The 72,089-nt window shown below is 40.5% G+C and overlaps 1 protein-coding gene and 1 non-coding gene across 2 annotated transcripts; one reads left to right on the top strand and one right to left on the bottom strand.

Moving 5' to 3' along the window:
* Window positions 1–28,707: 28,707 nt before the first annotated feature.
* On the bottom strand, window positions 28,708–29,472 carry LOC142163873 (uncharacterized). The gene has a single exon (XM_075221023.1). The coding sequence runs from the start codon at window positions 29,470–29,472 to the stop codon at window positions 28,708–28,710; it is 765 nt and encodes a 254-aa protein (XP_075077124.1).
* A 568-nt stretch (window positions 29,473–30,040) lies between these two features.
* Window positions 30,041–30,147, top strand: LOC142164444 (small nucleolar RNA R71). Its single transcript, XR_012695215.1, has one exon. It is a non-coding gene; the product is annotated as a small nucleolar RNA R71 (small nucleolar RNA).
* Window positions 30,148–72,089: the final 41,942 nt, after the last annotated feature.

The following is a 72,089-nucleotide window of genomic DNA, read 5'->3' on the forward strand; positions in this document are numbered from 1 at the left end:
GAAGGTTATGTGGTATATTGTGATGCCTCAGGTATAGGTTTGGGGTGTGTATTGATGCAACGTGGGAAGGTGATTGCTTATGCATCAAGACAATTGAAGAAACATGAAAAGAATTACCCGACTCATGATTTGGAATTGGCTGCAGTAATATATGCTTTGAAGATATGGCGGCACTACTTATACGGCATCCATGTTGACATCTACACAGATCACAAGAGTTTACAATACATCTTCAAGTAGAAGGAGTTGAATTTGAGGCAGCATAGGTGGCTTGAATTACTGAAAGACTATGATGTCGAGATATTGTACCATCCCGGTAAAGCCAATGTTGTGGCAGACGCTCTCAGCCGTAAGTCAATGGGAAGCTTAATACATATTGAGGCAGGTACACAAGGGTTGACCAAAGAGCTTCACCAGCTGGCCAATATGAGAATCAGATTGTTGGACTCTGATGATGGAGGTGTTACTGTACAGAATATAGCAGAATCATCTTTAGTAGCCAAGGTAAAAGCACGGCAATATGAAGATCCTACCTTAGTAAGATTGAGAGAGGGAATTCAGCAGTGTAAGATTACAGCTTTCAAGATCGGAGGAGATGGGACACTGAGATACCAGGGCCGATTATGTGTGCCTAGTGTGGCAGGGTTGCGAGAGAAGATTATGATTGATATTCATCAGTCCCGATATTCTATCCATCCTGGCTCGACAAAGATGTATCATGACGTTAAGGAGCAGTATTGGTGGGATAACATGAAGAAGTCTATTGCAGAATTTGTAGCCCAGTGTCCTAATTGTCAACAAGAAAAGATCGAGCATCAGAAACCCAGTGGATTGATTCAGAATATAGAGATTCCGACCTAGAAATGGGAGGTGATTAATATGGACTTCATTATTGGATTACCTCGCTCTTATCATAAGTTTGACTCCATCTGGGTGATAGTTGATCGACTTACAAAATCTGCCCATTTTCTACTAGTTAAGACAACTTACACGACTGAAGATTATGCGAAGTTGTATATCAAGGAAATTGTTAGGCTTCATGATGTGCCGGTATCTATTATATCAGACAGAGGAGCTCAATTTACGGCTAACTTTTGGAGGTCTTTTCAGAAGGGTTTAGGCACACAAGTAAATCTCAGCACTGCATTCCATCCACAGACTGACGGACAGGCTGAACGTACCATCCAGATGCTTGAAGATATGCTACGAGCATGTGTTCTAGATTTCAAGGGGAATTGGGATAACCATCTTGCACTTATAGAATTTGCCTACAATAATAGCTACCATTCTAGTATTAAAATGGCCCCGTATGAGGCACTGTACGGGAGGAGATGTAGATCACCAGTTGGATGGTTCGAAGTCGGTGAGACAGAATTATATGGGCCAGATTTGATTCACCAAGCCATTGAGAAGGTGAAAGTGATACAAGAGCGACTGAGGACGGCACAAAGCAGGCAAAAGTCTTATTCCGATGTCCGGCGTCGTGATCTGGAATTTGAGGTTGGTGATTGAGTTTTCCTGAAGATCTCGCCGATGAAGGGTGTTATGCGTTTTGGGAAGAAGGGTAAGTTGAGTCCGCGGTATATTGGGCCGTACAAAATTCTTCGACGAATTGGACAGGTTGCTTACGAGTTAGAATTGCCATCTGAATTGAAATTTGTCCACCCGGTATTCCATGTATCTATGTTGAGGAAATGTATTGGAGACCCTTCTCGGGTCGTCCCTATCAAAGATGTACAAGTTACAAAGGATCTATCATATGATGAAATGCCAGTGGCTATATTAGATCGACAAGTTCGCAAGCTGAGAACAAAGGATATAGCTTCCGTCAAAGTATTATAGAGGATCAAGAATATAGAAGAAATGACATGGGAAGTATAAGAGGAGATGAAGTCTAAATACCCTTACCTATTCCAGAGTGAAGATAATGAGGATGCCGGGGGAAAGAAGGATGCATTATAAGGTGAAACGGCTCTATGAGGTAAGCAATAGCTTGTAAATACTCTTTTATTTAATACAAAATGGTGATATGCAGATAATGTACATATCCATAATGCTTTGTATAGTCTTGTAAGGCCATAGGTTGGGTTTAACTGCTTGCAAGTTTGGCTAGTGTCCATTTTATAGGGGAAACTCAGCCGGAAATCTCCGTCGGAATCCACGATGAGTTAGACACCCCATAAACCCTTACATTCGAGGACGAATGTTCCTAAGGGGGAGAGGGTGTTACAACCCAAATTCGCATACCATAGATCACGTCGTAAGTTAGTCGACGTAAATCCAAGAAGAGATTATCTTTGAGATGATAAGAAGTAAATCCTATTGGTCTTAAACGAAACAAGGGTGTATAAGAGTGGTTAACAAGTATTTGAAGTTAAACGAATCAAGGATGTTGTAACCCGTATTTTTGGGTAACACTAGAGGTGATTAATTGTACCAAGAGGTCATGTTTTAATGTATTTGAATCATATAATATCCGTATCATAAGTCTTGAAGTCAAGCGAGTTATGAAACAAAAGTCGATAAAAGTTGTCGCAACTTACGTTTATAATTTTACTTAAACTTTAGGTCAAATGTTACTACATTTGTCTCCCAATGTACTTGGAATTATGGGGTGATATACCTATCAAATTGAAGATCTATGAGTCTAGTTTCCAACACATTAAACCGTTCATCGATACGATCTCGGAATAGAGAGATATTCACGTTTTTGCGAGAGCGCGCCAAAGAGTGCGCCAAGCTGCTCTCTATGGGGCCCACAAAGGCGGTTTAAGACATATGGACATATATAAGATACCTCAACCCCGTTTTAAGTCATTATTTTTCAGTATATTCAGACCTTATAACCCTAAAAACTGTCTCTCAAGGTTCTCTCATGATCCAAGACCCAAACAAAGGGCAAACAACACAAATCAAATGTCGGGAATCCCGTGGCGCTAGTAAGTTTCTTGTTCTTCTTGTTGTTGCTGATTTTTGTGTTGTTCCAGCTCATGTGGGAGGTTGTTTTAAGTGTTTTATGTTCTGCAAATACACCTTAAAGTTTTTAATATCAACCCTAGGTGATTTCAAGTCTTCTAAAGTAATTCTAGTGCCGAAAAACCCGAATTAATTGCTAGTTTCGCTTCCTTGTTCTTGTGGCAGAATTGGAGGGATATTTCGTGGAAATTTAAGGTAAAATTGGAGTTTTTCTTTCTGTTTGAATGTAAGAAACCTCTTACTATATATATATTTAAGATTATCCAAGTTGTGGCTAAGTCGTTGAAGCTAGAACTTGTAAAATATATATCGAAAGGCTTGGTAGTAATGTTGTTGGTTGGTGGACTATTTTGGAGGCTCAATATGATTATTAATGATGTTGTTTGGGCTGTTTGGTGATTGTATTGACTTGTGGGAAGTCATATAAATAGGGGAGGTGCTGTCCGTTTCATCGTAAAATAGGTTGCGGTCGATACATAATAGTTACGACGCTTAAACGATAATGATAGTATCATTTGTCTTATTGTAGACTAAGGAGTCATGACATTTGCATAGCTTGAGGTTGGGCAGTATATACAAGGTATGTGAGGCTATCCCCTTCATTCTTTTGCATGACTCCGATTGTACATAATTTAATGAACGAGCTCCCAAAGATACTCTACTCTTAGAAGCTAGCAGTACTTACATTGCTGCCCTTCTTATGAAACGATTGATATTGATGTTACTTCTCTTATTCTTATATTATCAATGTTGTTGGTAGTTCCTGATTCTTATAAGATTCTTGATGAAGAGTTAATCCTAATAACGTGTACGAAGGATACCGACCTTATGTCACTACGAAAGGTTCAAAATGTGATTCCAATGAGTCCAGCATGCATCATATATATGTATCTATTTTACTCTACCGAGCCGCGCTATAGTCGGCCAGGTATGGCACCTATTGTGCAACCACTAATCAGTTGGGTTTTACCGAGCTCCACATGGCCGGTTACGATTCTACCGAGCCCTATGATGGCCGGGTACGTTTTACCGAGCCTATTATGGCCGGGTATGATATGATGATGGTGATGCCCACAAAGACGTATGTTTTAAAAGTTTATGTATATATATGTATGTATCATGTATTTCATGTCAGTAGCCCTCAGAGGTACCCAGATGTCACAGATTGTATATTCTCTATCCCTGTTTACATTACTGTTCTTACTTATGCTTTCCTGCCTCACATACTCAGTACTTTATTCGTACTGACATCCTTTTTATTTGTGGACGCTGCATGTCGTGCTGCAGGTCCTGATAGATAGGTAGATGCAGCTCCCCCACCACAGTAGGCTGTCCAGTTCAGCAGTTATTGGCGAGATCCCTTCTCCGGATTTGCCGTGGTCTTGGTATGCATTTTTGTTATAGACATTATGGGTATGTCGGGGCCCTGTTCCGGCAATGTTGTAGCACTTATGTTCCTTTAGAGGCTCATAGACAGGTGTCGACTTATGTATGGTTTAGAATGCCTTGTCGGCTGATTTTTGTTGTATAGTCTTTCATGGAAGCATGGTAGCTCGTACCTTATATATAGTTTCTTGACAGTCTTGTCGTCCCATGTTATGTATGTTCATGACATTATCTTTCATTGTTAGATGTTCATGATCCATGTTTACTATTTATATTGATCTTGTCGGCCCTTAAAGATAATAAGGAAGGTTAGATAAAATGTACGTTAGTGCTCGGCAAGTATGGCCCGGGTGCTAGTCATGACAATCCAGTTGGGTCGTGACAAATATATGCCAAAAAGCAAAAGGATAGATTGAAAGTAGAATCGTGTAGCTTAAAGCTCATATCAGTTGAAATCTTGTAGTTCACGAATAATTATAAGAGTTTCTTGTACATATATTTTATTTAAAAATCTACGGATTTAATTCTTTCTATATAAGTATGTTTGCCTGAAAATCGGACAACAATTAAACTTATAAGTAGTTTTAAGGATATGCGATTTCGCTTGGCACAAACTGATAAATGTCAGAATTAATGCTAGGGATAAATTGTAAATAAAGCTAACCAATATGATGAACAACCACGGCCCTCGAGCTAGACCGCCCTCAAACCAGCTAAGTATGCTATTAAAAAGTATGGACTTTATCAACAGAGCTTGCAAGAGAAAATATGATATATTTCCTTGTTGTGCGTGAATGTATGTTGGTTACAAAATGATTAAGACCCTGTTTATATAGCAGAGAAACCTTATTTATGGTATATTTCTAATTACAGAAGTAAATCCCATGATAGGCTAAATATCCGGTCCTAACTCGATATGTGCCGAGATTCCCGCCACGATCCTCGCCCGATCACGGATATCTCGGCTTTCCGTTATTCGGCGTAGCAGGCCTCCTTCGATCTTGCTCAATCTCTTTCTCGCTTTGGTATCGAATTTACCTCATTCTTGATCGGCCAGTGATCCACGAGCTTACCAATCCATCTCCGTACCATGTTCTAATATAACTGGGGTCGGGCCTTGATCTTTCGTCCCAATTTCAGTTAGTCATATGAAGTTAGGCAAGCCCGATTCTGACTGTATATAGATAGTCCCCTTATTTTTTAGAGTGCAATGATAAGAAACGAATTGAGTCTTCGAATCTACCCTCGATTCATCATGTCGTAAGCATCGTGACGTAAGCGGCAGAGGTGACCGAAATGCCTTATCGGTTCAGTTTTCCAGGCATTTATGGCGCGTCAGTTATCGGTCGGCCACTAGCAACTTTGAACCGTCGCCGTGGAACCCATAGATAGTCCCTTTTTCCACTCCTTCAAATTTTACTTTCAATCTCTTCTGCTCTAATCTTCAAAGCTCCTTGCATTCCTCAAGTTCCTCATTTGTAAATCTTCAAGTTTTATTGCTAACCTCTTTTTAAAACACCAAATATCCTAATCCTTGTTCTTCCTTATTCATAAAAATGGCTAAGACTTATAAACTGCCCCTCATAAGGAAACTGCCTCTTCATCAAAGTCCGCCAGTGCCGCGGTCGCAGCGAAATGTCCCTTTGATGACTTTGTTCCGCCGAAGTGTGCTACTACTGCTGATTTCAAGGTGGAGAACACACCCCTGATTCCGGGTCGATGTGAGCCGATGCCGAGGTATATGTGTACGATTATGGAAGGTCTCATCGAGAAGGTGAAGGAGGAGTGTAACTGGATAAGAAAGGTGTAGTAATTTCTGCCCCCGAGGAATCCATCACAACTCACGTGGAGGGGTATCTAAGTGTCTATACTTACCCCTTCACGATAGCTCCCTTAGACCCCATAATCGTTGCCTTCTGCAAGAGGTACGATGTCACTCTAGGCCAAATCCATCCGTCATTCTAGAGGATCGTAATCCTTTTTCGATTCTTTGTAAGAAAGATCGAGGGCCATCCTTTTACCCTCGATCACCTCATGCGCCTTTACGGTCCCCGACTTTATCATGGAGGCATGATCAAGCTTTACTGCCGAGCCACCAAACCCCCATTCTCGAGCATATATGAGACCCGCGACCGAGGTTGGATGGGCAGATTTGTTTGGATAAAGACTTCAGATCTAATCCATGCCGAAGACATGCCATTCCCCAAAAAGTGGAACATGAAACGTAAGTACCTTTTTGCCTTTGAATATTCATTTCGCCATTTTTCTTCTTGCCTTTCCCTTATCTAAGTTTTTTGTGTTGTAGATATGGCCGTTGTACCAGAAGTGATCCCCGACCTGAGGCAATGGGTCGATGGGTTAGTATCATAAAAATCATACTCCGAGCGTGCCTGGATGGAGCTATCAAAGGGCCAATGGGAGGCACGTAACCATGGTAATCTTCTTTCCTTAGAAAGGTTTCTATTCGGGTTTTGTTATTGTATTTACTTATATTTGTCATTTTGCAGGTCTCAGGAAGGATGCGCCCATGAGGCCCCCCTCTACTGAAGGAGAGGCACTTCTCCCCCCATCCTCCCCGCAGCAGAACAAATAGAAGAAGAGAATATAGGTTTCGAGTTCTCCGGGCTTGAAAAAAGAAAAAGCCGGTCAAGAGGCCTCGAAAGACTAAGAGAAATGTCATCCACGTATCCCTGGAGTCCGCCGAACGAATAATGGATGGGACCGAAGACGAAGACGAAGAAGAAGAAAACTCTAAATTGATGACTCGTGTGCGAGCTTGCACTGAGCTTCAAAGAACTATTGGACAAGCGGGAGTCGAAGTAGCTTTTCCCCAATCCGATGAGCCCGAGCCAGAAAGAGTCAAAGATGCCTTACTTCAAGGTGGAGAGGCTACCGAGGAGGCGATCGAGGTCGGTGAAGAAACCAAGCTCGAGGCTTCCCGGAATGAAGATGATGCCTCTAAAGACACACTTGGGGCAATAGTGATCGAGGAATCCTACTCATTCCCTCTAGTTCCGAATTCGATGATCCGTGACGCTCGGGCTGTGGAGACTATGCACGGAGAGGAAGATTCTTTTCGTGGCTATTTTGCTGATATGGAGGATGTCACCGGTTTGGGAGATTTGGATGTACCGAGGAAAAACTCGAATGAGGCATCCTCGAGCAATATACCAACCGACGCCCCCAGCATTGACCCCGATCATAAGCGGCCTCTTATAATCTCGATCCCAGAAGATACTCAAGTTTTTTCTGCCCCCGTAGGGGTGGCAACCTATCTTTGATGCTTGGTCACTGAAAAGGACCAGGCAAAAATGGATGCAGTGGATGTTGCCTGTTTGTTCAACGAGGCCCAGCATGCTCTGAATCGGGTAAGTTTAAGGGCCGCTATCTTTTTATGACTTTGAATTGCAGATATCTATAACATTTTCTTCCTTTCTCGTAGGCTTTAGTGTTGCACCACGAGGACTTTCTACGAATCTAAGAGGAACGCAAGGCCGATGTCCAGGGCCTCACGGAGAAATGTGATACTTACAAGCTTCTTAGTGAGAAGCTTCAGGTAGACCTGGTGGAGGCTCGAGAAGAGCGTGCCGAGATGGCCGAGAAGTTATTGTGAGTTCTTCGTGACAGTGAGGCTGAGTTGGAGATAACGACTAACTATCCATTTCTGCAGGTCCGACAAAGGTTTGAACAGATCAAGGACTTCCAAATGCAAATAGATGAAGTGCAAGCCGAGGCCGAAGAGTTCAAGGGATGCATGGACATTTTGGCCGCACAGAAAGAAACCGCTCAAGTAGAGCTGGATACGGCCAAGTCACAGCTTCAATATGTAAAAGAGAATGTCTCGGTTTAGGTGAAAAAGGTCGAGGAGCTCGAGTCTAATTTAGCCAATTTGGTCAAAGAGCTCGAGATTGCCAGATCTGAAGCGGCCGTGGCAAATTCTAAGGCCCAGGCTACTTCGGCCCAATACAGAGTCGACACCGAAGCCACTCTCAAGCAGGCAAGGGTCATGGTGGATCATTCGAAGTGGCAGGCCCGAAGGGAGGCTCTTGAAGGGGTCATTAAGCAAGGTTTTGACATATCTGCCGAACTCGAGTTCACCAAGGGTGAGGAAGCAAAGGCTCGGAAGTTAGCATTTCCTGACGAGGGTTCTGAAAATACGAGTGGATCTGGTGGAGAAGACTCTGAGGGTGAAGAAACTTCCTCTAATAATGACCGTGCTGCTTAGGCCTTGTAATTTTCGTTTTTGCTTCGAGGCCGATAAAACCGTCCTGAAATTCCACATAGCATAATCAACAAGCCACCCTTATGACGCCGTGTGAGCTTCACAATGAAATATTTCCCCTTATATAGGTACACACACATAAGCCCCCATATCCCGTCGCATGCGCATGAATAAACAACACCCTTATGTCGCCATATGCACATCTCATCGCCCTTATACTTCACAATATAGCAATCACTCGAACAACACGTACAATCTTCCACAATATCACCACAACAACAATACAAAAGTCACAACAAGATATAGCCCACAGCTCGACAACATTGTGTAAAAGAATCATAACAATGACATAAGGGTGCGGGGAGTGAACCATGTTGACGATCAATTTTGACCCTCCCTTTAAAAATTAATTTATTTAGACTTAATAATTTACAATAAATGTTTTGAAAATATTTTTAATCAATAATACCTATTTTACAAAAATAATAAGTACTAATGGTGTTGAAATTATTAATTTAGTATTATAAATAAAAAATATATCATACATACTATTTCGAGATTATTAACATAACCTTTATATACATTACATAGGTTTTATAATTTATTTATTAAATTATTCCTTAATTTCTAGTTAATTAGATTACTATTTTAATAATTCAAAATTAGTGTCATAATTACGCTGACAAAGTATTTTTATAAAGAATTAATTATAATAATTAGTTGTGTATTTGATAATTATAATTTTTATTATATTTTATTGAAAATAATTAAGTTTATTTAAATTAATTTTAAAAGGGTTAAAAAGCTAAAAGGCAACCATTGCCATTTTTTAATTAAACCTAAAATGGCTATGAGTTAAATTGTTTTAGCCCAGATACCAAGCCCAATTTGGGCTTGACCCAGTCCAAACACCCCACTCCATTTCAATTTAGAAATCCATGACCTCCTCTCTGATCCAATGAAATAACGCCACGTTACCCGTCTTTAGCACACATAAAAGAAGCACAATTAATCCGAGTCGTCCACCCTTTAGATCAACGTTTCCGAATTTATCTCTATTTTTCCTTTTAATTTCAATACCCATCTAACTTAATCGTAGCCGTTGAAACCAGGAGATCCAATAGCCCTCATAGTTTCTCCTTAAAAATGTTTAAATCCTAAATTATCAGGACCGTTGATCTAAAAGATCAATGGCCCATATCCCTTTTCCTAACTTTATCCCTATAGACAGCTACCCAAATCCCGTAACCCTGAAATATTTTTGTGTTATCCCAGTCGCCCCTTTTCCCTTTTCCTCCCTATTCTCTCCAGACTTGCAACCATATCAATCCTCAAGACCTTGCACAAATCCGTGCAAGGTCAACAAATAGTCCAGGAAATCATCTCTTTTGTCCCTGCTAGCCGCGATTCTCTCTTAAATCTTTCATCTTTCGTTGTTATAATTCAAAATCCCATATAGAAACCCTAGGTCTAAAGCGATGACTTGGTATTTCATTTGCTTTAGCTCTGTGCTTTTAAATTGAAGCAGGAATAGAGATAATAGCTGGCTTCATCATTATTATTCGACGTCCAGAGGTCAAATGCAATGACCTCTGGACATTAGGGCTTCGTCCGGTAGTTTTTAACACTTCAATGGTGAATCTCTCATTTTCATACCATGTAATTTCTATGATATTTTCCCCTCTGATTTCTCCGATTTTACCTGTTTTTCTTTAATCATCCAACCGTCGTCACTTTTCACTACCTAGATTCAAATCTTTTGAACCCCTAAGGCATTGAATTCCACTATTAATAGGTCCTTCACTGCTAACACCTAACAACACCTAACAATCTAAAGAAAATCAATACACAACACAGTTGCATTTAGGGTTTTCTTGATTAAGGCTAAGTCTTACTCCATTCCCGATTTCTCTCTCTTTTCTTGTGTTGAGTTACTCACAGATTGAAGTATGAGTCTTTGGCTCCTAAACGGCTAAACAAAGCCTTTGTTTAGTTTGCTGCTCGATGAAAGGTCAGTGCATATCGACCTTTCCCCTCTTTAACTCGTTCAAGATTAAAGTCATGTTCTTCTTGTTGATTATTGTGTCTATAATGTATTAAGTTTGATCATTATGATTCGACATTATATATGTAAATTCACTGACCTCTAAAGAATCTGAAATTAATTCAATCGATCATCTTTGCAAACTTAATATATGCTCTTCTAAGTTAAGAAGTCTATGTATTGTTGGACTTTTGTAGATGACTAAGAACTTCACATATCTTCTGCACCTATCCAAACATTAGATTCCAAGATACTTTGCAAAAGCTTCCATTTCTGCTCTACTACACTTGCCTTGATACTCCTTGTTGACCTATATCATGTAGTTGAATCACTTGTTTGATAAAACATAGACTATGGTAACACTTAAGGACAATTACAAGGTTGTCATTGAGATTAGAGTGTATGAGTTGAGTTGTCTTCCTTTTTATGATCCTAAGACTTCCTGAAATACTGTTGAGAAGGTCTTCTATTGACCTCCATGGTTGTGTGATCATCTGTAAGTGTCACTATATGAAAGTACTTTTAAAAAATGACTTAACTAAGTGCAACTATCTTTCTACAATTAGTCTTGTGTGTTCTGTCAGCCTAGCTTAAGCTATGCCCTTAATTGTTCTTAAGTGCTTAGTATCTACTGATTTATGCATCATCTTTTGTTATGCCATGCTGTTGAAACTAGAGCTTCACTATGATTGGACTAATACACTTAACCTATTTAACTGGATTGGCAGTCCTGTTGTTAGAACCATGCCTTCTTAACATTGCTTTGAACATCTTCAATTAACCTGTTTAGCTGATCTTATGCTACTTGAAACTCTGTCATGTCTTATAGTCTTGCAATCTTGTAAGAACACCTCATGTAATGTGTTTGGATTCCCTTTCTTAGAAATTCTGCACTCATTCTTGCTCAAACAGACCTCCCGCTTGCTTGTTCTCACACATATGTTAGAACTGTGTCACTTCATAAAGAAGAAAGTTGCATCTTGTTATACAAAAGGAATTAACCACATAGCAATATGGATATAAATCAACTTTGATCATTAAAGAGTTTTAAGGAAAACTTCTGATGTTTATATGCCTTGTTTGAATCCTACACTATGTCTTTGTAAGTATCTTGGTTTCCAACAAGCCTAGCATAAATATTCACTATCCAGAATTAACTATGATGGCCATGTCAGTCTAGTTCCATGCTTAGTCCTGTTGTAGTGTGGTAGTATTAGTTAAAATATAGCATGAACACATGTGAATTTCACCTATTAGGAGTTCTGTACTCATTCCTGCCTTAAGGGAACTATTGTTCGGTATATCGTGTTTATGATTGTGCTTCTAGGTCATTAAAATCCACGAAATTCACTGAAGCTTATCTATAGAGTTAGAAGAAGCCCTTTAAGTGTTCAACTATCCTGTTTGAATGTGGAACCAAATGTTTAACTCTTAACTAACAAAGATAGGATGAAGATCTCTTTAGAGATCACTTGCCCATGTGTATGCCTGCTCTCTCTCAGTTTTCTTAAGAACTTTGAAATGAATTGTTAATTCTCATACTTTGTAAGAAGTGGAAAATCAATCTGTATGTAGACCTCTATTAAGCATACATGACTATGTACATGATCTTTCATAAGCATGAGCCTTCTAATTGGATCATCAAGAACAATACACCTGACATCTCTTATATCCCTTTGAACTACTTGACTCACCAATTCTGGGTACTTATATTCATGTGTTGTTGTTATCTCATTGTGTATTGGCACTTATAAGCAATCTTGTTTGATTGCTCTTAAGCTTGATAAGAGTATATGGTAGTGATACATGCCTTGTGTATAAACCATGGGATGTTTGATGTGCTATGATTGTTGATTCCTTTAGTATATATTAATGGTATTGTACTGCTTGTGGCTAGATTCGGGACGCTCGGAGGCCAGGTAAGTAGAGATTTTCTCGGATTGAGGTAAGTAACAATTGTAAATCTAGTCCTGAGGGTATGAAACCCCAGATTGTTTTGTCATGTGACTATTTGGAGGTAACGCACATGCTAGGTGACGGGCATGTGGGCGTGTGGGCGTGCACCATTGGGGATTTGTGACTTGGTCCGTCCCGTAGCAACTGTAAAGTTGAACAACCTATTGTAGCTATATGCTCTTTATGTACATTAGAAAGATTTACTGTAAATCATGCTAGATACCATGTCTAGGCCTTATGCCAGTATTGTTTGTACCCTAAGAGGTCATTTCTTGCTATCCTCTCACTGCTTTAGTTGATATCCCGTACTCAGTCATGTTCATGCATTCTTACATCATTGCTCAGTCTCTGTTATTCTATTTGTTGCATCATGTTAATGTTGTTTGGGCTGATTTCTTTAATTTCTGAGAGCCTGAGAGACTAAAGAGGTTTATGACAGTGTGAGGCCGAGGGCCTATTTGTGAGGTATTGTACCTTAGCATGTGAGTTATCCGTGCGGGTTCTGATACGATATTATAGCACGTGAGTTGTCAATGCAGTATGTGAGTTGTCCGTGCAGATTATAGCGCTTGGGCTATAGGAGCCCCTCCAGAGTCTGTACACATACCCAGTGAGCGCAGGTACCTACTGAGTGCGAGTGCCGAGTACCGAGTGCTGAGTGATTGGGAGGCATGAGCGATTGGGAGGCATGAGTGATTGTGAGGTTGGAGTTATTGGGCGGACTGAGTGATGTTTTGCCCGAGGGGCGGTATATATTTTCATCCGGTATGCTCATAGTTGTTTTGAGTCCTTGTTTGAGAACTGTTGAAATATATTTTTATTGGTTTTACCTGAACTGGATTTAAACAAGCCGATTTGACTTAAACAATGGTTTTTAAATCATGCTGTACTTTACGGAATTTTTGTGATATGAACTATACTTGCATCTAGCTCGTCACTACTTCTCAGCCTTTATTTGCTGCTGTTACTTACTGAGTTGGTGTACTCTCGTTACTCCCTGCACCTTGTGTGTAGATCCAGACATTTCTGGCCACGGTAGCAGTTGTTGATATATTCAGTAGCGGATCATCGGAGATAGCAAGGTAGCTGCCTGGCGATCGCAACCCTGTTTTTCTCCTTCCTTATCTTCCCCTTATTTGTATATTGGATTTTTCCCAGACTATGTTAGTCTTGATGTTATCAGACAGTTTGTAGTAGTTTCTCATGACTTAGTGACACCCCAATGTTGGGCTATCTTTTTCGCATTTTATTTTTATTTTGGTTTGAACTCTTTAATGAAGATTCTAGTAACGTAAATCTCTGACTTATCTTTTAAATGAAATATCGATGTGGTTTGAAAATGTGTCGGCTTGCCTAGTACCACAATAAGTTCCATCACGACGGGTTAGGTTTTGGGTCATGACAAGTACGGTCAAGACTCCATAGGAGAGAGTGCGATGACAGTATATATAAAATGGTAACAGATAGTGATGTTAGGGGACCAAAGATATCAATAGGGCAGGATTGGTATAAGATCACATATAGTAATGTAATTTACAATAAAAACCTTTATTTACATTGAACACTAAACCTAAAAAGGATTAAAAATTATCAATGGACTAGAGGCTAAGGGTAGAATTCCATTCATGCCAAGGTACTCTCTGGATCCCTGGCACTTCAAGTTTCCCAAGGGTCTCAAGGGCCCTGAGCAGTGCTTGTGTCAGGGAGAGTAGCTCAACCAAGAACTAAATTCTACTCCCAAAAACCCCTAAATAATCACGCTTACTCTTCCCTAATGGTTTAAGTGCTAATGAGGTGGTCACTGTAAACCCCACTACCACACTGGTGATTATACACAATGAGAGATCTATTTCAATTCACAAGAAAACTACTAAATTAGACTCAAAACCGACCCCCGGGCCCACGTCACAAAATTCGACAAAAGTCACTAAACACGAAAGCCAATTCACTCACGAGTCTAACCATACAAAATTCATCAAAATCTAACATTATTTGGTCCCTCAAATCCTCAAATTACACTCTCCTAAATCCCAAGCCCTAACCCCCAATTTTCACTTCAAAACCCCACTAATTAGATGAGAAATCAACGGAAAAGCATCATAGCTAGAAGTATTAGAGCTCAAGAAACTTACCTCTGTAAAAACCCATGAATCCCTTTCAAATATCATCCCAAAAGCTCCAAAGTCCAAGTTAAAAATGGTGAAAATGAGCAAAAATCACGAAATCCTCAATTTATACATTCTGCCCAGTGAAACCGCACCTGCAGCCCCTTTGTCCGCTTCTGCAATGCTGCACCTGCGTAATTTCCATCGCAGGTGCAGAACTCACTTAAGATCCCAGGTTCCGCATCTGCGGCCAAATCTCGCACCTGCGAAAGCGCACCTGCGCATCTCCCTCCGCTTCTGCAACCTCCGACGGTGCAGGAACTTCATCGCAACTGCGCCTTCTGCCTAGCTCCTCCAATCTCGTATCTGCGATCTCCCGCTCGCTTCTGTAGGCTCGCACCTGCGATGAGACATCCGCAGGTGCGATTATGACAGCTGAGTTCAACTTCAACAATTCCTCCAATTTCCAAACTTGTTCCGTTAATCACCCGAAATCACCCCTAGGCCCTCGGAACCTCAACCAAACATACCAACCTATCCCACAATATCATACGAACATAGTTGGGCCTTTGAATCACTCAAAACAACATCAAAACACCAAATTACCCTCGGATTCAAGCCTAAGAACTGCTAAACGTCCAAATTTGACAACCGATGCTGAAACTAACCAACCCACGTCCGAATGACCTCAAATTTTACACACACGTCACAAATGATACAACAAACCTACTCCAACCTCCAGAAATCCATTCCGACCCTGATATCAAATTTTTCACTGCTTTCCGAAACGGCCAAATTTCTAACTTTCACAAATTCAAGCTTATTTCTACCACGGGCCTCCAAACATCATTCTGAATGCGCTCCCAAGTCCAAAATCACCTAACGGAGCTAACGAAATCATCAAAAATCAAATCCGAGGTCGTTTACATATAAGTCAATGTCCGGTTGACTTTTCCAACTTAAGCTTCTAGTTTAGAGACTAAGTGTCTCAATTTACTCTGAAACCACTCTGGACCCAAACCAACTAACCCGTTATATCATAATATAACTGAAAAGCACAAAAGGAAGCAGAAATGGGTAAAACAAGGCTATAACTCTCGAAACGACCAGCCGGGTCGTTATATCCTCCCCCTCTAAAACAAATGTTCGTCCTCGAACGAGCCTAGAAACATACCTGAAGTCTCAAATAGGTGTGGATATATGCTCCGCATCTCCCGCTCGGTCTCCTAGGTGGCCTCCTCCACAGGCTGACCTCTCCACTACACTTTCACTGAAGCTATATCCTTTGATCTCAACTTCTGAATCTGCCGATCCAAAATGGCCACCGGCTCTGCATCATAAGTCGTATCACCCTCCAACTGAACCGTGCTGAAGTCCAAAACATGGGACGGATCGCCAACTTACTTCTGGAGCATGGAAACATGAAACACTGGATGCACACTCGACAAGATGGGTGGCAAGGCAAGTTTATAAGCCACCTCCCCTATCCTCTGAAGCACCTCAAAAGGCCCAATAAATTGGGGGCTCAACTTGCCCCTCTTACCAAACCTCATAACACCCTTCATGGGTGATACCTTCAGCAAAGCCTTCTCCCCAACCGTAAAAGACAGATCACAGACCTTCCTGTCCGCGTAGCTCTTTTGCCTAGACTGCACCGTGCGAAGACGCTCCTGAATCAATTTCACCTTATCTAATGCATCCTGGACCAAGTTTGTACCCAAGAGCCTAGCTTCATCCTGCTCAAACCATCCTACTGGAGATCTACACCTCCTCTCATATAAAGCCTCGTACGGAGCCATCTGAATGCTCGAATGATAGTTGTTGTTATATGCAAACTTCGCGAGTGGCAGAAACTGATCCAATGAACCCCCAAAGTCAATGACACAAGCGTGCAACATGTCCTCCAATATATGAATGGTGTGCTCGGACTGCCCGTCCGTCTAAGGGTGAAAAGTTGTGCTCAACTCAACCTGAGTACCCAACTCTTGCTGCACGGCCCTCTAAAACTACGATGTAAACTGAGTGCCCCTATCTGAAATGATTGAAACTAGGACACCATGCAGGCGAACAATCTCTCGGATGTAAATCTCCACCAACCGCTCTGAAGTGTAAGTAGTACCAACTAGAATGAAGTGCGCGGTCTTGGTCAGCCGATCCACAATCACCCAAATATCATAGAACTTTCTCGAAGTCCATGAGAGCCCAACTACGAAGTCCATGGTGATTCGCTCCCACTTCCACTCTGGGATCTCTAACCTCCAAAACTAGCTACCTGGTCTCTGATGTTTATACTTAACCTGCTGAATAGTTGAGACACCGAGCCAGAAACCCAACTATATCCTTCTTCATCCGCCTCCACCAATAGTGCTATCTCAAATCCTGGTACATCTTCGCGACATTCGGATGGATGGAGAACTGCAAGCTGTGGGCCTCCTCATGAATCAACTCCCGAAGTCCATCCATGTTGGGCACACATATCCGGCCCTGCAACCTCAACACGCCATCATCACCAATAGTCACATCTCCGGCATCACCTTGCTGAATCCTGTCAGGAAGAACGAGCAGGTGGTGGTCATCATATTGACGCTCCCTGACACGATCATAAAGAGAAGACCTGGAGACCACACAAGCCAATACCCGACTCGGCTCCGAAATATCCAATCTGACAAGCTGGCCCGCTAGGGCCTGAACATTCAATGCCAAGGGTCTCTCTCCTGCTGGGAGATGCGCTAAACTCCCCACTCTCCACCCGGTGGCTCAAGGCATCGGCCACCACATTGGACTTCCCCTGATGGTACAAAATAGTTATATCATAGCGCTTTAGAAGCTCTAACCATATCTGCTGACGCCAATTAAGATCCTTCTGCTTAAACAGATGCTGCAAACTCCGGTGATCAGTATAGATCTCACAATGAACCCCATACAAATAATGACGCTAAATCTTCAAGGCGTGAATTATAACTGCTAACTCAAGATCGTGGACAAGATAGTTCTTCTCATGGGTCTTCAACTGGCGCGAGGCATAGGCAATCACCCTACCCTCCTGTATTAGAACACATCCAATACCTACCCTCGAGGCATCATAATACACAGTGTAAGAACCTAAAGCTGGTGGCAGAACTAACAGTGGAGCTGTGATCAAAGCAGTCTTGAGCTTCTGAAAGCTCTCCTCACACTCATCCGACCACCTGAATGGAGCACCCTTTTGGGTCAATTTGGTCAAGGGCGATGCAATAGATGAAAATCCCTCCACAAAGCGATGGTAGTAACCCGCCAAACCAAGAAAGCTCCTAATCTCCGCGGCTAAGGACGGTCTAGGCCAACTCTGCACCGCCTCTATCTTCTTTGGATCCACCTGAATACCCTCACTGGACACCACATGCCCCAAGAATGCTACTGAACCGAGCCAAAACTGACACTTGGAGAACTTTGCATAAAGCTTCTCTTCCCTCAATCTCTGTAATACAATCCTCAGATGCTAAGCATGCTCCTCCTAGCTACGAGAGTACACCAGGATGTCATCAATGAATACAATAATGAATGAGTCCAAATAGGGTTGGAATACACTCTTCATCAAATGCATGAACGTTGTTGGGGCATTGGTTAGCCGAAAAGCATCACTAAGAACTCATAATGGCCATATCGGGTCCTGAAAGCTGTCTTAAGAATATCTAAATCCCGAATCTTCAGCTGGTGGTACCCGAACCTCAAATCAATCTTGGAGAACACCCTCGCTCCCTGAAGCTGGTCAAACAAATCATCAATACCAGGCAAAGGATACTTGTTCTTGACTGTGACCTTGTTCAACTACCTATAATCAATGCACATCCTCATGGAACCATCCTTCTTCATTAAGAATAGAACTGGTGCACCCCAAGGTGACACACTAGGCCGAATAAACCCCTTATCAAGGAGTTCCTGAAGTTGTTCCTTCAACTCCTATAACTCCGCCGGTGCCATACGATACGGTGGAATAGAAATGGGCTAAGTGTCCGACAACAAATCAATACCGAAGTCAATATCCCTGTCATGCGGCATGCCCGGCAGGTCTGCAGGAAACACATCCGAAAAATCACGTACCACTAGAAAAGAATCAATGGCAGGAGTCTGTGCACTAACATCCCTCACAAATGCCAAATAAGATAGGCAACCCTTCTCAACCATACGCTGAGCCTTCAAATATAAATTTACCCTACTAGCTACATAATCTATAGAACCGCTGCACTCAACCCTCGAAAATCCCAGCATCGCCAATGCAACGATCTTAGCGTGACAATATAGAACAACATGATATGGAGATAACCAATATATACCCAATATCACATCAAAGTCAACCATACTGAGTAGCAAAATCCAGACCCCAAATAGACACCACACATGACCGATACACGTGGTCCACAATAATAGTATCGCCTACCATAGTAGATACATGAACAGATGAGACTAGAGACTTATGGGGCATATCTAGAAAATGAGTGAAATACGAGAAAACATATGAATATGTGGAACCAGGGTCAAATAATACAAAGGCATCTCTGTGACAAACTGAGACAATACCTGTAATCACGGCATCTGAAGCGATAACATCTGGTCTGGCAGGGAGGGCATAGAAACGGGCATGGCCACCCCCTGATCTGCCTCCCCCTCTAGGACGACCCCTAACTAACTGACCTCCACCCCGAGCTGACTGGGCGGGTGGTGAAGTAACTGGTACTGAAGTCGAAGGCTGACTCCTCTGCTGAGATAGACCTCCATGATGACGAGGACACTACCTCCACATATGCCCAAACTCCCCATACTCAAAACAACTCCCTAGTGCTGGTGGCGGGGACTGAAGGGAGCCCCGAGCACAGACCTAACTGGTAGAAGAACCTGGCATAGAGGAGCCCTGAACTGATGGAGCACGGGATGAACTCTTGGCTGGAAGGGCACTGAGTGATGAGTGGCCCTGATATAAACTATGAGAACCATGGCCAGATGATGAACCATGGTGAACTGGGCGGGCTGGCTGAGCATACCTGAATGGACGGCCTCTGCCGTGCTGTAAATGACCCCCATAAGGAGCACCACTAAATCCTCCCTGTCCTCGAGGCCTCTTGGCCTCCCTCTCAATCCTCTCCTGACCGTGAACCATCTTAATCTGCCGAGCAACATCGACAACCTCATCAAAAGTAGCACCAGACACTCTCTCTCTGGTCATAAGAAATCACAACTGATAAGTGAGGCCATCTATAAACCTCCTGATCCTATCCCTGTTTGTGGGAACCAACCAGATAGCATGATGGGCCAACTCTGAGAATCGCATCTCATACTGCGTCACAGACATATCACCCTGGTGAAGTTGCTCAAACTATCTGCGCAGCTCCTCTCTGCAGGACTGAGGCACGAACTTCTCCAAAAATACCACGGAGAACTGCTGCCAAGTAAGGGGAGCTACGCCAACAGGCCTACGCCTCTCGTAAGTCTCCTACCATCTGAGTGCAGCCGCAGAAAACTAAAAAGTAGTGAATGAGACCCCACAAGTCTCCAGAATACCAGGTGTACGGAGTATCCTCTAACACCTGTCTAAGAAGTCATGAGCATCCTCTCTCTATGTGCCACTGAAAGGTAGAGGCAGGGTCTCCCAAACCTCTCCCACCTACGCTGATCATCCACAGGAATAGCAAGAATCTCATAGTCCTAAGCAGCTGCAACCGACTGGGCTGGTGGTACCCCCTGTGTCTGGAATCCCTGTACCACCTGCTCTAGTGTACGAGTAGTGGGAGTATGAGCACCTCCCCCGTCCTGAGAAGTGGCTGCTGCGGCCGGAACAGAGACCGCCTGAGCAAGGCTGGTGCATATTATCAGAATCTGAGCTATGGCCTTATGAAGGCCTGGAATCATGATAGACACAGGTGGTTCCTGAGCTGGTGCATCAACAAAGGGAATTTGGTCCTGATCTGGGGCAACTGGTGGGTCTGCAGGTACTACCCCAGCTATTGTACAGGCTGCACCTCTGCCCCCACCGCGACCTCGGCCTGTCACGACCCTGGCTGGTGGTACTGGTGGTTGTCCATCCTGTCCGGTAGTACGAGTCCTCACCATGTGTGAGAGAATGCAACAACATATGTTTAGTTACCAGAATCAACAGATTTGTACGACAAAAATTCAAGAATGTGGAATTTTACCTAAAGGTTCTACAGCCTCTCGAAAATAAGTATAGATGACTCCGTACCGATCCGCAAGACTCTACTAAACCCGCTCATGACTCGTGAGACCTATGTAACCTAGGCTCTGATACCAACTTGTCACGACCCAAAACCTAACCTGTCGCGATGGCGCCTATCGTGGTACTAAGCAAGCCGACACATTTCTAAAACACATCGATATTTTATTTAAAATATAATTGAGAGCTTTACTTTACTAGAATCTTCATTAAAGAGTTCAAACCAAAATAAAAATAAAATGCTGAAAATATAGCCCTACATCGGGGTGTCACTAAGTCATGAGCAACTACTACAAACTGTCTGATAACATCAAGACTAACATAGTCTAGGAAAAATCTAATATACAACTAAGGGGAAGATAAGGGAAGAGAAAAACATGGCTGCGATCACCAGGCAGCTACCTTTCTATCTCCGATGATCCGCTACTGAATATATCAACAAACACTAGGTGGCCAAAAATGCCTGGATCTGCACACAAGGTGCAGGGAGTAACGTGAGTACACCAAATTAGAAAGTAAAAACATTAAATAAAGGCTGAGAAGTAGGGACGAGCTAGATGCAAGTATAGTTCATATCACAAAAATCCCGTAAAGCACAACATGCTTTAAAAACCAGTGTTCAAGTCAAATCGGCTTGTTTAAATCCAGTTCACATAAAACCAATAAAAATATCTTTCAACAGTTCTCAAACAAGGACTCAAAGCAGCTATGAGCACACCGGAGGAAAACATATACCGACCCTTGGGCAAAACATCACTCAGTCCTCCCAATCACTCCAACCTCACAATCACTCATGCCTCCCAATCACTCAGCACTCGGCACTCGCACTCAGTAGGTACCAGCGCTCACTGGGGGTATGTATAGACTCTGGAGGGACTCTTACAGCCCAAGCGCTATAATCTGCACGGACAACTCACATGCTGCACGGACAACTCATGTGCTATAATATTATATCATAATCCGCACGGACAACTCACGCACTAAGGTACAATACCTCACAAACAAGCCCTCAGCCTCACTCAGTCATAAACCTCTCCAGTCTCTCGGGCTCTCAAAAATCAATGAATTCGGCCCAAACAACATTAACATGATGCAACAAATAAAATAACATAGACTGTGCAATGATGTAGGAATGCCTGGACATGACTGAGTACGGGATATCAAATAAAGCAGTGAGAGGACAGCAAGAAATGACCTCTAAGGGTCCAAACAATACTGGCATAAGGCCTAGACATGGTATCTAGCATGATTCACAATAAATCTTTCTAAAGCACATAAAGAGCATATAGCTACAACAGGTTGTTAAACTTTACAATTTCTACGGGACGGACCAAGTCTCAAATCCTCAATGGTGCACGCCCATACGACCGTCATCTATCATGTGCGTCACCTCCAAATAGTCACATGACACAAAAATCTGGGATTTCATAACCTCATGACTAGATTTACAATCGTTACTTACCTCAATCCGAGCAAATCTATACTCTGCAATGCCCTTGCCTCTCGAATTTGCCTTCGAGCATCCCGAATCTAGCCACAAGCAGCACAATACCATTAATATATGCTAAAGGAATCAATTTCACAAAAATACTACTAAATTACATTCAAAGCCCAAAATCGACTCCAATCCGATCCACGTGCCCACGTATCAAAATCCGACAAAAGTCCCAAAAACCCGAAAGCCCATTCACTCATGATGTAGGAATGCCTGGACATGACTGCGAAAGCGCACCTGCGCATCTCCCTCCGCTTCTGCGACCATCGAAGGTGCAAGAACTTCATCGCAACAACGCCTTCTGGCTAGCTCCTCCAATCTCGTATCTGCGATCTCCCGCTCGCTTTTGCAGGCTCGCACCTGTGATGAGACATCCGCAGGTGCGATTATGATAGCTGAGTTAAACTTCAACAATTCCTCCAATTTCCAAACTTGTTCCGTTAATCACTTGAAATTACCCTGAGGCCCTCGGAAACTCAACCAAACATACCAACATATCCCACTATATCATACGAACTTAGTTGAGCCTTTGAATCACTCAAAACAACATCATAACTCCAAATTACCCTCGGATTCAAGCCTAAGAACTTCTAAACTTTCAAATTTGACAACCGATGCCGAAACCAACCAAACCATGTCTGAATGACCTCGAGTTTTACACACACATCACAAATGACACCACGAACCCATTCTAACTTTCGGAAATACATTCCGATCCTGATATCAAATTTTCCACTGTCGACCGAAATTGCATAATTTTTAACTTTCGCCAATGCAAGCCTAATTCTACCACATGCCTCTAAATCTCATTCCGAATGCACTCCCAAGTCCAAAATCACCTAACAGAGCTAACAAAATCATCAAAATTCATATCCGAGGTCGTTTACATATAAGTCAACATCCGATTGACTTTTCTAACTTAAGTTTCTACTTTAGAGACTGAGTGTCTCAATTTACTCCGAAACAACTCCAGACTCGAACCAACTAACCCGATATATCATAATATAGCTAAAAAGCACAAAAAGAAGCAGAAATGGGGAAAATAAGGCTATAACTCTCGAAATGACCGGCCAGGTCGTTACAGTACCCTATCAAACACAATAACACGCGAGGGTTGTCTTTTACACCCCTTCGAACCTTCTTTAAAAATTACTTATCTTAAGAGAATGGCTTTGTCAGGTCAACTAAACATAGGTCATATTGCATAAACCTTAGGTAGGTCAGTCCTTGGCATCGACACACAATTAGGAAAGTCACCCTAATGCCAACGGGCATGCACCCAACGACATGACTTTGTGAAAAGACAAACTAATCATGATGAGACACTTAAGACCCAAAGCAAACATTTATCAAACCTATTTTCTCTACCCTCTTGAGAAATGGAAATCAACCAAAACATCCCCAAGACCAATATGGTGATGGGAGCACCGCATAAGCTAAAGTAGTGGTGGAAAAACATCCGTTGAGAGTATGGAGACCAAATCAGGGCACACCTAGGAGCATTGACTGCCTTGCTAAACATTAGGGATGACAAGGTGCTTACTTGCTTACTGATAGAGTTTTGGGACCCGGCCAAAGTGTTTTACATGTTTGCTGATTATGAGTTGGTGCCAACGTTGGAAGAAGTTACCGGTTTCACTGAACTGTCATTTACTGGGAGGAAGCTGATACTACCGGTCACCATGCCCGGCTGCAGGTTTCTCGATGCTTTGGATTTGGCAAATAGTCAAGGTTTAACAAATATTGAAGATGGATGGGTAATCGTGGACCAATTGCTCGGTAGGTTCGAATAGCGTGAAAGCTATGAATGGTATTTGGGAGAATTTCAGTGTGATCAGGCAACTTGGGAATGTCTCCGACCCATAGCCTTCTCTTTGGCATTACTGGGATTGCTGGTTTTCCCGCAAAGAAGAGGACAGATCAATATCAACTTGCTGCTTGTGGTTTTGGCAACATATTGGGGCAACCTCCAAGCCACTTTGGTACCTATGGTGTTAGCAGAAATTCTCAGAGCATTGTCTGCATGTTCCCAGGGGTACGATTGCTTCAAGGGTTGCAATCTATTGCTTCAAATCTGGGCCACTGAGCACTTATTTCAAAGAGAGCCCACGGTTGACTACTTTGTGGGCTCTAGTAACATGATTCAAAGTCACAGTGATAGAATGAGACATTGGGCCTCCCCGCACGGACAGGAAGAGGAGAGAGTTGCTGACCAACTTAAGCGGAGAGTGGATCAACTAGAAGCTATCGTGACCAAGAGGCAGGGCAATCCTAAGGACTCCCCAGAAGTATTTTATCGAGCTGATAGGACTCGAGGGCATTGGGCCATACTCACCCCTACGAGTTCTTAGAGAGTTCGGGTTGATTCAGGATGTACCTCTCTGGACGAGGACGACATTTTATGAAGATGAGTACAGTGGGAAAATCTTGATACCAAGGATAAGGAGGCTTCAGGAGGAGTGGAACGATCTAGTCACAATGTCAATGGGTCAGAATTCGTGGTGCATTCCAGAATAGTATGTCTGGATCAATTAAGAAGATGAGCTAGCCCGACCAAGCCGGAAAGGAATAGCATGGCTGGATGATGCAGTGATGGCTTTGCAAATCTATCATGAGATTTTACCACACTACCTCGTGACTACCCCCATGTATCGCCAAGTGGTCTCGGGGTCAATTGATCACATTCTGCTACCTCTCGATGATGATGACTGAGTTGTTTAATCTATACATATTGAGTTTGAGACAGAACCAGAGGAAGACCCAGAAGAAGTGCCTGAGTTCAATGATGATGAATACGAATTTGAAGAAGACCCGGAGGAAGAACCGAAGGAAGAAGAAGAGATGGGGAATGATTCCGGAGATGGTTATTAGAAGTCGGTTAATTTCACCCCTTTTCCCACTTTGTATCTTTTATCATGAACCTTCCCTTTACCTAAGGGCAAGTTTATTTGAGCCCATATAATCCTATGAATGTTGAAAACAATGATGTAACCTTTGCTCCCGCCTATTACAATCCAATTATTATATATGAAAAGCAAAAATTTGCTTCGGATCTAAATATGTCAAATATAATTATTTGTGAAATATTCGCGATTTAGACCTACCTATGGCAAAGAGAGGTCCCACGAATTTTAGGAAACGCATTTTCCTGAATACGTGAACTAACTACTCTGTGTTCCCATACTTGTGCAAACACTAAAACTGACTTCTGTTCTTTTTTCTTTTCTTTTCTTGTATTACTTTGTTATTATTCCGCAAAAGAAAGTTGGTTTGTGTTGACCCAAAACTGGCGGAGCCACCATACAACTTGAGATCGAAAGGGAAGATGACTGTGACAAATAACTCATCCGAACACGCCTTGGTGATATCTGGTAGCTCGAGGCGACAGGGAGAGAAGGATGACACAAAGAATGACGAAAATAGGGCTAGGATGGCCCAAGAGATGGAATCATTGAGGGAGGAAGTACAACAAATTCGGGAATTGGCACATCTGGCCATGACGATGATCCCACAACCACCCCATTTTCCTTCCTTAGATTCAATTCTCGATAACTTTCCTTCCACTACTCATCAAGCTAACAATACCCTCACTTCAGTCTCTACTACCCAGATCATTCCCACAGTAACCCCTGCACACCCACCAAACCCTTCCATACACACCCCTTACGTACCAAATTACGTTCAAACACCTCAAAACATACTAGTTGCTACCAACAAAGTTCGCACCCCTCCTCGTGATGGCGTCACTTTCACCACTAACCAAAACCAGCACATACCCATGGCACATACCGCTGTACATGAGTGATATGTTCCTCCCGTATATGTCATTTTAGAACCCACCTTCACAGTGCCCGTCACAATCAGGTTGCCTTATGAAGTTGATCAATAGGCCGAGATAGAAAGGGAAGCTAAATATAAGGAGGAAGAATCAGTGTTTGAACAATTGCAAGCACTGGGAAAACAAATGAAGAACCTTCAGGTCGCTCGAGGGAGTGATACTCTAGATTATGAGGATCTTTGTATCCACCCTGATGTGGACATACCAATAGAAACCCAATAGCAACACCTTGGCTACCATTTTATCACCTGCATGATGACCACCGTAAGGCGATACATGACAGTCATGTAAGATAGCATTTATTTCAGATTCAGGCACACATCTTCTCATTAACTGATCGGTACAAGATTTGAACATAAACGGCTCATCCCACACATATGATCTCACATCTCGCAAGAACTTCTTTTTAGCATGAGGTTCAGGTCAGGCATCATTTCTCCACTTGCCAGATAGATTACAAAATATGCATACCATGGCACCTCCCCTGTAGGAACGACCAACAATTGCTCATCCGGGAAGGTTTCCCTCAGCTACATGATTCCGAGTTTCTAACCTGGACAAGTGATCAGCCAGTTGATTCTCTATTCCTTTACGGTGATCTCCAAGTCAAATTCCTGCAAGAGTAAAACCCAATGGATTAGCCTTGGTTTAGCATCTTTCTTTTTCGAACAAATACCTGATGGTTGCATGGTTTATGTAGACGATGACTTTGGTGCCAACCAAATAGGACCGAAATTTATCGAACGCCCACACTACAACAAGCAACTCCTTTTCAGTCATAGTATAATTTATTTGAGCAGGAGTGAGAGTCTTGCTTGCGTAGTATCACACATCAGCTCGAATGGCTCGTTCCAGTCATGAGCCACTATGATTGGTACACTCACTAACTTCTTTTCAGCTTCTCAGATTCTTTCGGACAAGCATCGTCAAACATGAATGGCACATCCTTCTCTAACAACCTGCACAAATGAGAGTAGATTTTTTAGAAATCCTTTATAAATCGGAGACAAAAGCCTGCATGTCCCAGTAAACTCCGAACTCATTTCGCTGAAACTAGCGGCGGAAACTTTTCAATTGCTTCCACCTTAGCCTTGTCAACTTCCATTCCATCTTTGGACACCTTGTGCCCCAGCACTATACCTTCACGCACCATAAAATGGTACTTTTCCCAATTCAGTACCAGATTAGTCTCCTCGCACCTAGCAAGCACTTTAGCAAGATTGGTCAAGCATTCATCAAAAGAGGGACCAAACACATAAAAATAATCCATAAAGACCTCAACACATTGTTCCACCATATCGGTGAAAATAGCCATCGTACACCATTGAAAAGTCGCATGTGCATTATATAATCCGAATGCCATTCTCTTAAATGCATATGTGCCATAAGGGCATGTAAAAGTTGTCTTTTCTTGATCTTCGGGGGCAACAGCAATCTGATTATACCCTGAATAGCCGTCAAGGAAACAATAACATTCCTGTCCGGCTAACCTGTTAAGCATTTGATCAATGAAGGGGAGAGGGAAGTGATCTTTTCGTGGAGCATTATTCAACTTCCTATAATCTATGCATATTCGCCCACCAGTCACATTCCTAGTTGAGATTAATTCATTTTGTTCATTCACTACAATAGTCATACCCCCTTTTTAGGTACAAATTGTACAAGGCTTACCCACCTACTATCGGAGAAAGGAAATACTATACCTGCGTCGAGCCATTTAATCACTTCTTTTCTTACCACCTCTTTCATGATTGAATTTAGGCGGCATTGATGTTCCACGCTAGGCTTGTGTCCCTCCTCCATTAGTATTTTGTGCATGCAAAATGCAGGGCTAATACCCTTTATGTCAAACATAGTCCAACCAATGGCATGCTTGTGCTCCCTCAATACCCTTAATAGCTTTTCTTCCTGCAAGTTAGACAAATGAGAAGAAAAATCATAAGCAAAGTGTTAGAACTTCCCAGATATGCATAATGAAGATGAGATGGTAAGGGTTTAAATTCCAGTTTCGAGGCCTCCTCAACTGAGGGTTTAGGGGCGGGCCGATTGGCCTATCAAGAGGCTCAAATTGAGATCTTTCTCTTATGTATTCATAAGATGCATCCAGAATTTGCAACATCTCCTCAACCTCTTCTTCAAGTTCCAAGTGATTGAATAACATCAATGCCTTTTCTAGTGCATCTTCTTTAAACGCACTTGGCTCCACAACTGGTTCATTTATCTCCAACACAGAAATCTTGGCAAGGTCATCGTAATGACGAGGCAACTAAATGGCTCGATATATATTTAATACTTCTACTTCATTATACACCCTCATGATCATCTTACCTTCTCAGACTTTGATAATTGCATTTCCAGTGGCCAAGAGAGGCCGTCCCAAGATGATTGGAACTAACTCATCAGCCTCGTAGTCCAGGATGATAAAATCTGCAGGGAAAATAAACTTTCCAATCTGTAGAAAGACGTCTTCAATCACCCCCTCAAAGATAAACATAAGATCTATCAGCTAACTGTAGAATCATCGTGGTGGGTCTCAGAGCTCCTAAGCCCAATTGTTTGAACACTGACAATGTCATCAGATTGATACTTGCACCTAAATCACACAAGGCTCTACCCACGTCGATCACACCAATCCTCACGGGGATGGTAAAACTACCCGGATCCTTAAGCTTTTGTGAAAGCTTGTAATGATTCCTGGAAGTGCACTCCTCAGTAAGTGCGATGGTTTCAAACTCAGTTAACCTCCTTTTATTTGCCACTATATCCTTAATATATTTTGCATATTTTGGGACATCACAGAGCATGTCCATCAAAGGGATGTTCAAGTGTATCTGCTTTAGCATATCTAGAAATTTGTGAAACATGTGGTCATCATTCTTCTTTCTCAATATTTGAGGAAAAGGGGTAGGCACCCGCTCTGATATATGCTCAGACTCTATTTTGTTTTTCTCATCTACCTCTACAGGTTTTGGCACTCTTTCTTTTTCGAGCCCAGACGGCTCCATTTTCTTCTTAGGCACTTCTACCAACTCTCTCCCATTTCTCAACGTCACTGCATTGACTTGAGAATTTTTCTCTGTCTCACTTGGGAGAGCTCCAGCAGGTCTAGTGTTCTGATTGTTATCCATTTTCCCAAGTTGTCTCTGTAGATTTCTGAACTCTGTGCATAATTGTTCATTCTCAACCCTAACTTGTTGGTTCTCTGACATAACTTTCTGATTGTCTATCAAGTGCTTTTTCATCATGTCATTCAAACTCTCCTCTGCTTGCTATGAAGGTTGAGGTGGATGATTGTAATTCGCTTGAGGTCTGATATTCTGATTTCCACCCCAAGAGAAATTAGGATGATTCCTCCAGTTCGGGTTGTATGTGTTACCATATTGAGCATGTTGATTCATCAGCCCTCTAGCTTGTTTCCCCATATAGTAGATGGATTTAGGATTCCCGAGGCATATATCACTTGTGTGACCTTTACCACATAACTCGCAGCAAGTAGACATCTATTGCACATGCTGCATCTGTTATGCTTGGTGCATTGTCATTTTATTCATCTGATTTTCTTATCTCGCTATATCTGCCCTCATAGCTAAGAAATCATCAAGCTCAATTACACCTACTGCCTTCTGTTTACGTCCTCTTTGTGGTTTCCCATCTCTTTGCCAATTATTATCATTAGCAGTGAAATTGTTTAGCATAATCTGGATTTCACTATACGGGCTTGCCATGCATCTACCCCCACATGCTGAGTCAAGATTCTTCTTTGATGTCTCGTCCAACCCATTAATGAAAGTGTGACCCAACACCTAATCAGTCTGACAATGATGTGGGCAGTTTCTGAGTAGCTTCTTGTATCTTTCCCAAGCTTGACGAGTAGTCTCGCCATCTCGTTGTAGAAACCCAAGAATCTGGCTCCTCAGCGACTTTGTCTTCTTAGTGAGAAAAAACTTGATTAAGAATTTTCATGCTAGATCATCCCAATTGTGGATCGAGTTTGTGAGCTCCTTCTGCAACCATTCTTTGGCTTCCCCCAGAAGTGAAAAGGGAAATAGCGTCAGTCTGACGTATTCTTTGGAAACATCCGGATAATTATAAGTATCCATCATTTCCAAAAAATTCTTAATGTGTCATTGCGGATATGCATGAAATAGACCCACATACTGCCCTGTGGACTGAATCAGTTGTACCATGTACTGTTTGAACTCAAAGTGGACCGTTATATTAGGCTTCACTATAGCCTGAGTCATATTATCAAGATTAGGCCTTGCAGCCTCTATCACTAGTCGCTCTTCATTACCTACCATCTCTAGTGGATGAGGTTGAACTATGATGTCCAACTCTCCTTCTATTCTAGTTCTAGATTCGACTTCCCTCCCTACCCTGCGAAGAGTTCGTTCTATTTCAGGATCAAGAGGAAGGAGGTTGTTCGAGCTTCTACTCCTCCGCATCCAAGAGAAGAGCCTGCGTTAACACAAATAAAGCAAACTGAAAATTAAAACATGAACAAATAACGAATAAAATCTTAACTTAAATAAACAATCAATAACTAATTCCCCCACAAAGGTGCCAAAAAATTATTGGTTCCCCAAGTACACGCAAGAATACGTGGCCGTTATGTAATAAAGTGACTCGAACGTCGGATGTCGAACCCATAGAGACTTAGATTAATTGTTACTTAAGCAAAATAAAATCAATTAACTGTCTAAGATAATCAAAAATATTCTTTTACTACTAACCTACTTTTGTAGAAGTTGAACAAGTAATTCGCTAATTTATCAAGGATGCAAACATGTGTTTTTGGATTTTACTCAGATGAGATGAAGATTATAGGGTTGTGGTCGATTTATCAATCTTATTAAGTTCAATGACCACACTTGTTAATCCAGATTATCAATGGTTGCTAATTGACCGGATCGTTTATATGAATAGCATGTTCCCACAATACTACTCGTCTATCCATAATATATCAATCCTATATTCCTATGGTATTAAGTCTATCATGAGCGAATATAATAAGGTATTCAACTAAGAAAGACTATTAGGTATATTCCTATCCTAACCACGAAATTCTTACCCGAGCCACGAGTTCAGAAACAAGCTCTCTTTCATTATACTCTAATCTAAACACGGCTTTCGCAAGCATATCATAGATAGGAGGGTGAATTGGTAGCTATAACAATTCACAAGTTAAAACTAGAATTAAAGAAACAACCACAAGATGATAATCTGAATTAAGGAATATGTAATTAATAAACATTAATAATCATGTCAACCACAACCCTAGAAACTAGAGTGCTTAGCCACTCATGTTCGTAGTAACAATTTTTCAAGTATTTTGCATAAACAAATTACAAAGAAAAGTTGAAGAAATGAAGAACTCGTCGATTTTCTCCACCAAAAGTTGTTCCACGTGATGTTCTTGCCTCCAAAATAATGTCCCTAAAATCTTCTCCCTTCCAAAGTAGTGTATCCCCCTTAGGGTTTGTTAGGCGAATTGGGCTTCTCCAAATTCGGATGAGAGAAGCTGATATTTTCTGCTCCGATCCCGGTCTAGCGAAGTGAACCTCGCTTCGCTGTTCGGTACTTTTCTGGTTTCTTCTGCTCCGGTCCCGGTCTCACGAGGTGAACCTCTCTTCGCTGTCCGGGACTTGGGAACCAAAGTTATACTTCCTCCAAATTCTTTCGTTTTTACTTCACTTTGCATGAAAACTTTCCAAATCACTTCCAATTGACTCATACACATATTAATAACATTATTAAGCTCGAGTCACAAATATTCACACAAAATTACCAAGATCGAGATATAATGAAAGGAAAATTACCTGCAAAAATATGGATTTTTTGCCAAACATCAATTATCGAGACCTTAACAAGGACATCCCAAAGGAAAATTTTCCTTTACCAAATATTCATATCCTTATCGACAACTACGCGAACATGAGCTGTAATCATTCGTGGATTGTTTTGCTGGGTACCATCAAATCCTGATGCATGAAGAAAACGCACATAAAACACCGTTCACTACGCCTTAGGGAGGTTACTGCTATAGAGTCATGTCATTCGGCCTCAAGAATACAATCTACTTACATTTGGGCCATGATAACCCTCTTTCACGACATGATTCAAAAAGAAATTGAGGTATATGTGGACGATGTCATCATCAAGTCTCGAAAGAATTCGGAACATTTGGATGACCTGAAGAAGCTTTTCGAACGCTTGCGGAGGTATAGTTTGAAGTTGAACCCTGTGATATGCGCATTTGGAGTCCCTTCTGGAACATTGCTAGGTTTCATCGTAAGCAGGAAATGGAAATAACTACATCCTTCAGAGATTAAAGCCATTCAAGAGTTGCCACCGCCCAAGAGCATGAAGGATGTGATGAGTTTCCTTGGCAGACTATACTACATCAGCATATTCATATCCCATTCCACGGCGTGTGAACCTATTTTCAAGCTGCTGAAGAAGGATCCTGCTACAAAATGGGCAGAAGAATGTCAGAAAGCCTTCAATAAGATTAAGGAGTACTTGTCAAATCTACCTGTATTGGTTCCTCCAGAGCCCATGAAGCCACTATTATTATACCTGTCAGTTTTAGATAATGCATTTGGATGCGTGTTAGGACAACACGATGAGACTGCCAGGAAGGAGCAGTGCTATCTATTACTTAAACAAGAAGTTCACACCATGTGAGGCCAAATACACTTTGATAGAGCGCAGTTGATGTGCCTTGACTTGGATCTCCCAGCAATTGAGGCATTACATGTCAGCATACACCACACATCTAATAACTCGGCTTGACCCGTTCAAGTATATCATTCAGAAGCAGATGCCTTTAAGAAAACTGGCCAAATAGCATATTCTCCTAAGCAAATTCGACATTGTGTACATAACACAGAAGGCCATCAAAGGACAGGCCTTAGCTGATCACCTTGCAGAGAATCCAGTGGATAAGGACTATGAACCACTCACTACATACTTCCCAGACGAAGAAGTGTTTTTCGCCAAAGAAGATATTGCAGAATCATACCCAGGGTGGAGAATGTTCTTCGATGGAGCATCGAATTTCAATGGAGTAGGAATTGGGGTAGTCTTAATTTCAAAATCAGTACAACACTACCCGACATCAACAAAGATAAGGTTCCCTTGCACCAATAATATGACCGAGTACGAAGCATGCATCCTCATAATTAGGATGGCAGTTGACAGGAACAACAAGGCGTTTTTGGTCATAGGAGATTATGATTTGTTGATACATCAAGTTCAAGGATATTGGACTACCAAGAATGTCAAGATACTTCCATACATGCATTGTGTAAAAGAGCTATGCAAGAAGTTCACAAAGATCAAGTTCAAGCACATTCCCAGGATTTAGGGATTAACATGCATAATATTTTCATATAGACAAAGAGCCAGACGGCAAGCCATGGTACTACGACATTAAAAGATTCCTTGAAACAAGAATGTATCCAAATAATACTAGTAATAGTCAGAAGCGAGCGATCAGGAGGCTGGCAAATCACTTTTTCCTCAACGAGGAAGTCCTATTTAGGAGGACCCAGACTTGGGTCTGTTAAGATGTGTAGATGCCGCTGAAGCAACAAGACTACTAGAAGAAATACATGCACGAATGTGTGGACCCCACGTGAATGGCTTCACCTTAAGTAAGAAGGTTTTAAGAGCTGGATAATTTTGGATGACCATGGAAATAGATAGTATCCGCTATGAGTAGAAGTGTCACCAGTGCCAGATCCACGGGGATTTCATCTGGGTTCCGCCTAATGAGCTAAACGTAATGGGTTTGCCCTAGCCTTTTGTCGCTTGGGGCATGGACGTAATCGGACCTATATAGCCCACTGCATAAAATGGGCACTGTTTTATCTTGGTAGCAATTTATTACTTCACCAGATGGGTCGAAGCTTCTACATACAAGGCCGTCACAAAGAAAGTAGTGGCATATTTCGTCCGTAACAACATAGTCTGTCGGTTTGGGATACCTGAGTCGATCATCACTGACAACACAGCCAATCTCAACATTGATCTCATGAGGGAAATTTGTGAGAAGTTCATAATTGTCCACCGTAACTCTACAGCCTACAGACCACAAACGAATGGAGCAGTTGAAACAGCCAACAAAAATATCAAAAGGATTATGCGAAAAAGAGTTGACAATTATAAGCAATGGCACGAGAAATTATCCTTCTCCTTACTGGGTTATTGGACCACCATGAGGACATCCACTGGGGCAATGCCATACATTTTAGTATATGGCACTGAAGCTGCGATACCCACAGAGGTCGAGATACCATCTTTAAGGGTCATTCAAGAAGCCAAATTAGACGACACATAATGGATACGGGTCAGGGAGGAGCAACTTATGTTCATTGACGAAAACAGAATGAACGCAATATGCCATGGTCAACTGTATCAAAATAGGATGGCCAATGCATTAAACAAAAGGGTAAAACCTCGCCAATTTATATAGGGGCAGTTGGTTTTAAAGAAAATATTCCCTCATCAAGAAGAAGCAAAAGGAAAGATTGCACAAAATTGGTAGGATCCTTACGTGGTCCATCGATTGTTGTTGGGAGGAGCTCTGATCTTTACAAAGATGGATGGAAGAGTCAGCACAAAGCCTATCAACTCAGATGCAATTAAGAGATACTACATTTGAAGATAATAAAGTTTGGTTTTGGTTATAACAGAACTACGCTCGACCTGACATCCCACAGAGGGATACATAGGCAACCCACGTAAGGTCCGGTTTCTGTCTTCCCCCTTCAGTTGTAATAGGAAAATCCAAATACCATTTTTATATGTACTTGGAACTACGCCACAACTTGATTTCCTTTGGAAGGAATGCGTAGGCAATCCTCATCGGATTTAGTCATCTTTTGTAATTGAACTACATTCTGGCCTGATAACATTTGGATACATTAGCTGTCTGAGTTAGACTTAGCAACTTCATTTCGAATCTCATCATGTTGCAATCGAAATACGTCTTGACCTGATTCCATTTAGAAATGTATGCTACCTGAGTCAGGCTCGGTCATCATCATATTTTCTTTATCATTACCCATGAACTACGTTTTGACCTGATTCTGTTACGGATATGTAGGCAACCTGAAAGGGTTCGGTCATAACCCTAGGAAAACCTTTGTAACGCATTAGTTTAGATTAAGGACGCAATCGCACCGGCAAGAAGCCATGTCATCAGAAGCATCTTGGAGGATTAATATGAACTGGACAAAGTCTTCTAGAAACAGCTTTTGCTTTTGAGGAACTTCCTAGACATGTCATAATCAAGAATGGCGACATTTTCCATATGATAAAAGATTTTCAAAATGTTTTCTATATGTATCGTAAAATGTTCCACCTAACGAACTTCATGGTGCAACCTCGTCAGGGCCAGGGCAAAGCCAGGATTACGGTCAATACAATCCAACACCCCCTGCTAAGAAGTTTTCTTTGAGTGCAAGACCAACAGAATACAGGGAAATGCTGGATCACGCTAGGGAAATGACGGACCTTTTACTCTCTCACAACTATCAACTCCCTTCTGTTATTTAAATTTTCCCTCATACTATCAACACTAGGCCGCTGACGCAGGCAGAGCATATTGTATATAGAAAACCGTCTGCTCAACTGAACGGAGCATGTTGTATATAACGAGCCGCTAGCCCCTCCAACCAAAGCATATTGTATATAGCAAACCGTCTGCTCAACTGAATGGAGTATGTTGTATATAACAAGTCGTTGGCCCCGCTAACCGGAGCATGTATATAGCAAACCGTCAGCTCAGTCAATCGGACCACCCTGTACAAATCGAGTCATCTGCTTCGCCAATCGAAGACCCGTATATAGCCAAATTATTCGCTTCTCCAACGGGAGCGATCCGCACCGCCACTCCACCACATAGAAGATCAGAATATATAACTGAAAACCTCGTCACCCACGTTCCGCCAATCGACGACCTCAATTTCTTTTTGCAATCAAGAGTACCTCTGGGCATGCTCCTTATTTCTTTATTTTTTATCTCGAATGTTTTGACATTTTGCTCATGCAGCTTACAGGCATGATTACATTTATCAAGTCAGAAACTCCCATCGTGCGGAGATATTTTACATTTTAATGCACCCACTTCCATCACGCGGAGATACTTTACATTTCAATGCAACTTCTCCCAACACACGGAGATGCATTCCAAATTAGAAGTCAATTACTCCCATCGTGCGGAGACACTCCCAACACAAGGAGACTTAATGCTCCCACAGTTGCGGAATGGAACACAGGCCGGCTAACAATCGAGTCAAATTCAAGTATCCCGTTATCCCAATCACAATTAACGGCTAGCCAGCAGCCAAACATTATCATTCCTGCGTCATTTACATCACATGTTAACATATTATTCATTGCAATATATGGGTATGTGTGAATTCCATTTTTGGAGCAACAAACATCGCAATGTTGAACTTCTTCTAAGCAGCAAAATAAGCTATAACGCTCTGAGGGACAACAAACTCACAAGCAGGCCAAGGATCCTACCTCAAGCTTAAATACAATCAGTAGACCTCTAATTCTACAAATATTTCAAATCAAGTCGCAGGTCAGAAGCTATCATGGGTACCAAATCTTCCGTCTTGTAGTATCATCATAATACGATACTGGGGCAATTCCTGTGAGTGTCACCCCTCCCCCCCCCCCCACAAAAGAAACAAATCTTCACTCCAGAAATACATGAGGCCTGATCCTCGTTAAGCCCGAGGTATGTAAGCAATTCAAAACCAGAATTCAGACCCAACTCCGCAAAATCCTCCCGGAATCTTCCTTAACTCCTAATTCTACAACTCGTAATCTTCCTCAAACCCATATGCCATTTTCGCGATGTATGCTTGAGGTCGGGACAAAATTGGCCTTGGTTCGATTTCTTTGCCCGGAAACTCTTTCATCCTCTTCGGTCAAAGAGGAGCAGCTGTTGACGACCAATTTTGACCCTCTCTTAAAAAATTAATTTATTTATACTTAATAATTTGCAATAAATATTTTGAAAATATTTTTAATCAATAATACCTATTTTACAAAAATATTAAGTATTAACAGTGTTGAAATCAATAATTTAGTATAATAATTACAAAATATATCATACCTACTATTTAAAGATTATTAAAACCTTTATATACATTACATAGGTTTTCTAATTAATTTAATAAATTATTTCTTAATTTCTAGTTAAAATAGATTACTATTTTAATATTTCGAAAGTAGTGTCATAATTTAGAAGATACAGTCTTTTTACAAATAATTAATTACAATAATTAGTAGTGTATTTGATAATTATAATTTTTATTATATTTTATTTAAAATAATTAATTTTACTTAAATTTATTTCAAAAAGGTTAAAAATCTAAAAGGCTACCATCGTAATTTCTTAATTAAACATAAAATGGCTATTAGTTAAATTATTTTAGCCCAGATACCAAGCCCAATTCAGGCTTGACCCAGTCCAAATACCCCACTCCATTCCAACTTAGCAACACATGACCTTCTCTCCGATCTAATTAAATCATGCCACGTCACCCGTCTCTAGCACCCACAAAAGAAGCACAACTGATCGGAGTTGTCCACCCTTTAAATCAACGTCTCCGAACTTATCTCCATTTTTCCTTTTAATTTCAATACCCATCTAACTTAATCATACCCATTAAAACCAAGAGATCCAATGGCCCTCATATTTTCTCCTAAAAAACGCTTAAACCCGAAATTATCAGGACCGTTGATTTAAAAGTCAATGGCCTAGAACCCTTTTCCTAACTTTATCCCTAGAGACGGCTATCCAAATCCCTTAACCTTAAAACATTTTCATGTTATCCCAGCCGCCCCTTTCCCTTTTCCTCCATATTCTCTCCAGACCTACAACCACATCAATCCTCAAGACCTTGCACAGATCCATGCAAGGTTAACAAATCAACCACGAAATCATCTCCTTTGTCCCTACTAGCCGCGATACTCTCTTAAATCTTTCCTCTTTCATTATTATTATGCAAAATCCCAAATAAAACCTATAAGGTCTGGAACGATGATTTGGTATTTCATCTACTTTGGCTCTTTGCTTTCAAATCGAAGCATGCATGGAATAATAGCTGTCTTCATCATTATTATTCGACGTCTTGAGGTCAAATGCAATGAACTCTGGACTTTAGGGCTTCGACTAATGGTTTTTCAGGCTTCAACGGCCAATCTCTCATTTATTCATGCCCAGATAATTTCTATGATATTTTCCCCTCTATTTTCTCTGATTTTACCCATTTTGCTTTCATCATCCAATCATCATCACTTTCCACTACCTAGATTCAAATCTCTTGTTACCCTAAGGCATTGAATGACACTACAAATTGGGCCTTCAATTCTAACACCTAACAATCTGAAGAAAATCAATACACAACACAGTAGCATTTAGGATTTTGCGATTAAGGCTAAGTCTTACTTGATTCCTGATTTCTCTCTCTTTTCTGGTCTTGAGTTACTCACTAATTGAAGCCTTAGTCTTTGGGTCCTAAACAGCTTAACGAAGCCTTTGTTTGGTTTGCTGCTTTGAGGAAGGTCAGTGCATATTGACCTTTCCTGTCTTTAATTGTTTTAGGATTAAATTCATGTTCTTCTTGTTGATTATTCTGTTTATAATGTATTAAATTTGAGCATTATGCTTTGACATTATATATGTGAATTCACTGACCTTTAAAGAAGCTGAAATTAATTCAATCGATCATCTTTGTAAACTTAATGAATGCTCTTCTAAGTTAAGCCAATCTATGTAATGTTCGACTTTTGTAGTAGACTAAGAACTTCACGTGTCTTCTTCACCTATCCAAACATTAGATTCCAATATACTTTGCTAAAGCTTCCATGTCTGCTCTACTACTCTTGCCTTGTTACTCCTTGTTGACCTATATTATGTAGTTGAATCACTTGTTTGATAAAATGTAGACTATGGTAATTACAGATACTTAAGGACAATTACAAGGTTGTCATTGAGATTAGAGTGTATCAGTTCAGTTGTCTTCTTTTTTATGATCCCGAGACTTCCTAAAATACTGTTGAAAAGGACTTCTATTGACCTCTATGGCTGTGTGATCATCTGTAAGTGTCACTGTATGAAAGTGCTTTTGAAAAATGATTGAACTAAGTGTTAATGGCTTTCTACAATTAGTTTTATGTGTTCTGTCAGCCCAGCTTAAGCCATGCCCTTATTTGTTCTTAAGAGCTTAGTATCTACTGATTTGTGCATCTTCTTTTGTTATGCCACACTGTTGAAACCAGAGCTTCACTATGATTGGACTAATATACTTAACCTATTTAACTAGATTAGTTGTCCTATTATTAGAACCATGTTTGCTTAACATTGCTTTGAACTTCTGCAATTAACCTGTTGAGTTAATCTTATGATACTTGAAACTCTGCCATGTCTTATTGTCTAGCAATTTGGTGAGAATACCTCATCTGCTGTGTTTGGATGCCCTTTCATAGAAATTCTGCACTCATTCTCAAACAGACCTCCTGCTTGCTTGTGCTTTCACATATGTTAGAATTGTGTCACTTCATAAAGAAGAAAGTCGCATCTTGTTGTTCAAAAGGGATTAACCACATAGCAATTGGGATATAAGTCAACTATGATCACTAAACAGTTTTAAGGAAAACATCTGATGTTTATATACCTTGTTTGAATGCTACATTGTGTCTTTGTAAGTATCTTAGTTTCCAACAAGCCTAGCATAAACTTTCCCTATCGAGAATCAACTATGATGGCCCTGCTAGTCTAATTCGATGCTTAGTATTGTTGTAATGTACTAGTATTAATTAAAGTATAACATGAACACATGTGAATGTCACCTATTAGGAGTTTTGTACTCATCCCTGCCTTAAGGGAACTATTGTTTGGTATATCATGTTTATGATTGTGTTTCCAGATCATTAAAATCCACAATGTTCACTGAAGTTTATCTATACTCTTAGAAGAAGCCCTTTAAATGTTCATCTATCTTGTTTGAGTGTGGAACCACATGTTTAACTCTTATCCAACTAAGATAGGACGAAGATCTCCTTAGAGACCGCTTGCCCATTTGTATGCCTACGCTCTCTCTGTTTTCTTCAGAATGTTGAAATGAAATGATAACTCTCATACTTAGTAAGAAGTGGAAATCAATCGGTATGTAGGCCTCTACTAAGCATACATGACTATGTACATGATCTTTCATAAGCATGAGCCTTCTAATTGGATCATCAAGAACAATACACCTGACACATCCTACACCCCTTTGAACTACTTGACTCACCAATACTGGGTATTTATATTCATGTGTGGTTATTCTCTCATTGTTTATTGGCACTTATGTGTAATCATGTTTGAGTGCTCTTACGCTTGATAAGAGTACATGGTAGTGCTACATGCCTTGTGTGCAAACCATGGGATGTCGGATGTGCCCTGATGATTTGGATGTTGTTGAAATAGATCTCTCATTGTGTACAATCACCACTGTGGTAGTGGGGTGTAACGACCCGGCCAGTCGTTTGGAGTGTATTAGCCCCGATCCCCTATTTACTGTTTTTCCCGTATCCTTTTTTGCTTAAGTAACTTTCCAGGAGGTCTTGTTTGTGGTTTCGGAGAGTTTCGGGACACTTAGTCCCTAAAACGGAAGCTTAAGTCTCAGGATTTTGACCGTAGTCGAAAGTGTGTGAAGACGACTCCAGAATAGAGTTTCGTCTATTTCGTTAGTTCCGTTGGGTGATTTTGGACTTGGGAGCATGTCCGGACTGTAAAGTTGAGGTCTGTAGCTAATTTAGGCTTGAAATGGCGAAAGTCGAATTTTGGGAAGTTTGACCGGAGGGTTGACTTTTTGATATCGGGGTCGGATTTCGATTTTGGAAGTTGGAGTGGATCCGTAATGTCAAATATGCCATGTGTAAAAAAATTGGTGGCAATAGGGCATGGTTTGATAGGGTTCGGCATCGGCTATAGAATTGGAAATTTCAAGTTCATTAAGTTTGAATCGGAGGGTGATTCATGTTTTTGATGTTATTTGAGGTGGTTTGAGGATTCTACTAAGTTCATTTAGTGTTTTGGGACTTGATGGTATGTTTGGTTAAGGTCCCGGGGGCCTCGGGTGAGTTTCAGGTGGTTAACAGATCATTTTTGGCCTTGGTGAGATAGCTGATACCTGCTGCTGCATTTTTTATGGTTTACTCTTGCGCGTTTGCGAGAGGAGACTCGCGTTCGCGAAGAGTTTTTCTGAGTTGGTGAGTTTTTTCTCTACGCATCCGCGATGGAGAGGATGCGAACGCGAAGATATGGCAGTGTGTGCATCATGAACGCGTGAGTTAAGTTGAGACGCAGTCTGAGTTGGTCTACGCGAACGCGAGAGGATGGTCGCGTTCGCGAAGAAGGAAATCTGGGCAGACAGTATTAATTTCAAAAACGAGGGTTTGAGCCCATTTTGCATATTTTTAGCTAGAGAACACGGAATTGGGCGATTCTTGAAGGAAGTTTTGTGGAGTTGATTGGGGTAAGTGATTCCTACTTGGTTTTGGTTAAAACCCATGATTATATCTTTAATTTTATTATCTAAATTGTGAGTTGAGGCGAAAAATTGGGAAGAAGATGAAGTTTTCTTGAGTTAGATTTTTGGGGTTTTGAATTGGATTTTTTTATCGAATTGGAGTAAATTCTGTATGGTTAGACTCATGAGTGAGTGGGCTTTCGAGTTTTGTGACTTTTGTCGGATTTCGAGACATGGGCCCGAGGGGCCGGGTTCGGGCCAATTTCGGATTTTTGGCTTATAATTTAGTGTTTTCTTGTGGGATTGATTCTTTTAGCTTATATTAATTATCTCATACTGCTTGTGGCTAGATTCAGGGCATTTGGAAACTGATTAGAGGGGCAAAGGTATTGCGGAGTAGAATTTTGCGCGGTCTGAGGTAAGTAACAGTCTTAAATCTCGTTTTGAGGGTATGAAACTCCGAGGATTAGTATGATGTGAGTCTTTGAAGGTGACGCACATGCTAGGTGACAGGCGTGTGAGCGTGCACAGCGAGGGATTGTGAATTGGTCCGTCCTGTGAGACTATAAAGTCGAATAGCCATTGTTATTACTTGTTTTTCCTTGTCTTTGAGAAATTGACTACCTTTCATGTTAGAAATCGTGCTTAGGACATATGATTTCACTGGTGGGTCCCACAGCGGTTGTATACTTGTTGAATTGACTGCAAATTAATGTCTTGTACTCACTCACAGTCTTACTTGTGTGTTATATCTCTGTTCCCTCTCATTTCTTGTTAATACTTCTTATATTCTCTGTTTGGGCTGATTATTATGATAGTCTGTGAGCCCAAGGGGCTGGAGAGGTTAGTGACTGAGATAGGGCCTGATCGTCGAGCTGTGAACTATGTTAGGGTATATGTATCGGGTTGCACGTCGCAACGAGCCTTATGGCTATTTATGGACTGTGGATCGGGTTGCATGCCGCAACGAGCCTTATGGCTACTTATATGTTTGGGTTGTGCTGCACGCCGCAGCGATATAGCACTTGGGCTGGAAGGAGCCCCTCCGGAGTCTGTACACCCCTAGTGAGCGCAGGTACCTATTGAGTGTGATTACTGAGGGCTGAGAGCCGAGTGATTGTGCTATTGTGACAACTTGAGTGTGTGTTGCCCTGAGAGGCTATGCTTGTTTTTCACTTGTTGATGCACTTAGTTGACATCTGTCATTGTTGTGAAATTTCTGAAATATCCTATATCCTGATTACTTGCACTGTAACTATATAAACTGATTTGAGTTGAACTTCGGGATTTGAAAGCATGTCTACTCTCTGCTGGACTTATTGAAAATGAACTGTATTTGTATAGCTCGTCACTACCTTCTCAGTTCCTTATTTATTTCTGTTACTTTCTGAGTTGGTTGTACTCATGCTACACCCTGCACTTCATGTACAGATCCAGGTGTGTTTGATCACAGAGGTTGTTGAGTTCGTACATGATCGAGTATCAGAGACTACAAGGTAGCTGCCGGTGTCCGCAGACCCTATCTCTCCTTCTATGTTTTCTCTCTTTTCTGTATTGTTACTTAGACATTGTTTGTATTAGACTGGATATCTAGATGCTCATGAATCAGTGACACCCCGATGTCGGGCTATTTTTCCTCACTTATGTTTGGGTTTACACCGTTTTTATGAAAAACTCTGTTATTTTAAATGTTTTGATTCATTTTTGTTAAATGTTGAAAGTGTTTTGGAAATGTTTGCTTGCCTAATATCATGATAGGCGCCGTCACGATGGGTTAGGTTGTGGGTCGTGACAAGTTGGTATCAGAGCCTAGGTTACATAGGTCTCACGAGTCATGAGCAGGTTTAGTAGTGTCTTGCGGATCGGTACGGAGACGTCTGTACTTATCTTTGAGAGGCTGCAGAACCCTTAGGAAACTCCACATTCTTGAATTCTTGTCCTGCGAATCTGTTGATTCTAGTAACTAAACATTTGTTGTTTCATTATCTCACAGATGGTGAGGACTCGTACTACTGGGCAGGATGGACAGCCACCAGTACCACCAGCCAGGGCCGCGAGAGGCCGAGGTCGCGGTAGAGGTCGCGGTAGGGGCAGAGGTACAGCCCGCACAGTAGCTGGGGCGGTACCAGCAGATCCACCAGTTGCCCCAGATCAGGACCAGATTCCAGTTGTTTATGCACCAGCCGCACCTCGTGTGCCTATTGTGATTCTAGGCCTTCAGGAGGCCTTAGCTCAAATTCTAACCGCGTGCACCAGTCTTGCTCAGGAGGTCTCTTTTTTGGCCGCAAAATCCACTTCTCAGGCCGGGGGAGGCACTCAGACTCCTGCTGCCCGCACACCAGAGCAGGTGGTACAGGGATTCCAGACACCGGGGGCACCACCTGCCCAGCCGGTTGCAGCTGTTCAAGACTATGTGGTTCATGCTATGCCTGAGGATGAACAATGTATATTGGAGAGGATTGGGAGACTCCAGCCTCCATCTTTAAGTGGTACCGAGGGATAGGATGCACAGGGTTTCTTGGACAGTTGTCAGAGGATACTCCATATAGCTGGTATTCTAGAGGCCAGTGGGGTCTCGTTCACTACTTTTCAGTTCTATGGGGCTGCCTTTAGTTGGTGGGAGACTTACGAGAGGTGTAGGCCAGTCGGCGCAGCACCCCTTACCTGGCAGCAGTTCTCCGGTCCATTCCTGGAGAAGTTCGTGCCATAGTCCCGCAGAGAGGAGCTGCGTGGGAAGTTCGAGCAGCTTCGTCAGGGTGATATGTCTGTGATGCAGTATGAGATGCGGTTCTCGGAGTTGGCCCGTCATGCTATCTGGTTGGTTCCCACTGATAGGGAGAGGATTATAAGGTTTATTGATGGCCTCACTTTTCAGCTGCAATTGCTTATGACTAGAGAGAGTGTCTGGTGATACTTTTGATGAGGTTGTCTCCATTGCGCGTCAAATTTAGATGGTTTGTAGTCAGGAAAGGTTTGAGAGGGAGGCCAAGAGGCCTCGTGGACAGGGTGGATTTAGTGATGTTCCTTCTGGGGGCAGTTACACCACGGTAGGGCTCGTCCTTTTAGACATGCTCAGATGACTCGCCCAGTCCACCATGGTGCATCATCTGGCCATGGTTCACGCAGTTATCAGTAGGGCCATTCATCTCTCAGTGCCCTCCCTACTCAGAGTTCATCCCGTGCTCCGTCGGGTCAGGGCTCTCTATGCCAGGTCCTTCTACCAGTCATCCTGGTGCTTGAGGCTCCCTTCAGTCCCCAGCACCAGCACCGGGGAGTTTCTATGAGTGTGGAGAGTTTGGCCACATCAGGAGACATTGTACCCGCCTTATGGGAGGTCCGGCTCAGCATAGGAGCCAGTCTACGACATCAATACAAGTCTCTTCACCACCCGCTCAGCCAGCTCGGTATGGAGCCCAGTCAGTTAGGGGTCGCCCGAGAGGGGGAGGCAGATCAGGGGGTGGCCACGCCCGTTTCTATGCTCTCCCTGCCAGACAAGATGCCATTGCTTCAGATGCTATTATTACAGGTATTGTCTCAGTTTGCCACAGAGATGCCACTATATTATTTGACCCTGGTTCCACTTATTTATATGTTTCCTCGTATTTCGCTCATTTTCCAGATATGCCCTGTGAGTTTTTAGTTTTATCTGTTCATGTATCTACTCCTATGGGCAATACGTCTATTGTGGACCGCGTATATCGGTCATGTGTGGTGACTATTGGGGGTCTGGAGACCAGAGTGGATCTTTTGCTGCTTAGTATGGTCGATTTTGATGTGATATTGGGTATGGTTTGGTTGTCTCCATATCATGTTGTTCTAGATTGTCACGCTAAGAGTGTGACGTTGGCGATGCTGGGGTTGCCGAGGGTTGAATGGAGCAGTTCCATAGACTATATTCCCAGTAGAGTGATTTCATACTTGAAGGCTCAGCAGATGGTTGAGAAGGGTTGTCTATCCTATTTAGATTTTGTGAGGGATGTTAGTGCAGAGACTCCTGCCATTGATTATGTTCCGGTGGTACGTGATTTTCCAGATGTATTTCCTGCAGACCTGCTGGACATGCTGCCTGACAGGGATATTGACTTCGGTATTGATTTGGTGCCGGGTACTCAACCCATTTCTATTCCACCGTATCCTATGGCACTGGCAGAGTTGAAGGAGTTGAAAGAACAGCTTCAGGAACTCCTTGATAAGGGGTTTATTGGGCCTAGTGTGTCACCTTGGGGTGCACCGGTTCTATTTGTGAAAAAGAAAGAAGGTTCTATGAGGATGTGCATTGTCTACAGGCAGTTGAACAATGTCACAGTAAGGTTCATGTATCCTTTGCCACGTATTGATGATTTGTTTTACCAGATTCAGAGAGAGATGGTGTTTTCCAAGATTGATTTAAGGTCAGGGTATCACCAGCTGAAGATTCGTGACTCAAATATTCTTAAGACAGCTTTCAAGACCCGATATGGCCATTATGAGTTCCTCGTGATGTCTTTTGGGCTGACTAATGCCCCAGCAACGTTCATGCATTTGATGAACAGTGTGTTTCAGCCTTATTTGGACTCGCTCATTATTGTACTCATTGATGATATACTAGTGTACTCTCGTAGCCAGGAGGAGCATGCTCAGCATCTGAGAATTGTGTTATAGCGATTGAGGGAAGAGAAGCTTTATGCAAAGTTCTCCAAGTGTGAGTTTTGGCTCGGTTCAGTGGCATTCTTGGGGCACGTGTTGTCCAGCGAGTGTATTCAGATGGATTTGAAGAAGATAGAGGCGGTGCAAAGTTGGCCCAGACTGTCCTCAGCCACGGAGATTAAGAGCTTTTTGGGTTTAGCGGGCTATTACCATCGTTTTGTAGAGGGTTTTTAATATATTGCTTTGCCCTTGACCAAATTGACCTAAAAGGGTGGTCCATTCAGGTGTGCGGATGAGTGCCAGGAGAGCTTTCAGAAGCTCAAGACTGCTTTGACCACGACTCCAGTTCTAGTTCTGCCATTAGCTTCTGGTTCCTACACAGTGTATTGTGATGCCTCTCGGATAAGTATTGGATGTGTTCTGATGCAGGAGGGTAGAGTGATTGCTTATGCTTCACTCCAATGTAAGACCCATGAGAAGAATTATCTTGTCCTTGACCTTGAATTAGCAGCTATTGTTCACACCTTGAAGATTTGGCGACACTACCTGTACGGCGTCCATTGTGATATTTACACTAATCATCGGAGTTTGCAGCATCTATTCAAACAGAGGGGTCTTAACTTGCGTCAGTGGAGGTGGTTGGAGCTTCTTAAGGACTATGGTATCACCATTTTGTACCATCCCGGGAAGGCCAATGTGGTGGCCAACGCCAGTGGGTTGGTTCGAGCCGAGCGAGGCGAGATTGTTGCAAATGGACTTTGTTCATGATGCTCTGGAGAAGGTGAGGGTGATTCAGGATAGACTACACACAGCACAGTCCAAATAAATGAGTTATACAGATCGGAACGGTCGCGATGTTGCATTCACGGTTGGAGAGCGGGTCTTGCTCTGGGTGTCACCCCTAAAGGGTGTTATGAGGTTCGGAAAGAAGAGCAAGCTGAGCCAGAGGTTTATTGGTCCATTTGAGGTATTGTGATGTGTTGGGGAGGTTTCTTACGAGCTTGCCTTGCCTCCCAGTCTAGCAGGAGTTCATCCAGTATTCTATGTTTCTATGCTCTGGAAGTATCATGGTGATCCGTCTCACGTGTTGGATTTCAGCTCACTCCAGTTAGACAAGGATTTATCTTATGTTGAGGAGCCGGTGGCGATCTTAGATAGGCAGGTTCGAAAGCTGAGGTCGAAGAGTATTGCTTCTGTGAAGGTTCAGTGGAGGGGTCAGTCGGTCGAGGAGGCGACTTGGGAGACCGAGCACGATATGCGCAGCCGTTATCCTCATCTTTTCACTACTTCATGTATGCCTTTATGCTCGTTCGAGGACGAACGATTATTTTATGAGGGGGAGGATGTAATGACCCGGCCGATCCTTTTCATTGTATTAGCCCCGATCCCCTATTTACTGTTTTTCCCGTGTCTATTTTTGCTTAAGTGACTTGCCGGGAGGTCTTGTTTTTGGTTTCGGAGTGTTTCGGGTCACTTAGTCCCTAATACAGAAGCTTAAGTCTTAAGATTTTGACCGTAGTCGTAAGTGTGCGAAGACGACTCCGGAATGGAGTTTCGTCGGTTCTGTTAGCTCCGTTGGGTGATTTTGGACTTAAGAGCAGGTTTGGACTGTAAATGTGAGGTCTATAGCTAATTTAGGCTTGAAATGGCGAAAGTCGAATTTTGGGAAGTTTGACCGGAGGGTTGAATTTTTGATATCAGGATCGGATTTCGATTCTGGAAGTTGGAGTAGATCTGTAATGTCAAATATGAATTGTGTATAAAATTTGGGGTCATAGGACGTGGTTAGATAGGTTACGACATCGGTTGTAGAATTGGAAATTTCAAGTTCATTAAGTTTGAATCGGAGGGTGATTCGTGTTTTTGATGTTATTTGATGTGGTTTGAGGATTCGATTAAGTTTGTATAGTGTTTTGGGACTTGATTGTATGTTTGAATAAGGTCCCTGGGGCCTCGGGTGAGTTTCGGGTGATTAACGGATCATTTTTGGCCTTGGTGAGATAGCTTATATCTGCTGCTGCATCTTTTCTGGTTTCCAATTGCACGTTCGCGAGAGGAAACTCGCGTTCGCAAAGAGTGTCTCTAAGTTGGTGAGTTTTTGCTCAATGTGACCGCGAAGGAGAGGATACGAACGCGAAGGTATGGCAGTGTGTGCATCGCGAACGCGTGAGTGGCGTCGCATTCGCGAAGTGGAGTGAGGCAGCTGGGGACCCCCAGTCTTTTGTTCTATGCATTCGCGAGGTAAGGGACATGTTCGCAAAGCGTAGGTAGCGTTCGCGAAGAGTTAAGTTGAGAGGCAGTCTGAGTTGGTCTATGCGAACGCGAGAGGATGGTCGCATTCGCGAAGAAGGAAATCTGGGCAGACAGTATTAATTTCAAAAAATGAAGGTTTGAGCCCATTTTGCATATTTTGAGCTAGAGAACACGGAATTGGGCGATGCTTGAAGGAATTTTTGTGGATTTGATTGGGATAAGTGATTCCTACTTTGTTTTGGTTAAAACCGATGATTATATCTTTAATTTTATCATATAATTTGAGATTTGGGGTGAAAGATTGGGGAAGAAGATGAAGTGTTCTTGAGTTAGATTTTTGGGGTTTTGAATGGGATTTTTTTATCGGATTGGAGTAAATTCGGTATGGTTAGACTCGTGAGTGAATGGGCTTTCGGATTTTGTTACTTTTGTTGTATTTCGAGACGTGGGCCCGGGGGCCGGGTTCGGGCCAATTTCGAATTTTTGGCTTATAATTTCGTGTTTTCTTGTGGGATTGATTCTTTTAGTTTATATTAATTATATCGTACTGCTTGTGGCTGGGTTCAGGACATTTGGAGACTGATTCGAGGGGCAAAGGCATAGTAAAGTAGAATTTTGCGCAGTTTGAGGTAAGTAACAGTCTTAAATCTAGTTTTGAGGGTATGAAACCCCGAGGATTGGTATGATGTGAGTGTTTGGAGGTGACGCACATGCTAGGTGATGGGCATGTGAGCCTGCACCGCGAGGGATTGTGACTTGATCTGTCCCGTGAGATTGTAAAGTCGAATAGCCATTGTTATTACTTGTTTTTCCTTGTTTTGAGAAATTGACTGCCTTTCATTTTAGAAATCATGCTTAGGCCATATGATATCACTGTTGGGACCTGTAGCGGTCGTATACTTGTTGAATTGATTGCTAATTATTGTCTTGTACTCAGTCACAATCTTACTTGTGTGTTATATCTCTGTTCCCTCTCATTTCTTGTTAATACTTGTTGTATTCTCTGTTTGGACTGATTATTATGATATTCTGTGAGACCGAGGGGCTGGAGAGGTTAGTGACTAAGATAGGGCCTAAGTGCCGAGCTGTGAACTATATGAGGGTATATGGATCGGGTTGCATGCCGCAACAAGCCTTATGGCTATTTATGGACTATAGTTCAGGTTGCACACCGCAACGAGCCTTATGGCTACTTATATGATTGGGTCGGGCTACACGCCGCGGCGATATAGCGCTTGGTCTAGAGGGAACCCCTCCGGAGTCTGTACACCTCTAGTGAGTGCAGGCACCTATTGAGTGTGATTACTGAGGGATGAGAGCCGAGTGATTGAGCTGTTGTGACGAGTTGAGTGTCTGTTGCCCTGAGAGACTATGCTTGTTTTTCATTTGTTGATGCACTTAGTTGCTATCTTTCATTGTTGTGAAATTTCTGAAAGATCCTATATCCGGATTACTTGTTTTGTAACTGTATAAACTGAGTTGACTTGAACTGCTGGATTTGAATGCATGTCTACTCTTTGCTGGAATTATTGAAAATGAGCTGTATTTGTATAGCTCCTCACTACCTTCTCAGTTCCTTATTTATTTTTGTTACTTGCTTAGTTGGTTGTACTCATGTTATACCCTGCACTTCATGTGCAAATCCAGGTATCTTTGATCACGGAGGTCGTTGAGTTGTACGGATCGAGTATCGGAGACTACGAGGTAGCTGCCGGCGTCCGCAAACCTTGTCTCTCCTTCTATGTTTTCTCTCTTTTCTGTATTGATACTTAGACACTGTATGTATTAGACTGGATATCTAGATGCTCATGACTCAGTGACACCCCGAAGTCGGGATATTTTTCCGCACTTATGTTTGGGTTTACCCTGTTTATATGAAAAAATTCGGTTATTTTAAATGTCGTAATTCATTTATGTAAAATGTTGAAAGTGTTTTGGAAATGTTGGCTTGCCTGGTATCACGATAGGCGCCATCACAATGGGTTAGGTTTGGGTTGTGACATGGGGTTTATAGTGAATAACTCATTAGCACTTAAACCTGCAGGGAAGAGTAAGTGTGAGTAGTTAGAGGTATTTGAGAGTAAAATTTAGTTCTTGGTTGAGCTACTTCCCTGACACAAGCACTGCTCGGGGCCCTTGAGACCCTTGGGAACTTTGAAGTGCTAGGGATCCAGAGAGTACCTTGGGCATGAATGGAATTCTACCCTTAGCCTCTAGTCTGTTGACATTTATTAATCCTTTTAGGTTTAGTGTTCAGTGGAAATAAAGTCTTTCATTGTAAATTACATTACTATATGTGATCTTATACCAATATTGCCCTCTTGATTACTGTCGATTGTTATAATTTATCTTGGGTCCATACCGTTGTTACTTATGTAAAATTATATGTATCAAACAGCGTATCTAATGTCCTTCTTATTTTTCCTTAACATGTGTTAAAATTGGGCCTGCCGAGTTCTCAAAGAACGCAGGCCCAAGTTCTGTACCTACACCTATTTGAATCTGAAGTTGATGTTGTCTGTCCTCGCTAACTGTTGGGCCTACTTTCCTTCAGGCCCAAACCAGAGTCCATTCCTCTTCTCTACTGCTTTATTAAGTTTATTGTTGTTTTTTACATGTATATAACACTTACAATATTTGATTGAATGCTTTACTTTATATCTTTGAATATCTTAACAATCTAGGCAAGCCCCTAAAAATTATAGGATTAAAAGAAGTATTAAGACTTAGTAGTAGATAATTCTAGTTTGATAATCGCCTATACTATTCTTCTCTTAACCTTTACTAATGATTTTTCATGAAGTCATTTGAAACCAAAGCAACATTTGAGAAGGTCGATAGTCTTCAAAACCAAAAACGTAATCTGAAATTAGTCTTCAAAGATTGAGCTTTTCCACAAAGAAACATCGAACAAGTGTTGTTGCAAAGACAAGGTTTTCAGACGGGTTTCTTCAAAAAAATAAAATGCGGGATTTAAGAATCAAGGTATACCTAAGGCCTATTTCCTTGAATACCCTTACTTTATTAAAATTATATAAATAGCCACATCATTTCAAAAACAAAGTGTCTCATAACTTAAACACATCTCACAAGGTTTTGCAAACACAAACATTATAGATATACTCTTCCAATCATTCAATCATATAGAGGTAAACATTTTCCTAAAGTCTATTTATAAATCTATACCCGCTTTTCAAAATCACATTTATATTTTTTCAAGTAATAAGTTCTAAACTAGATATACGATAAGCCATAAGCACTAATTAAGCAGAGTATAGACAACTAATCATCCAAACCTATTCTAAGTCCTATGGAGCTACCTTAGGTAGATTTTAAGGGGTGCGTAATACCTTCCCCTTAGAAGAACAAGAACCCCTACCCATAATCTCACCGGTTAGCTGACTAATAGAGAAATAACCTTAGTAATTAAATAGGTACCCTGGTATACCTTTAGATATTAGGTGGGGACTCTCTTTTATCATCAACAAGGAAATCACTAGTTGAATCTTGTTTTGACTTGTGCAAAATAGGGTGCAACAAACCAACATAAAACATGTTTGATATAACAAACAACCCTAATTCAAGGCATATTAATAATCTAAGATCTAATCTGGTCAATTACAACACATACGCATGTGTACACACTCGTCACCTTATGTACACGTCGTTTCACATAGCACAAATCATGCAAATTAGACAGAATCCTAAGGGATAATCCCCCCACATACAAAGTTAGGCAAATTACTTACCTCAATTAGGCCAATTCAATACTCTTAAAATGCTTTTTCTTTAAAATCCACCTCTGCTCGGCTCAAATCCAGCAAAAAATGACTTAATATTATCAAACAATGCAAGAGAAACTCATTTCGATTAATAAAGTAAAGATCTTTATACAATTCCCCAAAAGTCAACCCGGGCTCGCTTAATCAAAACCCAAGTCAAGGAGTAGATCTCGACTACCCATAACCCCACAAGTAAAAATATTTGTTTGGTTTTCAAATCCGAGTCCAATTTGACTCTCAAATCTTAAATATTCATTTTTCAAAATATAGTCAAAATCCCCCAAAATTCCTTTTCAAATCTAATGGATTAGATGTTAAAATCATAAATAATTATGATATTATATAAAAATTGAGCCAAAATCACTTACCCAATAGTTTTGTATGAAAATACCCTCCTAAAATTGCCTCCCACCGAGTCTAGGGCTAAAAAATATGATAAAATGAGACTAAGTCCTGAAATCCCACTATTTGTTCAGCTGCAGAAGTCGCAAATGCAACCTGGGGATCGCAAATGTGAACCCTCATATATGCGACCATTTGATCGCAAATGCGATTCCTGTTGAGTCCAGGCAGTATAATAAAAGCGACTTAGACTTCTCATTTGCGAAGTCAGTCCCCTTCATAAGAGAGATACCATAGTTAGCAAAAGCAAACAAACCAGCACCCAGCCTACATCGCAAGTGTGATACCTGCCTCGCAAATGTGAACTGGATCTCGCATTTGCGAGTTGTGCACCATCAGCCCAGCACCAACAAATCTGAAACTCACCCAAATCACTCTGAAACACGTCCGAAACTCATCCGAGCCCCCGGGGCTCCATCCAAAAATCCATACAATTCTAATAATATCATACGAACTTGCTGACAAACTCAAAATACCAAGACAACATCCAGAACCACGAATCCGACACCAAAGCACATAGAAGTCACAATGAAACTCAAGAATCGCTAAACATTGCACACAAGTTTCAAATGACAAAACGAACATATTCCATGTCCCGTAACCCAAAATCGAATTTGATAGGCATAAAGTCAACCTATGGTTAAACTTAGGATATTTCTAAAATTCCAAATTGCCAACTTCGGATAAAAAAAAAACCAAATATACTTAGGAGTCTCCAAATCCCATTTCGGGCATACAAAGTCAAAAATTAACATATGAACCTATTGGAACCATCAAAGTACCGTTTCAGAGTCGTTCTAAAAAAAGTCAAACCTCTATCAACATTTCCAACTTAAGCTTTCAAACTAAGAACCAATTGTTCTAAATAAATCCAAAACCTCTCCGAAATAAAATAAACTATCCCCGCAAGTCATAAAATCACAAATACATATACGAGAAGCTTTAAAAGGAAAAACAGGGCCCAAATACATATAACAACCAGTCGGGTCATTACATGAACCGGGTGACGTTTCCTTGTGATTGATTACGTGAAAACTTTCTTAAGTAAATTAGTATTGTTTAGTTATGTTGATACTTGTGTATTGTTTGGTACTAAAAAATTAGCCTTTTGCATGTGAGCGTGAATTGAGAATACCCCTCCAAAATGTTGTGCTGTAAATAAAAAAAGTAAGTTGCATGGGGAAGAATGATTTATGTGGTAACATTTTGGCTCATTTTGTGACTCTTTTGCCCACTAGTTGGCATAATATTACTCTAATTATCCTTATTAAATAGTGATATTGATCCGTATTGACTAGTTCATTTTCATGTGTGTTAGTTTTTGTTAAAAAGAAATTTATTGTACTAGCTTTTATCATCTAGAACTTGATCGGTTGGTCTTTCAATGCTAATCTTAGTTATGTTTGGTTGGATGAATGACTTTAGGCATTCTTTTTTATCTTTGAAAAAATCCCCTTTAGCTTTTCGAGTCTACCATTGCATAAATTTTATCACCAGTTAACCCCATTTGAGCCTTTAACCTTTTCTTTCTTTACCACATTACAAACCTTTACCATTTCTGGGAAATAATTCCCTCGTTTGAACCCGTCTCTCCTTGAATATTAAGAATGAGGCTAAAAGCCTATGTTGGGGGTGTTGGTGTCAATTGGGAAATGGTGAAGATGCACATTATGTGTAGAAGCAAATCTCTCAAAGTTGTGTCCTGTGAAGACACTCAATCTCCAAAAGAAAAGCCATACATATATATATATATATATATATATATATATATATATATATATATATATATATATATATATATATACACACACACACACACACACACATATATATAAAAAGAAGGGAGTCTTGGGAAAATTTGAGAGGCACAACTAGAGGGTAGTTACGAAATTCAAGGTGGTTCAATGTTGGCAACTAGAGGTCATTAAGGGCTATATGATTTAAAAAGAAGCAAATGGGAAAAGAAAAGACAAATGTGAGTAGTGTTCAAAGAGGGTGCAGTCACTTATTCCCAAATGCTTATCATACCCTTCCCTGAACCTACATTACAAGCTTAAAAAGTCATTAGGGTTTCTCTAACCGAATATTCTTAAATTGGCGGTAAATTAAAATTAGGGAAAGCTTATGACATGATATTTGTTAGCACTTAAACTTCTTTGTTGAGAGTGATTGACTTTGTGCATATGTCCCTTGTGTAGTTGTTGTAAATATGGTAATTTTGGAACTGTCTTTCTATTGAGGGCATATGGATTGTGACGACATAAATAAATTCCAAATTGAGTCAAGTGAGAAAATTTAGTGGACTAGTGCTTTGAGTCATTTCTTGAGGCTTGGTTGTTGTCACTTAAGTACTTTAAAACTCCATTCCATTATTGAGATTGATTTTTTAAATGAAGGAGTTATTCGGTTAAAGTTCACATTCTTGTAGCCTAATTATTAGTACCGACCAAAGTTATAAGTGTTGTTCTTAATGGGAAAATGTAATTTGAGAATGATAGCGATTCTAATTGAGCTTTAACTGGTAAAGCCTCATTGAGTATTTGGTTTTGATTTGCTTGAGGACAAGCAAAGACTTTAATTTGGGGTGTTGGTAAGTTCTAATTTTACCACTTATTCTAATCCCTTTTGCTTTGGTTTTCATATCCTTTAATTATAATATTAAGTAATTTATGGTGTGCATTACTCGAATTTCAGGTACTATGAGTCATGAATAGAATTGAATTCAATTTAAGTGGAATTGTCGTGACCCCAATTTCCTTCCGTAGGATGTCGTGATGGCGCCTAGTCTGTACAAATAGGTAAGCCTAAGATGCATAGAGAAATAGAGGAAATAACACTAAAACTTTAAATAAAACCTTCACACTAAAATAATAAACTCAACAGTGCAATAGCCAACACTCTCCCCAAAACCTGGTGGAACGGAGTCATAAGCTCTACAAGAAAGTACTAATAGTCTCGATATACAATACTGTTTGAAACAAGAAGTAAATAGTAAAATGTCTAATACAGAAGGGGACTTCGAGGCATGCGGACGTCGAGTAGGTATACATGCAGCTACTCAATCAACCTCTAGCATCCGGCATGGGTAGACATACTTGGATCTTCACAAAAAGATGTGCAGAAGCGTAGTATGAGTACACCACAATGGTACCCAGTAAGTATCAAGCCTAACCTTGGTAGAGTAGTGACGAGACCAGGTCAAGGCACCTACTAAGACATAATAAGCAGTATGAAAACATAATAATGATAAATAATGAAAGGCGGAGAAATAACTGATACGAAAGAAGTTAATAACATAAATTAATACTGGAATTTGTAAGCATAGAGATCATAATGGAAGTAATTAAAGGGTACCACCAAAGTCAAATACGGATCCAAACTGATAAGATAAGGAAGAATAAAAGCAACAAGGAGTATTTCACCAATAACACTTTACAACATGAGATAAACAACAAGAATCACGGATGAGGTACCTCCTCGTACACAACAAGAATCACAACCGAGGTACCGCCTCGTATACAACAAGAATCACAACCGAGGTACCACCTCGTATACAACAAGAATCACAACCGAGGTACCATCTCGTATTCACATTTCTCAATTTCAATCACAATCTTTACTTATACCGCCGCGTGAGTCTTACATGTAGATATTTTTGAAAATATTTTCCTGAAATAGCTACACGCACTTTAGCCCACCTTATGACGTTGCGTGGCTTCAAGTAATTCTCTTATAAGCAATACACACATAAGTACCACTTTATGATGTCGCATGCAAATTAACCCCCTATCCTTATATCGCCGCATGCGCATCAATAACACATCACAATAATAACTCGCACCACAAGTGCTCATATGTCACAACTTGTCAATAATCAACAATATTAATGTTTATATAACAATAGCCCATGGATCAACCATAATGGTTACACGAATATCAATAATAACAATGAATGTAAATTTCTCAAAAAGAAAGATATCTCAACAACTAACACTTCGCCTCAATGTGATAACGGCTTTCCCAACTTCAACACCAATAACTCAACAATAAGAAAGATAATGTGTAACCATGATAGTAAATAAGAATAACTCACAATGGAAGAGATAACATATACCGATGACAACAAATAAGGATAATCAACAAGGAAAGAGAATACATGTAAAAATGACTTCAAATAATAATAATCAACAATGAAAGAGATAACATGTATCAATGATTTCAAATAATGATAATCAACAATTAAAGAGATAACATATATCACTGACTTCAAATAATGATAATCAACAATGAAAGAGATAACATGTATCAATGACTTCAAATAAAGATAATCAACAATTAAAGAGATAACATATATCACTGACTTCAAATAATGATAATCAACAATAAAAGAGATAACATATATCAACAACTTCAAATAATGATGATCAACAATGAAAGAGGTAACATGTGACAAATAAAGAGGCAAAAAGTTCAACTAAAATATAAGAGCAAAATATCAAGTAAGAAGTAGAACAAGTGTTAACAGAGTCATTTAAGGCATGTGAGGATAGACTAACAAAAGTAAGAGTAGATTGACCATGAGAACTTAGAACATGATATGACAATCCAATTAAATCATGGAAAGAGTCTAAGTATACTAAACCGGTTAAATATCACATATAATCCGTGTACCCACTCGTCATTTGGCGTACACGGCTTTCACATAACACAAATGACACAATCAATCCCAAATCCTAAGAGGTAGTTCCCCCACACAAAGTTAGGCAAGATACTTACCCCAACTAGGCCAATTCGACCCTCGAAAATAGCTTTTCCCCAAAACATTCACCTCCTTACGGCTCAAGTCTAACCAAAATCGACTTAATATCATCAAACAATACAAGAAAAATCAATTACAATAGATAAAGCTATGATCTTTAGACTTTTTTCAAGAAAGTCAACAAAAGTCATCACGGGGCCTACCTGATCAAAACCCGGGTCCAATGGTAGATTATTACTACCCATAACCCCACGAGTTCATATATGTGATTAGTTTCAAAATCTGAGTCTAAATTAACTCTCAAAACTCAAATTCTTATTTTATAAAAACTTGACAAAGTTTCACAAATTTCACTTTGATTCACATAATTTTAATGTTAAAATCTAAGATATATTGATGAAGTATAGTTGGAAATATATTATAATCACTTCCCAATATTTGTACATGAAAATTTCCTCTCCAAATCGCCTTTTACCTAGTCTAGGGTTTTCAAATGTGATAAATGAGGTAAAATCCCGACTTTTCTAACCTTATGTTCAGTTCCAGACGTCGCAATTACGACATGGGTTTGTAATTGCGAACCCTCGCAATTGCAAAGAAAAGCTCGCAATTGCGGCACTGACAGGCTTGGGGAACTTCTCGCAAATGCGAATACGGGTTCGGAATTGCAAACCATGTTCCCCTTGCAAGATCGACAAAGTTGTCGCAAATGCAAACCTAGCCCAGCCCCAAGTAAACATCGCAAATGCGACCCAGGCATCACAATTGCAATACATGTGGTTCTCTGCTAAGGTCACAAATGCGACACTGGTGCTTGCAAATGTGACACCAGAGGCACCAGCACACCATGTTTTTCATTTTCAATCCAACACCTTCCGAAACATGCCCGAAACTCATCTGACCCCTCGGGACTCCAAATCAAACATCCAAACAAGTCTAAAAACATCATACAAACTTGCTCGCGCAATAAAAACACAAAAAAAAAATCTAGAACTACAAATCCAACACTAAAATGCATGAATATCAAAGTAAATTTTAAGAATCTCTAGTATTACAACTAAACGTCCGAATCCTACCAAACCAACTCAAAATGATACCAAATTTTGTTGACAAGTTCCAAATAGCATAATGGACCTATTCCAAGTCCCAAAATAAAATTCCAAACTCGATAGCTAAAAGTCCACCTAGGGTCAAATTTTTCAACTTCAAATTGCCAAAATTCGGCAAATCCGAGCATTCGCCCCAGTCCAAAATCACGATACAAAGCTATCGGAGCCATGAAAATATAGTTTCGGGGTCGTTTTCATAAAAGTCAAAGTTTTGTCAATATTTCTAACTTAGGCTTTTAAGCCAAGAGTCAAAGGGTCGAAATAAACTCAAAACCCTCCCGGAACGGTACTAATCAACCCCGTAAGACAAAATCATAATAACATATGTGAAAAGGGGCGCAATCACATAAAATGATCGGCCGGGTCATTACAAATATTTAGCAAAAAAGAGTTGAAAATTTGAAAAGGCAACTAGTGAAATTGCATATGCGCAACAAGGATTGCATTTGCAGACACACATCTGCGAGATAGAATCTGCATCTATGGGAAGGCCGTTGTTCCACCTAGATCGCACATGCACTTAACCATCGACATTTGCGAATCCACTTTTGTGCTAGAAGTCCGCATCTGCGAATCCACTTCTGCGGTGAAATGTCCGCTTCTACGGAGTAGCCACTATTCCACAAGACTCGCACTTGCAAGTGATATTCTGCATCTGCAATGAATCTTCTGCAGGGGCTGTCAACGGGTTTCAGTTTTGGACAGACATGGGATTTCACATTTTCTTGATCCCAAATACACAACCTAGCTCATTTTGGAAGATATATTTGGCAGATTTTAAAATCTTGAGAGCTAGAGTTTCTTGCACCACTCTTAGGGATTGAAGATTTGAAGTCTTTGGATGAGAAATTTTTAACCTTTTACTCATTTCATAAATTCCTTGATTTGTATTGAATATCTAAGCGTGTAGCGTTTATTTCATTACATGAATCTTGTTTATGGTAATATTCATTATTAAACTTTGGATTAAATCTCTTATTATGCTTATGTATTGAATAATTTTCTTAATTATGAAGTGAGTTAGTATTTCTTTGCTTTTTCTTGTTCTTTAACGTTTCCAAAAGGAGTAGCTAACCCTAGGACTCACCCATTAACCTCTTTTTAGACTTGGAAATGGCAAACTCGGGGTTGGAAAAGATTAATTAACACGAACTTGAGGCGTTAACCCTCATTTTATAGATTCTATGCAGGGATAGGATTGAACTTCTTGTAGCCACATTCGGGTGAACTTAATTATCTTCATTGTTTTAGGGATTATTCAATTAGGAAGTCATGTTAGTATTTGAAAGAAGCTAATGTCGAATTCTTATCCGAGTCTAATTAACATAAACTCGCTCATATTTGTAAAATCGTAAAATACATTGTATAATTACTAGAGTGTAATTTCCCATGTATCAATGCTTGTAGACATTGATCATTTTACTTGCTTTCTCGGTTAGTTTAGATTTTTGCATTTTGATATAAAATTTTCTCAAAACTCTTTATTAGTGTTTGGCTTAGCATAATAAGAGATAATTATCTTACTTGTCTAATCAACTATATATTGTTCCCTAAGGGATTCGGCTGTGGGTAGGTTGTTGTTTGAAATTAGTTTGTGGGGTGAATGGTTTCCAATAAAGAACTTCCTAGTTGATTTCACATATTTGATGTTTGATGAAATGCCTAAAAGGGCTAAACCTATGAGCACCTTCCAAACTATAGTTCAGTTTGACCATGTTTTTATATATTGAAGTTGCTAAGTATAGTGGGATGTTGTAGTAATCCCAAGGAAAGCTTAATCAAGGTATTTTGGCTAAACACATTCTATATAATCGGATTCTATAAATTCCTTGTAAACTCCAAGTATGGTTTGTCCAAGTTCTATTCCTATTGTTTATTGCCTCTGATGATTGATTCATCCAACTATATATGTACTCAAGTCATGTCCTAATTGCCTTTATATCATGCCCTCCTTTGGGAAAAATATTCCAAGAATAATTGATGTTTCAAATGCTTATGAGTTTACCTCATGTTTTGATTTTAAATCATTATGCTCTCCTTTTTGAAGAAATTCAATGTGATTAAGGATCCTATTACTCATGAATTTAGAGTCATGATTTCCAAAATGTTCTACATATTGATGTTTTATGATGATCCTTGGAAGTACAGGAATGAAAGTATGAAATAATGAAATGCGACCATCGTTCCAAGAATGAAGATTTACATGTAAGGCCAAGAGTACCAATGAAATGAAAGAAACTATGAAAGTCTATGAGACAAATATAATTCCTTTATATGATAAATATTTTTTTTGGGAGTATCGTTAGGTCATCGAGGAAGGGTGGGTTGTAAAGGCCTAAGCCCGAAACTACATGTGCCGGTGTAGGAGATGATTGAGGGGTAAATTCTCGTTATGATATGTTGAGGTTATTCCCCTTGATTGGGAGGGATTAATGGATAGCTAGCAAAGACCATGTCGAACCACACAACATTGTGGGGAGACGGCCTAGCCGATCGGGAAGATCGGACACCATGCCTTGCACATGGTGGTATTGTGTTTCTATGTCATCCCTCATACATTCGGGCGAGATGGCTTAGCCGATCGGGCGAAGATCATACTCCATGCCATGTGCATGGTGGTGTGTCGGTACTAAGGATCTACCAACCTAAAATATTAATACTTACATGAAGGTTTACTTTGCTTTTACTTGGAATTTAAATTTTATTGATTTTCTTACTGGTTCCATGTTTCTCTCATTTTATGTTGGCATTTCATTCCATGAGAGAGTATTTAGATATACATACTAGTACTATTTCATATGTACTAACGTCCCTTTTGCTAGGATGTTGTATCTTTATATGATACAGGCGGTTCCTCAGCATGTAGCACTAATCATTTATAGCAGCATACCCTCTCCTCAACTGATTTGGTGAGCCCTACTCCATATTGGGGCTTTGTGTCATTTTGATTCTTGTACATTGTATTTTGAGGTATAACCGGGGCCTTGTCACTGGCACTTCCAGATTATACTCATGTTAACTTAGAGGCTCTGTAGACGTACTGTGGGTTATGTTTTGATTAGGGAAACAAACTAAAAATGTTGTATTTTCATACATATTTCAACTTTTAAACTATGAACTTGTATTGTTTTGGTAATTGCAAATGTAGTTCCAAAAAAGTAATGTAAATTGGGGTTATACACCTTATCCTCTCGTTATCTATCTCTTGATATCTATTTCCAAATATTTGTGGGTACAGTTGGGTTGTAGGCACTTAGTAGGCTTGTTGCACTGGGGTAACTCAGTCGAGTGCCGGCCTCACTCCGCAAGGTCAGGGCGTGATAGAAATGGACTGCGAAATGGTCCTCCAAGTTTGAGTTGGAACTGGATAGGTCTGCAGTGGATTTGTGGTCCGCATATCGATTCTATGGTCTGCATATTGGACCGCAAAATCTCCTTCAAACATTCCCTAAGTGGCGCTACCAATTCTGCGATGGATCTGTGGTTTGCAAAATAGTATGTGGTCTACATAACCCACCACGAAAAGGCCCTCAAACTTTGGTTTTCTTATGCCCCAATCAGAGATGATTCTACAGTCAATGGAACTGATTCGCCATCTGCTTATTTGACCGTATAATCGACCACTCATGCCAATTCTTCTTCCCACTTTGCGACGCATTGTGCAGCCCTTAAATCCATACCGCGAACATATTACCTTGACTTTGGCACTATAAAAACTTAAATTCTTGGTGGACTTTAATAGGACCTTACATTCTCCCGCGCTTAGCATTCGTCCTCGAATGAGGGTTGGACTCTCCCATAGACACCGAACATGACTCTAGTCCTCATTCACATGCCAATGGCTCGGAATTTAGCTAACTCCTCAATTTTTACTAATTTCGGCAGAGTTTTCTCTATATTTGGGCCTATCCAGCTTCTAGAGAGCCACAAAAACCAATCCTAACAACACATCCCCAACTAATCTAAGTACACAGTTCCGGTCTAGTACACAGTTCTTAGAAAAGTAAACGTCTAACACTCCATTAATTATAACCACGTGGTTCTACAAACAAATGGAAATATTTCTCCTTCATTTCTCCATATGCTTACTAGGTAGCCTCTTGGACTTCTCGGTTCTGCCATAGCACTCTAACGGAGGCAATATCCTTATTCCTCAATTCCAAATCTCTGCATCGCACACCCGAATAGGACTTTCGGCGACTTGGAGCGGTGTTCCGCCGCTCCTGATGATCTTGACCCTCTCCATAGCTTGATGCACAAGCTCTGGTCCTATTAGTTCTACTTCACCAACTTCGATCCATCCCAAAGGACACCCACATCTCTTACTATACAAGGCACCATACAACATGATAGCAGCCCATTATACGGTAAAAATCCCAATCGCGGCGTTCATTGGCCCCAAACTCCTCGAAACACGTTGCCGTAACCAATCCTTGCCTTAAATGCAGCTCAACATTCTAAAGTACATAAAATATGATCTTCAAATTTTTGGAATCACTATTGAGCCTCATGTAGCATTCGTGAAACAACCTTATCACATTTCTCTATGCTAGGAAGATAAAATCGATATATTGAACATAACTAAAAGCAAATTGAGTTTCCTTACATGTAAACGATTATGTACACCTTATTACACATTTTTCTGTTACATATAACCCCTTAGGCGTCCTACCATCCTATGGTACCTCGGCCACGTTGTGTGATTGTACAATCCCTATAAACCTACATGCCTACTATAGACTCTCCAACCTGAATAGGTAATGGGAATAGCTCATGAAGCTATTGTAGCTCAATCTTGATCCCCGCATAGAACTCCCTTGTATTAAATCTACCGATAGTAGTAGGTTCAGCCTGTCAAAGAAGAAGCATCATGCCATGATCAAACATATTGGGTAGGAACTCTACAGTCATATTCATTCTAGCACATCATAGGATAATGGTTGAAGGTCGCCAAGTGTTTAGTTGCTCTTCTTTTGGTTGTCGGGACAGCGCTTTAGTTGATGATCCTTGAATCCACACTCGTAACATGCATTAGTACCATGGCATCATACCGCTAAACGACACCTTCTCCACTTAGGACATGGGAATCTCTGTTGCGGCTGAAGGTTTTTGCCTAACTGAATCTGCTAATAAAGTCCCTTATTGCCTTGGTTTGTCCTATCACTGCTTCATTGTTTATGACCGAGCCCTGATAGCGGTGCACTAGCCGAAGACTTAAAAATTGACTATGACGGTCTGGATGATCCTGTACTGAATAATGCCTTTCCACCACCACTACCACCACTGTAGGAGTGACTAGAATGTCCCGTAGACTGGGCCTTCTTACTGTTTTCTTACTCCATCCCACTTTTTGACTTTCGGGTATCCATGGCTTGAGCGAACGCCACCATTTCCCATAATTTATATAAAAGTTCAAGCCGGCTGTAGTGGCCTCATTATGACCAAAGAACTAACGCCTTGCACCAGCCAGTGCACCCTAGCCTCCATAGTAAGCAACATGGAAGGAGCATACCTCGAAAGATTCAAAAAATTCATATGGTAGTCCAACACGCTTATATTACCTTGCTCATAATTCTCAAACTAGACGGCATGGGATGCCCGGTGTTAGTAGGCAAGAAATGGTTAAAAAAGCATCTACGATCTCATTCCACTTTGGCGGAAGGTCACCTTCCTTGTGGGACTCTTGCCACAACTCATACCAAGTATATTCCACTTTCTTCGGGTCATAAGAGGCATATTCCACTCCTTCTATCTTAGTGGAATGCATAATGCGAAGGATCTTATTCATCTCATCAATAAACTTATGTGAGTCCTCCTAGGACTTAGTACCTGTGAATTTCGAAGGATCCAACTTGAGGAATATGTTCACCCAAGAACTTCCCAAATCCCCTTGTTGACTAGAAGAAGTAGATGTAGCATTCAGTCTCTGAGCTTGGGAAGCAACTATTTCAGTCAACAATTGGATGGCTCACCTAAGGTCCCCGTAGGAAGCACTAGGATTGGAGAACAGAGCTGGAGGTGGAGCTGCAATATTGGTTGGAGAAGGCATCTATACATCCTCAGTCGAAATCTCAGCCGGAGTACTAGAAGTAGGAGGTGTTGAAGTTGGCGAGTGCCTTTACCCCTTGTGTGCTCACCCGCAACATCAATCACTGCATTAGCTTCCACTTGTGGGGTATCATTTGCCCTTTGGACACTCTTAGTGTTCTTCCTAGGTGCCATGTTATGAAATTTAGAATAATGCACGAGTTAAGAGGACAATATTATAATCAAGCTCTAGCGCACGATCTAGAGTGTCAAAGAAAGGTGACATTCCTAAATTCCTAAGAGGCCTCCTAATTTTATATGTGGTCGAGTTCACACCGATAAGAAGGACTCTGCTAGACACAACTTCGAGACATCTTAGGACAATTTAAAACCTTAGGCTTTGATCCCAAGCTTGTCATGCTGCAACCTCGGGGAGCGCGACCAACGCGCAACTGATATATCCCTGTCAGACAAGCCTTCTTGGTACCTACTTCTACCCTTATCCATGAATGATTTATGAAAAAACAATGCATAGAGGTTAGCCAAGAATATATAGAGAAGCATCCAACATTGATCTTCCATTACTTGACCAATCTCATTAATAGTTGAAAAAGCATCACAAGTTATTTAAAATTCTTTAAGTGGAAGAAAACTTGCGTAGAAAATCTCCAATTTCCACATACATACACGACACATACTGTGTCTATGGAGCCTAAGCTAACAAGTGAAAATATAGAAGTTCCAGTGACGAGGCCCCGACTATACCTCAAAATAATATACAATGATCAATACAACCCAAGAGCCCTGATGTAAAGCAGGGCTCACCAAAATAAGCTAAAGAGAGGTTCCGCTCCAATCAAGAATCTGTGTTGCCCGCTGGGATATTACCTGTATCCATTAAAGATGCAGCGTCTCTGACAAAATGGATGTTAGTAAATATGGAATACTGCTAGTATATAAAGAAGACATAGCAATGTATAAAAATGTAATAACTCAAAAAAGAGGTAAATGAAGTACATCAAGAAACTATGAAACAACATATAGAATCACATGTCAAGTCTTTATACTTAAATCATTCTGAACTTCTTTTAGATCAAGTAAGCCATAAGAGCTATATGTGGGATACAAAAATATAATGCAAATATAACCATATGTCCAAACAAAAGACAATGAAAATGGCACAAATGCGTTTCATTTGGCCATCCATAGGGCTCACCCTTGCTTGCTCTAACTATGCATTTCACCAGTTGGTCCATAGTCAACCTTTACTATGCACCTATGCGTTTTACAAGACGGCTCATCTTGACTACAACTACACACCTATGAGTTTTACCAGACCGTCCATAGGGCTCATCTATACTATGCACCTAACGCATTTCACTAGATTGTCCATAGGGCATGTAGCACATGATTATGAAAAAGACCATTCCCGTATAACATATCCAGAGTCAGCATTCAGTTATCTTTCTCATGGTTACAATTTATAAGCTTATGGAAGTGCTATGAACCGATTTGATGAAGTCATTACCTGTGAGAGTGCTACCTTTGAGTCACATGTAGTACAAATTTCTCATGTAAGTACCTAACCGCTTTCGACGATCAAGAAGTGTTCTATAAGATCATATGAAATCTCAAAGCAATACGAATAATATAACCTTTAGGGTCATAATATTCTAGATCATTGGAATGCTTCAAGTTCGTGTTCATCATGTGGAAACATAGTTTATTACACTAGCACATATGTGGAGAATCAATGAATATATTATAATGGCACATGGGCCCAATTAATCATCTTTAAGGTCATTATCTAAGTTCATCATTCATGGAGACTTAACATCAATATCGTTTGCATTTATTATTTTAGAAGCATACATGCTATAATTGAAACCATTGGAATGCCTTAATTTCAATGCCATGCTTATTTGTAAACTTGAACTTCTATAACGTTATCATAATTGGAGTACCATGTCATGTGGAACTAAAGAGGTGAATAGATTACATGAATAGCATATAGCCACTTCTCTCTCACAACTACATGCTGAGGAAAAGAAACCATGAAGAGGAAGAGAACAAGAAATTCCTTCTAAGCAATCTGACGGAAAATAGTTTAGCAATACATACCTTAATCGAGCTTCCTTAGGATCCCAACTATGTTCCCCTACTTGAATTCCTTCAATCTACAGTACAACAGTTCAACTGAACCAATATTAGCAAGAGTTTTCATATTTTAGATTTTTTAGGCATATTGTCAAACATCTAATATGCACATTCATCTACAACCTCTTATAAAGGAATTTCTTCATCCTACAACCAACTTCTACACCAATAATCAATCCAATAACAATTCTTAGGCAACCAACAATCTCCATTAACACATGCATGCCCAACAATTTACTCCCAACTTATCAATCACCTTTTTCTTCTCTCACAAACATATAATTCCAAGATTGAGAGCTTATGGCTTGCTATCACTATCCCATAAGCTCTAACATTAAAATCTTACCTATTATCTCATTTTTTAACATTGCATGCCAGCTATGGATTAATTCTTACATTGTTAGTAGAAGGCATTGTATGTTTCTTTCCTTGAACACCCAAATATTAAGCAAGAAATTGTAGTGTAGGAATGATATAGCTTTTCCCTATATCTCTCTCTCTCTCTCTCTCTCTCTCTCTCTCTCTCTTTAGACTATTCTCTTTCTATCTCACTAGAGTGTTATGTCCCTCAAAACAATCTAATTTTCCTTCTAAAATAACCCCTTTAGGCCGTTTATTAAAATAGAATTGAGTTAGAATTTTTTCAAAAATAGCCATTCGAGTCAAGTCTGCGATCGCAGATTGGACCACGAAACACTTCTATGGTCCGCAAAATGGACCACAAAATGGTCCTCCATGTTTGCGTAGGAACTGGATAGGCTTGTGGTGGATATGTGGTTCGCATAATGGTTTTGCGGTTCGAAAATTGGAACACGAAATCTCCTTCAAAACTTCCCCACGTGGCCCTACCAATTTTGCAATTGGTGTGCTGTCTGCGAACTAGATATGCAGTCCGCAAAACCCTACCACAAAAAGGACCTCAAACTTTGGTTTTCTTTGGCCCCAATCAGCTATAATTCTGCGGTCAGCAGAACTGATTCGATGTCCGCATAACTAACCACAAACTCGACCTCTCATGCCAATCCTTCTTCCCACTTCGCGGCGCATTGGGTAGCCCTCAAACCCATACCGCGGCAAGCCTACAACCTTCCGAATGTACTACTTTAACTTTGGCAATATAAAACCTTAAATTCTTGGTGGACTATTATGGGGCCGTACAAGAAGAGTGAGGAAAGATATTGCAAAGTACATACAGTCAAAGCTAATTTTGAACCTCTTTAGATTCAACAAAAACCTACAGCTAATAACTGGCATGTTCCAAACCTTTATCGGATCTAGAATTTGTCCATACAACTTGTGCATATGTATGAGTGCATAATCAATTGTTCTAGACAACCCTAAATGACTAAAATTTGCTAAGGAATCAAAGTCCATGTACCCTCAATCGCATTTGTAATTAACATAGAATCCGTTTGCAGCAAAATGTATGTGAAGTAATGATCAACACAATACCTTAAAGCATCAAGAATTGCAAATGTTTTAGCTTCAGTGTTGGTAGAATACTGAATCTCTCTACCATATGCATACCTCATGTCACCCCCTTCTTCCCTCAAGCAGTAACCAATTGAACTCCTACTAGGCTTTCCCCTTGAAGAACTATCAGTATTCACTTTGATCCATCTAGGAGTAGGTAATTTCGACAACACCTTAGTCATCTTCAACCTTGGAGTGTAGTTTTTCATCCTGTGCAATAAGTTTGGCCACTTATGAGGTACATTTAACAAGCCCGGCTTCCTCACACTAACAAGTGATTTGATAGTGGATGAGACTTGATAGGTCACCCTACTGATAGGTATTGCATCTCCTTGATTATAGCTACTTCTCCTCTTCCAAAGTTCTCATAGAATAATAAAAGGCAGTGCTTGGAAAATATGCTTCAATCTTGGTACCTCCTGAACAATCCAACACTTGACTATAAGCCGCTGCAATGTCAAGCTATCTCATAGTAAGTTTGTATAGAAAAGAAATATATCCAAATCATATTGGCAGTGTATGATCTTATAAAAACATGAGCCCTGGTCTTTTCTCATTGATTGGCACAAAACCAACACTTTGAGGGCATGTGATATCCCCACCATATAGGAGTATCATAAGAGGCAACTTATACTTCAATACTTTCCACATAAAGAAAGATATTTTGGAAGATAAGCCCTTCATCCCCATGTTCTTATATGATATGCTATGTTCCTTTCTTCTCCTCAAGTGTTCCCAAACAGACATCACAGTTAATTTACCCTTTGTTTCTAGCAACCAGTAAGGCTTATCTTATTCTATGAATATGGTTGGAGGTTGAATATTTTCTAGTATATGTAATGTGAGATGATCAAGTAGAATGTTCCTTCACCTTTCCTCTTTCCATGCACCATCCTGTACTATATCATATACATTGTGTATTGATTCATCACAATAAAAATTAGGTTGAGTGATAAAGGCACTGCACCTGGAGTAGCAAAGTAGAATGCACCCAAACCTGTCCAATTTTAAAACTAGAAAAGGGAGGATCCCATTTTTGGTGTCCATAGATTTTGATGCTTATTTAGTTCCCTTGCTTCAATCATTTTCTTCAACTTATGCTATGCATACTTTCCTTGCAAAACTATGACAATCATCTTCTTACAATACTTCTAACTCATAAGTGAACTCCATAAGGCAGGTTTGGTTCTAAAATTCCACCAAAGCTTGCAGAATAAAACTTCTGACACATCATGAAGATATCTAAAGCCAACTCTACCTTCATCAAGAGGTATACACAAATTATCCCAAGAAGACCAATGCCTACTTTTTCCTCAAATAGAATTACTCCAAAAGAATTGTGCACATATCCTTTGAAGTTTTTTAATAACTAAAGATGGAAGATTCACTGCAGAAAGGAGGTGTATGGGTATACCTTGTAAGACATGTGTGATCAAAACTATCGTATCCCCTATTGATAAACAAAGGGGAGTTGTTTGTTTGTGAGTGCTAGTCACTTCTTGAACCAAGTTTATCACTTTCAAGCTAGCTGAATGATGCATATACATTACACTCTTTGCCTTGTTGGTCAACTGTCCAAAAGCCTCCTCATAAGCAGCCAAAATTTGCATTATTAACTTTAATGATATCTCATTAGAAAAGGAAATGATTATGGTCTCTACTTAGGCATGCCAAAACCACAAAGAACTAAGTTCTTATGAAGAACATTTAACCCCTTAGATAAAGCTTCTGCTGCCAAGATGAACAATGTAGGAGACACTAAATCACCTTGTTTAACCTCTTGTTAACTTGAAAAAATCATACGGTTAACCATTTAGAAGCACAAAATACTAGTTACTATTCAACATCCCAAATAACACACCAATAAACCTCTCACTAAACCCCAATTTCCTCAACACATTGGACAAGAAAACCCAAGAAAGCCTATCATAGGATCTTGTCATATCCAGTTTGATAACAATATTAGGTCCAACCATGGTTCTCAACCTAATATCAATGATGATCTCTTGTGTAACCAGGACATTTACGACAATACTTGTGTCTTTAATACAATATGCATGTTCTATTGAAATAAGGTTTGGTAGTAAAAGAACTAACCTTTTATGTATCACGCTTGAGAAAACTTTGCTAATGAATTTACTCAAACTGAATTACATGAAGCCTGAAAGGTTGTAACTTCCTTTTACTTAGGCAGTAATACCAAATTTGTGTGTGATATGAACCTTGGCAGTCCATGCCAAGAAAGAAGTCCTTCTCCATTGCAAATACATCATCTCCAATAATTTCCCAACATGCATGGAAGAAACTACGAGTGAGTCCATCTGAACCTCCAACACTTTGACCATTTAAGCCAGACACTACTTGTTTCACCTCTTCTTTGGCTGGCAATTCCACCAATGCATGATTGTGCTCTATAGTCACCATAATAGGCACATGTTCCAGAATCTAGTAATTAGAAGGAGCCCTATCTTTATGGGATTGTGATTGAAAGATGTTGATTGCTTCTTCAGCCATTACCTTATTGACCTCTAACCATTTACCTCCACTTTTTGGTATCCTCTTAACCTGCAATCTCTTTTTTCTACCATTGACTTAGCATAAATACTTTTTTATATTCTATCCCCATCCTAGAACAAGCTCATTCCAGCTTTTTATTTTCAAAACTCTTCCTCTTTATGCGGAAATATAATCAAGTCTGCTTGAACTTCAAAAAGCTTCTCTTTATTATGTTGAGAGGGATTAATTTCAAATTGCAACTCATGCACCATAACCACCTCCTCAAAACTAGCAATCTTCTGAAAAATATCCCCATAAGTAGCCTTACTTAATTGTGAAAGTGTCTTCTTATGTTTATTAAGTTTGTGGTTAAACAAGATCAAAGAACTAGCACCAAATTCTACATGGGAATTTTCCTTCACACATCCAAGAAAGACTAATGTTTAATCTAGATGTTTAGGAATGACTTCTTAATTGGTGTAAAGTTAATGTCACGAGATAACATCAAAGGGTTATGATCAGGACAAGTATCTGACCTCAAAGCCTGTCAACATCTGCTGGAATTCAAAATTAGCCAAACGCATATCTAGCCTTTTGAAGTTACAAGTATCATCCCATCATGCGTTCTACGATGTATAGATACTGCCTTTGAACCCTACATCAAACAAGTTACAAGTGCTAATGCAGTGCCTAAGTCGTTAAGCCTATTCATTAGAACTGGCAATCTTTCAAACTTTTCTTTTTCATCAACAATAACATTAAAGTTTTCTCCTACTAGCCAAGGAACTTCCACATCACTAGCCAAGGCATACATTGAATCCCATAGTTTAATTCTCTCCATAGCATCACACTTAGTATAAACAAGTATGACTATGAAGCCTTTTTGTAATTCTAGATTGAATAATCTTAGTGTTAGATGCTACTCCATATCAAATAGAATTGTCACCTCATAAGCCTCATCAATAAAGGCCCATACCTTATTAGACACATTGATAAAAGCATGGTGCAAACTAAGCATTCTTTTATACCTCTTCAGCTTGTTGGCATTCTAGATTGGCTCCATTAAACCTACCAAGTAAAATTAGTATTATCTATGCATTGTGACAAGCCTTTAAAAGGATTTTTTATATTCACTTATCTTATATTCTAGATTAGTGTATTAATGGCAAAGAATTGGATTTAGATAAGGCCATTCTAGTTGTAACTCTAGTGTTAGGAACACTGGGATTTTCT

This window comes from Nicotiana tabacum, chromosome 9 (genome assembly GCF_000715075.1).
Source record: "Nicotiana tabacum cultivar K326 chromosome 9, ASM71507v2, whole genome shotgun sequence".
NCBI lineage: Eukaryota > Viridiplantae > Streptophyta > Magnoliopsida > Solanales > Solanaceae > Nicotiana > Nicotiana tabacum.

Bases quoted from the DNA above. Each gene is read 5' to 3' on its own strand.
- LOC142163873 (XM_075221023.1), bottom strand. From the start codon at position 29,472: ATGATGAAAAAGCACTTGATAGACAATCAGAAAGTTATGTCAGAGAAC.